This window comes from Acomys minous (assembly GCF_964271855.1).
Source record: "Acomys minous genome assembly, chromosome: 11".
Lineage (NCBI taxonomy): Eukaryota > Metazoa > Chordata > Mammalia > Rodentia > Muridae > Acomys > Acomys minous.
In genome coordinates, this window is record NC_140492.1 from 39,847,296 (window position 1) to 39,919,384 (window position 72,089).

The following is a 72,089-nucleotide window of genomic DNA, read 5'->3' on the forward strand; positions in this document are numbered from 1 at the left end:
CTTATAGGTGTGGAGCTCAAACTTCTGAGGTAGTTTTAAATATGAAAAAATACAAGTAGCCAAAGCACTATGAATGTAACTTTTAAATAATTCCTGATTGTCTTGTGGCTCTTCCTGTGGTATGTAGTTTATTTTACTCATCTGTAATAATATAAATGTAAATGTTTAAAAGAGAAACATAAAAATTTAAAAAAAAAAAGAAAGTTCAGATAGAGTTTTGTAGAGTTTTGCAGATATCAAACAGGCAGTAAATAACCCTAGAAGCCAAAGCAGCATCTATGTTGGACCTAAAAAACAAGTATGAGATGCTGGACCGGTGGACATTTACAGGACTTCATGTAGCCGATTTTACTCCACATTAACATCTCTTTCCGCAACTGACATACAGAAATAACAAATACAAAAATACAAATTATGGTGTGAGTTTCAACAAGATGACAAAAAAAGGCATTTTCTAGTATTGTTCTCTTCCCCATTCAGATATACCTAGCATTTGGCTACAAGTTGTTTTTCCGTAGCAGGCACTCCTGCGTTCAGACCTACAGCATTTTAGCCAGCATTTAACAAGACATCTATGATCCGTTTTTGCTTTGGAATGAGTTCCCTTGCCTTGGCCTTGTCCTACTCATCATCAATCTCCACCATACATCTTCCCCCATCTGAGTCTGTCTTCTGCTCTAGGTCTCTTTCTCTTTCCCAGTTTCTGGGAAGCTGGGAGTAAAATCCACTAGAACTTATGACTCTCTGCCTCGGATGGAATCACTCATCACTTTTTCCTTCATCAGAAGCTGTTCTCAGCACCTAAGAAATCCCTGTGTTCTAATTTGTGTAGTAGTCTGTTTTTCTCATAAGATAAGAAGCTAAGCTCTCCTCTTCCTGTCCGCTTTTTTCTTTTTGTTTATTTCATTCCCAGAAAGCTCTTTCATTCCCTATGTTAACTTACTATTGTCAGAACACAAATCAGTGGAGCTTTACCAGGGAGGACTAGAATCATAAAATGAATAGTAATAAAGCACAGGCAGGTGTTATGAGCTGACCTGCAATGCTCCTTACACCATATGCTGAAATCCTGACCTGCAGTACCTCACAGCATGACTTTTCTTAGAAGCGGAATATTCTCAGAAGTAATTAAATTGAAATGAGGTCCCTAGGAATGAACTTCAGCAACTATGGCTGCTGCTGCTTTTTAAAATGCAGACGTGACAAAGCTGTACCCACAGATAGACATGCACAGAGGGGCTGTAATATGAGATGAGGTAAGACCATTATGTGAAAATGAAAGAAGTGAATGAAGTGATGAAAATATACAACATCCATTTTCAGTAAACCAAACAGGCAAGATGGAGTCACAGAACAAAATCTTTCTCAGGAAAAACCTTATCCCAAAACACCTTCAATTTAAACTAGTCTCCAAACTTGTGAAGGGATAAAATTCTGTATCTTGAGCCATACTGCTTGGATTCTGTTAAATAGGAAAACATTCAAAAGACAATCCAAATCTAATTTTCTCTTACTCTCTTTGGATTGTTCTCTATATTAGGAAAACGAATGTATGTATTTTTTTTTTTATCTCCATTAGATGTAAGGTTGACAATTTGCACTTAGTATCCCTTTTAGAAATGGTCACAAACTTTGGTTCTAATTAATGATGTTTCGGTATTATGGGATAGCTTGGCTATATACCCATTCTTTATTTTTTTTTCTTTATTTCCATCAAGTATCCATGAAATTCTATAGATATTTACATTTTCATTAGAAAATAAGCTTTGTGGTTTCTGATAACTGACAATCCCTAAATACTCAGGTTATCAATTTAATTTCTTCTCAAGTCTCTGATGTGGTTGAAGACCAGATAGTTCTGTTTTACAATTAAGCTTAGGTGTTTAGGGGTTAAATATTTTTAGGTCCAGATAGATGTTTTAAGTTGATAATGATGAGATATGATAGATATTGATTTATAAACAGAATTTTAGACTCAGCAAAATAGGAAATTAAAATCACACAGTAATCCACACTTGTATTCTATGCTCTCTTAATACCTGCAATATCATGTAAATAAATAAAAAGTGTGCTGTCTTCTTTAGTATCAAGGACACTGAAAAAACTTGGCCTAAATTTGTGAATATGAAAATAAATAATTATTATTTTCTTTCCAGAGTAAAATTGGAAGTTTGGTTCTCTTAAAAAAAGGGGGGAGGAGGTGGGGGGTTTTCTTTAAGTCTGACAAAGACAAATAGCCAAAACATTATGTACATAATATATATAATTTCTGATTGTTTCATGGTTATTCTGGCTGTAGGCAGTTTATTGTATATAAGTGGAATAGTATAAGTACATATGTAGAAATATTTAATACAAAAATTTTAAAAAGAAAAAGAAAATATGTTTTCTGTGAGGTGATATTTCTCAAGGCTAATGCTAGAACTCTAAGCAATGCTGTTCCATAGGTTGAGGAGAATCTATACCTTGCTCTTTTCTTACCGCTCTCCTCTACTGTTTTGCACCCTGGCTGGAGGGTGCTGTTATATTTTCTTAAAAAATAAAGCATTCAAAAAAGAAAATACACGGAATCTATTTAACAAATAATTCTTTTATAGGAAAAGATGAACATAGGTACCATAGTGTAACTACACAGAAAATTATATATTTTTCTTAATGTAATATATCTTCATATATGCACATGTGTTTGCAAAATTACTAGTATTTATAACCATGAACTTTCAGTGAAAGTAGATATATTTTACAGAAAACTACCAATGACTATGAATTTAAAATTTTGCGATAGCTTGTTTACTTCATGAATATTAATTGTGGTTTTAATCTCAGTTCACATTAGTATTACTGAAAGCATATTGTTGATTATTGTATTGTTTTGTATTACATAGTAATACTTTCCTGGGAACAGTGAATTCGGCCTGCTTTAAAATATATTAATCTTACTAGAGCCGCACATTAGTTTGTAGGTTAGTAGTAAGAATATTAAAACCCCAAATGCTACATAATAAAAGCTCTTATATATTGTAATAATGTCTATTATTACTACAGAGACTTCTGTTTGCATCCTTTGTAGCCTATGTACTTGACTAGTAAATTAGTTTGATGTTAATGTATCAAGCTACTTATTGCAGTTCAAGGAAAGGAGTGTCATACATGTACAGGGCCATGGTGAGCAGCAGATGTCACTGAGGCAAGCCTGTCAATCCCAGCATGCACAGAGGCAGAGGCAAGCAGATCTCTGTGAGTTCAAGGCTAGCCTGGTCTACAAAGTAAGTCCAGACCAGCCAAGGTTACAAAGAGAAACCCTGTGTCAGAACAAACAGACAAACAAACAAAGCAAAGCCTTCACTTACCAGGAAACTGGGACAGAGGGGAGGACATTTTACTGGGACTCTTGATGAGAGAAGCATGGAGGAATAGCAAAGTAGAAGGATCCAGAGGGTCCTAGAAACTTACAAGTAGAACATTATGATAGGCAGATTTGGGCCCAGGGGTCCCACTCAAACTATGGTACCAGGCAAGGACAATACAGGCCGTAAACTTCAAACCCCTACCCAGATCTAGCCAATGGACAGAACATTCTCCACAGTTGAGTAGAGAGTGGGATATTACTTTCTCACGTACTCTGGTGCCTCATATTTGACCATGTCCCCTGCATGGGGAGACCTGGTGCCACTCAGAGGAAGGATAGCAGGTTACCAAGAAGAGACTTGATACCCTATGAACATATTCAGGGGGAGGAAATCCCCCTCAGGAACAGTCATAGGGGAGGGAAATATGGGGAAAAGAGGAGGGAGGGAAGAATGGGAGGATACAAGGGATGAGATAACCATTGAGATGTAACAAGAATAAATTAATAAAAAATTAAAAAAAAAAAGCAGTCCAGGATAGACAGGCAAAACTAGTTTAAGTTTCAAAATAAATCTCCCTTTAAACTAAAAAAACAAACAAACAAATAAAGCAAAACAAAAAAGAATTATAAAGGGTGTCACTGATATTTTCTCTGTTGTGGAGAGCCACAGACAGCAGCGCCCCCTGCTGCTTCCCTGGCGCAATACACCCCTTATGCACATGCGCCTTTGTGCAAGCCCCTTATGCGCATGCCTGAAGGCATAGCGTGAGGTGGCGTGATCCGAACAAGGCATAGTGTGAGGTGGTGTGATCCAAACGCACCAACCAAGAGCGACAACGTGGCAGTCTCTGATAGGACCAGGCACACTATAAAGGTTCTGTGGGAGCTTTTCCCGGCGTCACTCCGGTAGTCCAGGATCCTGAATAAACTGAGGCAAGAAGAGTTCCCGGTGTTGATGTCTTTCCTGCTGGTCTGGGGCGGCATCGACACTCTGTGAACAATAATATTGTTGGAATACACCTAAATTGTTAACTGTGAAATATGCATACTTATGGAAAGATGTGTCAGAGAATGTCTGTTTCAAATTATTTTGAATCATTTGTTGAAGCTATAGTACTGTTTCTGAATAACCTTTGATTTTCAGCTCCCTCCTTTCATTCATATAGAAATAGGTGTATTACACCAAACTGTTAGGGCATCTTAGTAGAGGAATATTCCTCATAGCCAAATGTTGACTATAAGATCTTGACTCTTTTCTCACTAATATCAAATATTTGGTAACGTTGTTTGTGCTTGAAGCTTGAAATTGCTAAGAGAGAACAACAACCAGACCTGATTCACGCTCAAATCCATCTGCACAACTACATACAATATTTTCTCAAATAGATTTTTTATGCATTTTTTTTCTAAAATTATGATGACAATTTCTACAGCTCACTTTAAATGAAATCTTTGATACAAAACATTTGACTTCTGGCAGGCAAGTAAGAGAAGAAATCAAAATAAGAACGACTGTTATTAGTTTTTGAAGATTGATATATGTTTTATGAAAACTAATGTCAACACAATTTTCATCAGAAGCTTACTTTGTAAGCAAATTCTGGTCATTTGGATATGTAGTATCGAGAAGTTAATCTGAGGATTTGAATTTATTTTATATCATTTTATCAGGTCCTTTTTGTGTTCTGAATGATACGATGATGATCAATAATTATTACAATAGAAATTCATTCTCATGTAGTTCACTCTAACCTGACAGTCTCTGGTATTTAAACAAGTTCCTTTATATGGCAAGTAAGAGCTTTCATGCAAATGCTGGGAGAGCACTGAATGTTGTGGGGAAGGCACTGCACTGTAGCTGACCAGCAGAAAGAAGAGCTGCTGTCTCCGAGCAGAGTGGCTCTGGGTAAAAATTATAGATGCAAGCTAGAAACAACCAGAAGAAGCAACTTAAGAGAGTTCTAAATTAAGGAGTAATATATATTTAGTAATTAGCAAACTATATTTAACGTTATAAAACATGTAAGGTGTCAAACAACGTATACTACCCCATAATTATGTTCAGTTTTCTGTTTTGTATATCCGTCAAATTATTATAATTAAAAAGTAAATTCACTTGAATAGGAAAACATTCATGTAAATAAAATCAGTGCTGGTCAAGGGTTTAGTGAGGTAGACTCAAACCACTGACTCTCTTTTATAAAACCAACTTTACTAATAGTCTCACATGTACATGCATTCATAGTAAGTTTTGAGTATTTACCACTAGCTTATGTACATACATTGTTTTTTGAAATGCACAAAAACAACTTAGCATGATGCTTAAAATCTGCATTATTGTCAGTAAAGAGTTACCTAATTAGGTCACAGAAATAGAGAGTGAGAAGAATATGACTGGGAAAAGTTGACACCAGAGACTAATGGTTCAATCTGTTACTTTTGATAACTTTCAGCATCATAGTTTTCAATTTCCATATCTTTTTGGTTGGTATGAAATAAAATGTATTTCAACGTGTAAATACTTGGGAATAAGCGTTTTAAAAGATGTAGAGGAATAGCCAGATCTGTATTATTTGTTAACTTGTTCATTTATTTATTTCTACATAATGATGTTTAAATCATTTTTGTTTTCATTACATTTTTGTTTCACCACAGTTTCTCCTCCCTCCACTCTTCCCTGCTCCCCCATTCTTCCCAGTCCCCTCCCTGCAATTCTTCTCTCCCTCAAATCCACTCTTCCTCCATTTCTTTCGCTCTGGATTCTATTTCCAAATGCATGAAATTTCTCAGATTATTTCAACATCAATGGCGATTAACCATGCATTTGATTTCATGTGCTGGCTCAAGTAATTTTGCCATTTTACATTTTTGGTAGCACGTTGCTGTGTGGCAGAGGGAAATAGTAATAATATAAAAACTACAATATAGTAAGGTGAATAAAAAAAACAACAACAAATTGGAGTAAAGCAAGTCAAAGAAAAGAAGAAAAAGATCCAAATAAAAGAGAGAATAAATAGATATTGATGCAGAGACACACTTATTCACAATAAAAAATAAGTAATAAGAATCTGGAGGCCGTAAGACATACACAAAAAACAAGTAGAGTAAGAAAAAAAAAAAAGGTAAAAAAGATGAAAATAAATAAAAGCACTGACACATCATTATGAAACAATGGACCTCCAAAGAAGCTTTTGAAACCATTTTCTGTTGGCTGTCTACCACTCCATATGTGGCCTACTGTTAAGACGACCTCCCCTTGGAGGGTAGCCTTTGTGCCACCCAAAGAAAGAATTGCCAGTCTACCAAGATAAGACCTGTTAGCCTGCAACCATAAAGTGAGGGAGGAGATCCCCCTTGGACATGGACCTAAGGGAGGGTAATAGGGTGGGGGGTGGGAGGGTAGGAGAAATGGAAGGATATGCGTGATGGGAGAACAACTGAGTTGTAATCTGAATAAATTAATAAAAATAAATAAAAATAAAAGAGTCCTTCCCTTACTGAGACTTCTGGGAGAAAACTCAATTTTTATTTGTATGTGATTATCATCTGGAGAAAGATTCTTGCTTAGGGATGAGGGCATGTATCCACTTCTTTCATCTCCAGGACCCAATCTAGTACAGATCCCTCTAGGCTTTGTGCCCTGTCATCTCAGACTCTGTGTGTGTGTGTGCGCGCTGGTATTTTTGGAATGCTTTGTTTCCTTTCCTTAACATTTTCTTCATCCCACTCCCTCCCCCACTGGCTTTTACACTCTTCTACCTTCGCTCTTGAAGATTTCCCTGAGCTCTGAGTGAGGACATTTGATGCACACATCCAATTTAGAGTTTAGCGTTTCAAGATCGCTCAGTCTGAATTTCTGTATTTGTCTCCATCTGCTGCAGGAGGAAGCTTTGGTGATGATGACTAAAGGAGGAGCTGATCTATGAATACAGGAGAATGTTATTAGGAGCCTCTCTATCGATGCATTCCTTAGTAGAACAGTATTATTTGCTTTCCCCCTAGTTCCCTGAGTATCTCAGGTTCTTGGTCACCGAGAAGTGATAAGAATGGTTTCCATCAAATGGAGTGGGCCTTAAATCAAATCAGATAGTGATTGGTTACTTCCACAAGCTTGTGCCACCATTGCACTAGTGTACCTTGCAGACAAGACAGAAGTTTTTATGTCAACTTCAAATAGGCTACAGTAATTTAAGTCCTAAGATAAACCCCTCTCTAATTGGCCTGTGGACAAGCTTGTTGGACCACTTTATTTACTAGAGGTTGATGTGGGTCAGCAAAATGAACAAGAAAAACTTGCGTAGATTAGGGTTTATTTCATCTTCCATTTCTAGTTAACAGTCCATCACTGATAGAAGTCTGGGCATGAGCCTAGACAGGGCAAAGAATGAAGGAAGGAACCTCAAATTAGATATTAAAGAAGAAGCTGTGTAGAAATCCTGCTTATTGGCTTGCTCTTTATGGCTTACTCAGCTTAGTTTCTTATGAAATGCCAGGCCAACTTGTCCAGGACTAGCATCACCCACATTGGTCATTACACTTTATTACTGAAATAGAAATATTTTCCCCCTCTGATTTCTTTATTATTTAAATGATGGAGGATATTTTTCTATAATCATTCTATCTCATTCTCTAACCATGATTTCTTCACCTGTTAATAGCCATTTCTCTGGATTTTATTCCATCTCAGTAAGTTGGACTTTTTGTTAGGGCTTTCTCTCTGGACACATATTGACAACATTATAAAGCACTGAAAATAAATGTGTCTCACTCCTCAGAGGTAGGAATATTGTGATGTGATTGTTACTCTGTATATGTATCCTAATTATTGGCAACATTTACTTTTCTTCAGGTTCTTCTCTAGTTGTTTTGAGTCTTTGGTGCTTGTTTTTGTCCTTTAGTTTTTAGCTTTATGTGTCTAGTCATCGTGTTTGAGTTTTGAAAATTTATATTATTTGAAATGATTACAAAAAGTTGAGTAAATCTATTTTTGTATAGAAAATTTACATATTTTAGGTTTCATATTTCAATAACAATGTTTCTCTATAATTTATGCATACATTTTATGCACTTCACATTTTCCTAACAATATATACTATTGATTGCATTGCGAGTGGAATAGCTTTTAATCATTATATTCCCCCAAACATAATTTTTCATAGGTCCTCAAAAAGATTAATAATAAATCTATTAGGGCACAATTTTAAGCATGTGCCTTAATGTCTTTAAAACCATTAGAGTTAGACATAAGTAAAGTTAGACAAATGATGATGAACAAAATGAGAATATTATCAAGGAGATGAAAGATAAAAGGAAACTAAATGAAATGCTAAAGACTGCAGTAACTGAAATAAAAAATAATCACTACAGGGATTGGTGGGAATATAATTGCTGAAGGAGATATGTCACTTGGAGAAGGTCTTGAGACAACAAAAATAACATCACCATTTTCTTTCTCTGCTGTTTGTCAGTGGTTTAAGATTTGAGCCCTGCATCTTCTGTTAGAGCCACCACATCTGCTGTTTGCTACCAAGCTTCTCCACCATGAAAAAAATTCATATCTTTCTGGGATCACCAAATAAACTCTTCCATCTATAAGTTACCTTTGTCATGGTGGTTTTTTTTATCACAGAAATAAAAAAAAGTAGTACATCTGTGAGTGTTCTTTCCTAAATACTATGAAAACTGTGCTTTTGAGTCCAAGAAAGATAAAATGTTGCAGATAGTTTTGCCTCTGATGTCCTAGGACAGAGCATCCTACAGCTCCTGAGAGTCCTCTACAGCCTTCTGCATGATAGCTTGTATATAGTCATTGGGCTTCCCTGTAGATAACGGGCTTCCATATTTTCCTTATGTCCTCCTTGCCCACCAGGATTAAGAAGTTAAATTTTGGGATATGAATGAAAAACTAATTATTAAAAGACTGCAATTAAATGGGAACAAATCACTTTAGGAATATCTTACTGCATGTTGTAGAACAATCTAGAAAATACCAATGTAAGTAAATTCAAATGTAAGTGGAAAATGAATTCTAGATCACAGTTTCTTCACAGTCTCTTCAAAGGATTTCACATGCTCCTTTCTTAATCTCTTTTTCTCAAAGCTTCATCTGTATGACACTATCAAAACACATTTCTCTGTCAGTAGAAAAAATAAAAGACAAAAATAAATGTTTTTCTCTATTTTAAAACAGCAGCTGTGAAGCATTAGGTCAACCCTCAAACTTCTATCCACTGAATATCGGCCTGGAAAATTATTTACTGGGTAAACAACATTATCTAGGATTTTAAAGTAATTTTCATAGTCCTGTGTGATGTACCAAAAAAAAATGTCCCATAAGTAAATGAAGCCACATTCTTTCCTCCCTCCCACATTGAAGAGTAATATTACTTCATTCCCAACTTGATTTCAATATCTCTTTTATTTCCTTAAATGTTCTTTGCTCTAGACTGTCTTTGTCAAGTTTTGTGTTGATATTTTCATGCTGCTGAGAGAAAAACTTTGGTAAACTTTGTAATATTGTCCCTTTAGAACTCATAACCAGATTCAGCCTTATGAAAAGATATTTGTTCTTCCCATGATTAGGAGCAAACATACTAAAATATATATGTAAGTCAAATAAAAGAATATGCAGAAATCTAAAATTGGTTTTGAAAAGCAGATCAGGGACTATATGAATTTCCTCAGATAAGCCTGTCATTGTTGTACTCATCCTTTCTTTTTCCATTTCAGCATTTAACCCCATCCTCTCACATCAATCACACATTGGAAGCTGATAAATAACAATAGTGGTACACATTTATTGCTGGTGATGAAAGGGTTACCTATGCTCAAAGAAGACAAGGAATGGAAAAATATATTATTTCTATAAATTATATCAAAGACTTATTTAAGAATATTTTGATTTTTTTCTTATTACCTATCTTCCTGTTTAAGAAAATTCTGAAGAAACACACAGGAGTCATTATTATAGATATTGATTACTTGATTTAGAGTGCCTCTTCATTTTTACTGTTTAATTTGCATCTCATAAACCAGTGCGGAATGATTTATAGACAGTATTGAAAAGGCAATATTTCAAGCAAAGCTTTTAGTTTTCACATTTCAGGTAAGAATATGGAATATGTAATTTCAGATATCTTGACACTTTTTGCATAGCATAACTCAAAAATTTAGAAATGAAAATTAATAACATACACAACTGAGTCTTAATGTTTATATACCTACTGCTCAAGCTGGAGTAGATACAAGCCAAAAATGTACATATATCCTGCATATTATTCACTAAACTGTAAAATGCTCTCGCTTCTTATGACTCGTTTGCAGAAGCACTAACATTCTAGTTTATTTTTGAAATAATCTCATAGGCAATGGTCCATTGTAGCAACCCTGAATTCTGTCTTATTAGTTTTCACAGCTTTTGCATCATTAACAAGTATACATGTAACAACAACAAAACTTTTTACTCATATATGTGCATACTCTGTCATTTCGCATGGAAAAGGGTGTCTTGTGAGGCAAATGGCTGAATGGGAGGAAGTTTTCCTGATCAAATGATTTGTGATGAATTATCCCCTTATAGACCCTGCTCAGTTAGAGAGTGCACTCAAGCTGTGATTATAAAAACCTGAGGGTGTTCACTAGGTAACTTTCAATCGCATGACTCTATAATCGCCGTGAGGATAATCTGCTGACAGCCTTAAGTTGAAAGCATTTATTCTTACTGGAAATATACCTGGGATGATTTCTTGCTCCTCAAGACATTCATCATTTTGCAGCAAGGACCTCCTACAAGTCAACACTCCACCAAACTTGGGCTCCATTTCACCAATGCTTGGGATCGATGAAATAGAACACTGCTGTCTAACCAAACTTTTCCTCCAAAACTTTCCACTGGAGGGGAACCTAGTACTTATATTTGTACTCATAAACAATATTATCAGTACTGTTTTAAACATATTGTTGTAATATGGCATATACAATATGGCCTTATATAAATCTAAAATATTTAAAATTTAAAACACGTATCTAAACTCATCACATAAAAAAGATTAAAAACATTATACATGTAACATAAATTATAGTACATATTTATAGAAAGCTAAAAATATGGAAATAAATCTTAATTACTTTTATTTCCATGCTATCTGAGTAACTTCATACTGTAAAATATCTGGTGAATTATCATTTATTTGTAATAAAATGTGAGCATATGTTTTTCAAAGTAAGAATTATGTAGAGAATTAGTAAATATTCACTAGTCACTATCTGTAGAGTATTAATAGAATGTTCTTTCCAACCAATAGTATGGAATTTAACAGTTGTGAAAATGTTCAGAAAATCCTGAGAGAAGTGGCAAAGACACAGAAGAAAATAATGGAATTCATCAGATTAACCAATTAGTAACTGTATGAAAGAGAAAGTAAAACTGAAACTCTTAAGCACTGGTTGTGAGAAAAGTTGTTATGACCCCTTTGAAAAACCAGTTGACATTTTCGAGGAAAGGCAAGGAAAGTTGTTAAATCTACTTTATCTAATCATTTGAGATAAAACAACTCTGAAATTACTTTATAATCACAATGAAAATTTAAAATTCCTAAAGACAATATGTACAAATTAATAGACAATACAACCTTGAGTAATTCATTTGCCTAATTATCTGGACTGGTTTTTAAATGTGGAATGATACTGAAAGTGTTCACAATATATACTAAATTCTTTTTTTTTTTTTTTACTGTCTCAAAAACCAGATTATGTCAGATCAAAACAAGCACATTAAAGTGCTAAGTAGCCATTTGTGTATAGTGCCGACTCCACTACAATAAAGACTTCAGTGTTTTATTTATTCATTAGGAAGCCAGCTTGTTTAGAATGGCCCTCTTTCTAATATTGCATATTGGACATAGCTGTGTCAGTAACACAGATCCCATCCCAGCAGTCAGTAAGGATATGTGAAATCAGAGTAGATTACAATACTGTAAGAGCCCATATCCTAATACAACCCAGAGCTACACTAAAGCAACAAGGATATTGCTAGACTGGAAGAATAAAAGAAGCACAAAGTGTCCTTCAAAAGGAGGTTAGAATTCCTTGAAATCACTTACTGGACTAGTAATGATATGCTCTCCACCTTCTGGCTCTCTTTTCCTCAGCCCCCCTCTCTCTTGCACTTAGTTTTAACAAGACAGTGCCATTGCATTCATGGTGTCTGAACTACTCTTAACACTTCTGGCTACAAGTTGCTTCTTCCAGCCTTGGGCGAGTGAGCGTCTCCAATAACAGGAGGGTGAGTGGCCATCCTGGAACTTTGTCTTCACTTTCTGCTTTCCTCACTACGTAACAATAGCTTTTAGAATAGATATTTTGAACATTTCTTTATTAACAGCTACTGACACATCCTAGGTGTTTGGTAATAAGGAATGATTGAAGTGTGAAAATGAAAGCTTTAAAATACAAACATGCCTTTGAAGCAAAACTATTGTGTTTAAATGTGTTTTCCAAAAGCATGCTATCCATAACCATGGCAACTATTTATGACAGGTCAAGATAACACCACAGGGATTCTAAGAATTACAGCAACTTTAATTTAGAAAAATGCTGATTTCTAATTATATGCATTTATAATTGCATGATAATTACAGTTCATGTATTGTAAATAGTATAAAACATGAGAAAATAAGGCCTTTTTTGTACAACTGGGAAATAATCATAGATGGCAGTTTGAAATTCTTCCCACTTTGAAATCATCTGAGAATGTGAGGAGGGAGATGCTTTCTCAGATAAGTAGTAAGAGGCTCAATGTAGTTTGAATGTGACGTCTCTGCACTTACCATGCTAAATAAGTGAGCATTACTTGAACCTGTGTATTTGTTTTATCTAATTTCTTTGAAGAAATCTCTCAAAACCTTGGAATCAAACCTGAAAACTGATTCCTGAATTCATTTAAAAGCCGAAGCCTAGTAAATGTATAATGTACATAAGAGAGGAAGATGATGTGCACCCGAATACACCGTTAGTTCTGCTATGACTACATCTTGGATTTCTGAATGGCAGCATCTTTAATTTTCTGCTTACAACTACAATAGAACACATTACCTTTTACCAAAACTTTACAACAGATATCAACAAAGCCGTTATGTATGTCTGTTCACAGGTATCCTTATGACTGCTCTATTTTGGGGAGATTAATCCAATGACACTTTTCTGGCAGATGTCAATAGTCAATTCTAGGGAAAAATGGAGTCATTACAAATTAATGTTTTTGTAAGTGTATATGTATGCATATAGTGTGTGTGTGTGTGTGTGTGTGTGTGTGTGTGTGTGTGTGTTATATTTAAAATATCAGGATGCTGTTACAGGAATGTAAAGATTAGCCCATGCAAAAATAATATATAAATAAGACAAAACTATATTCTCCTAGAAAAGGATGTTCTTACAAATAATACAGATTTAAGTTTAAAGGTATTTTCCTTATTGCAGACCTAAGGATAATTTTTCTTCACTCAAATCTTTCCACTTTGGCTGTACCACGTTCTCATTAGATTTCAGATTTCATTATACTTTGCAGTAACCCAGCATTCATCTCCGTAAAATAAAAATACACTTTGTCCTGTTGATTATATTTTACCAAAAGCATTCTACCAACTCTATAGTTGTATTGGCAATTGATATCTGCACAGTTACTTATGTCCTTATAAACAGAAATGTAGCATATTAGCAATGTTACTGAGACCATAGGTACATGGATAAGATTCACAACTTTTACTTCACAGGATTAAACTATGTGAAATTTATAAACCAGCTATAGACAGCATACTGTGTGCTGCCCTTGTGTTATACATAAAACAGTAACAATAACATTGGTAGATAATTCACACATCTCTCTTAATATGCATTAGACACCACAAAATAAATTATTTTATCCTTAGGAGAATAACTAAGGGCAAAACAGCATTTCCCTCAAAGTGTACAATAATGCATTACTAAGCATTTTTCTGTTGGTCTGCATAAAGATCAATATTAATTTGACTTTTATATTCAAAATAATGAGAATAAAAACCTTAACATATTTTGAAAACATCTTAGCAAAATTTTAATCACCCCACTGTTACATTTAATGTATTGAGATTAAAGAAATATAATTATGATATCAAAATTCTATGAACAGAAAAATTAAAAGGACAAGAAGTCAGGGAGCCAGGAAGATGATTTCAAATATTATATTGGTACTCTTAGCAAATAAAATGAAAATGAAGACTTTTGATATCACAGTGGGTAGGAGAGCCAATCATCAGAGTGCCAAAGTACATTTTCTAATATTCCTTTTGTTCCTTTTGAAATTTACTTTGATTTGATGTCAAAATCACTTTAGTTTATTAAAAAATTTATAAATTTACTATTATGTCAAAGAATGAGGTTAACTGAGTGCAATTATATGAAAAATGCACCTTCTGTAAAGTGTAAACAAAGATCCTTAAAAGCCTGAGGCTCATCAGTAGTTCATGGCAAATCCCGTTATCAGAAGGTTGGGAACCAGGAGAAAAACAACAGCAGAGATAATAAGAACATTTCAGGAAAGTGATGAAACTATACATTGTAACATACAAAACTTCTGGGCTGTAAATCTACCCAGAATATATCTTTGATGTCATTCTGCAGGTATCAAGCTGCAGAATCGGGGGAGAAACATGTACACAGAAGGAGGAATTAAATGAGCAAAAAGGCTTCCCAGAAGAAATTGGCTAGTTTAAAAGCGTGCTCCACTGTTATTATATTTAAATCACTTGATCTGACCCCACGTGGTGTGCTGCAACTGCAGTTGAACACCTTATTTGAATGAGGATTATTACAGCTTACTAAGAGGTGCTGAGGGGGATTGGGAACCTGGAAAGCTAGCACTGCCCTTCTGTAACAGACATCTCTGCCAGATAATTAACCTTGCTGTTTGTTTAGCATCCGCCGAATGCTTCATTACTGATTCAGTCAATTATCCCCTGGTAATGACCACCACAGAAGGTAGAATTGCTTAATTAAAATTATTTAGACCAAGGAGGAACTTTGATTGGGCCATGCACATTAGAAAGGCTTGATTAATCCTGGTGAAATACACAATCCATTTAAAGCATTACTTTAGTATTTCCAAAAGCCAATTTTACTTTTTTTCCATTCAAAAATAAAATACAGTATTTTTCTTTGCCAATTACATTCCTTAAAGAACAAGTAGCCAAAGGCTGGATGAAAACTACTCTTCTTGTGGTTCATTTTACCATAGAAAAGTTTGAAGGATGAACATGAAATTTAATCTCTTTTTCAGGTGAAATGGTCGAAAACTGGGAAATTCCTTCTTATCTTATGACATGGAATATACCCAGACAGGCAATTGTACATATGAGTTAAAAGTTACAAAGAATTCATCAGCTCTTTTCTCTATGAACATATCCACAAGGTTTATTGCCTAGTAGTTTATTCATATACACATTAACATTGACAACTTTTTTGACAACTAACCAGATGATATTCATTGGATTTGTCAGAAGGCAAGATAAAACAATTTCTATTTCAGTAGAGGTATCTGTTGTGTGGTATCTATATATCTATATCTATATCTATATCTATATCTATATCTATATCATCTATATCTATATCTATATCTATATATATATATTCCTTTGCAGGAAAAGTTATTAATGTAAAGAACAGAAACATTTTTCTTTCCACCTATGCTTAGATGTAGTTAGATAAGTTAAAGGTATTGTGTCTTACAGAGTCTCAGGATTGCTATTTATAATTAAGGTAGATTAGAGTCCTGGATCTAAAAATATGAGTGGAGGTTGTGAGTGCTATTTGCACACATCATAATTTTCTCTTTATTCTTCCATATATATATTTATTTATTTTATAAGTTTACATCCTGATTCCAGCTCCCTCCCTACTTTCCCCCCAAGTCTTACCCTCAAGTCCCCCTACCTCCATTCCCCCTATTCTTCTCAGAAAACAGGAGGACCCAAGGTGTTCCAGCCCTCCCTGGCACCTCAGGTCACAGCAGGATGAAGTGCACTCTCTTCCACTGAGGCCATACAAATCTGCCTAACTATGGTAAAATCAGGCAGCAGAGTCAGAGACAGCCTCCACTCCTGTAGGGGACCCTCATGGCGACCTAGAGGCATATCTGCTACATACGTGTAGAGGGTCTGGGTCCAGCCTCCTCATTTTTTTTTTTTTTTTTTTTTTTTTGGCTGATGGTTCGGTCTCTGTGTGTCCCCATGGGCCCAGGTCACTTTATTCTGTAGATCTTCTTGTGGTGTCCTTGAACTCTCGGACTGCCCAATCCTTCCTCCCACTCTTTCACAAAACTCCCTGAGCTCAATCTGATGTTTGGCTGTGGGTCTCTGCGTCTGTTTCCATCAGCTGGTGGATGAAGCCGCTCAGAAGACAGTTATCCTAGGCTCTTGTATGCAAGCATAGCAGAGTATCATTAATACTGTCAGGGGTTGCCTCTCTCCTGAGGGGTGGGTCCCAAGTTGTGCCAATCATTGGCTTGCCATTCCTTCAATCTCTGCTCCATCTTTATCTCTACAAGATTTTTAAGTGAGACAGATTATTGTGTTGAAGGTTTCATGGATGGTTTGGTGTCCCTCTCATTCCACTGGAAGTCCCACTTGGCTATAGGAGGTGGCAGCTTCAGTCCATATCTCCTAGGGCTGGAAATCTCAGCTAGAGTCACCCTTATAGACTCCCTAGAGATTCCCCTGCCACAGAGATGCCTCCCACAGATTTCAGTTCTCTCTCCAGGTTCTCCTGCAACCCTCCTTCCCATTACCTGATTCCCCTCCAAAGCTCTACAAACCTAGGTGTATCTATAGCATTTTAACCTAAGAATAGTATCAGAAATGTTAGCTCAAAGGCTATGGTAGAACTACCCAACAGTGACTGTGGAAGTGATACCTTCACATTACATTCTTTCTTATGAAACACAAGAATCCCCGAAGCATTTCTTTTTCTACTGTGTAAATGTTGACAATAAAAGATAGTCATACAACTTTACAGATAACTAAAAGCACATAGAGGGCTAACACTTTAGTAACTCCCTTACCTTATTTCTAAGTCAATCACATCTCAGTCCTTGAAATTCAGTATGGGTGGAGTAAGACACACATGCCTAACAGCTTGGATCATGTGGGCTGTGGTTACTCAGACGATGTTGGACTAACAAAAAACAAGCCAGAGAGTTGGCACTCGTATTTCATAACACAGAGGTGGAGGTTAGTCAATCTCATTAGAAGGTCTTTGTAGTCAAGCATGTTAGGGCAAAGTCATTTGGGAGGAAGAACCTTACTTGCATATTTTTTTTCAGCTTGAGACCAGAGGAAGGCTTTGATTATGTCTCTGAGCATGTATATTACATCTAATGGGTCTTTTTCTTACTGTTTCCTTGTTGTCTTCCATAGTATGAACACACACTGTGCTAGTTTGCTTTTCTGTTTGTGTGTTAAGCCACTGACCACAAACACCTTCTGTTGAAAAGGGTTTATTTGGCTTATACCATTTTGGTTTATAACAATTTGCTGTATTTGTGTTATTTGGTTGGTGAAACATCAAATTTCTTTGCAGAAGGAAGTCAGAGCAGGATCTTAAGCAGAAGATATACTACTTGCTCTTTTGTGTATTGGTTTATATTCAAGTTCCCTTCTTAGACAACCCAGACTTTACCACCTAGGGATGCCATTGCATTCAGTGGGACGGGCCTCCCTGTTCCATCATCAGCCATCAAATACATGACTCAGACTAAACTGACTTCAGAAATTCTTCAGTTTTCTCCCCACTTCTAAGAGCACTTTGCGTTATATGAAGCTGACAACAGAAAATAACCAGGAACTGGGGACTGATCTAATAGACTGAGCCCAAATAAAAATTTTCTCCTTTGACCTCTGCGATACTTTGCTTACAGTGATACAAAATTATTACTGTCATGAACCAATTTGCAGCAACAGTGGAAGAATGACTTATTTTCTGGCACAATAAAAATTAAACTATTATTGCAACATTGATTATAATTTATAAATTAGTTTAACATCAAAATCTTTTAATAGTAAATTGTTTATTTAATGGAAAAGGGAATCTGTACAATCTTCCATGACAGCATATATAATTACTCTGGCAATCCTTCAGCAATGTCATTGAACCCTGAAGACAATAAACTCTAGTTATGAGTTTTCCATTACTAGATATATGCCCTGGAGACTATTATGAACATATGCTCATGCAGATGAATATAACAGTGCTTACTGACACACTGCTTAGAAGAGAAAAAAGAAAAAACTTTTACTTTTATGTTCAAATGGAATTCTCTACAGGAATTAAAAAGTTTATCAACTGGGATTCATATTATAAATATAATGTGAATTTAATGGAAGCTATGTAATAACTATAAATTTAGCTTAGTTCTATTTGAATGAGATATGAGTCACACAGAATTTAGGTATTATTTGTACAAACTCTAACAGGTAAAGTATAAACTTATAAGAAGTAGAATATTATGCCTAAGAACTATAAACATAAATTTTGACTTAGATATTTTTATAATGGATCATGGATACTTTTCCATTGTATACATATGAATTCCACTTAATTTTTGGTTTATACTAAGTAGAAAAATGGGCAGTCCCTGTGTTTATGTCCTGAGCTTTGGAGTTCTGTACAGAAAGCCTTTTCTTGTATGTGTTTCTTCAGTTGATTTTGAAATGTCTTGTCTATGAATACTCATATAGGAATTCATGTTATATCTTTGATACATTTCAGCAACTTATTATGTAGAGTAAAGAGTGATCTCACAATTGAAATAATACACTCTGCGCTGGTGTTATCATTCTATAGTACATCCTGAAAGGCCATAAACAGCATGAGTTAATGCCAGCTCTAGGTCTGATATTGCAGAAATAGTAGAAGACTGAGGCCACATTCAATGCAGGGGCCCAGTCAGAAACAGTAGTAACACAACATTATGGAAATTTGACTTCAAAACAAGAAACTGATGAATAGATACATTGAAACTCTTCTTTTTATTTACCTCTCAGTCTCCATCCAGTATCCGATAGTACCAAAACCTGATGGAAGCCAGGTAATGCGGGGACTTACAGATGGGTGTTTACTCAATCGACATCTCTCCACATTCCCACTCATCTGATAAAAAGAGCAGGGAAAACAATGGATACGAAAACAGTCCTGAACTCCCTCATACTAAAGCTTTGACTTTGACACAAGAAGGACAAGTAGGTAAATGATATGCACAAACAGATAGATAAAATTGCTAGCCCTGCATCTTTTCTTTTATTGCATGTCACTTTACTGTGCTTTACAGATAATGCAGTATTGACAAAGTGAAGGTTTATGGCAACTCTGAATGTAGTGTCTTTCAGCATGATCTTTCAAGCAGCTCAGATAACTAATTTCTTAAAAAACAATGTACAATTCAGATAAACATGTGCATCTCTTTATAGATATACTATTACACACTTAATTGGACACAATAGAGCATAAACATAAATTGCTTGTGCACATGACTTAATTTATCACAGCATTTACTTAATTTGAATTGTGTAAAAGTAAACAAAGCAAGTATCACAATAGAAATCAAGAAAATAGATTTATACCAAAAATTGACAAATAATGTTCACATGTAAACGAGAAGTGAAAAATCCTTAAAATCAAACACATAAATGTTCAGGACAGAGATTGGTATAATAACATACAGTGTGAAGTGGCATTTTAATGCGTTATCTTGCATACTACAAAGGTAAATAAAAATTAGTTATGTACCAAACATTTGAGTATGTATTGGTTTTAATTCATTTTAATAACTATGCAATATTTAAAATACGGTTAAGATCGAAACACAGTGAATATTCTCTATAACCATATTCACTAGTAAACTGGCATTTTTCCTTCCCTGAATGGCCTAAAAGTGCCAATGTAGAACAAAGTATAAATATTGATATGTCTATAATGATAATTTGAGTAATTATCCATTCATGTGATAAAAGGTGCTAATATTTAATTTATATCAAAGACTGGACCTTCAAGACTTGAAAGAAAAAAGGATTACAGTATTACGTTCATTACATTTCAGTATTACACATTACATATGCAACAAAATTTTTATCTGGATCTATATTTTAGAGTTTTAAATTTCTTTAAGTTTATAAGTACTATGAAAGTAATAGGATAGTGTGATAAAATAAAAGTACAATGATGTTTAAATGACATTAAATATTTCTTTTTATATTTTCAAAAACTTAAGAATAGTATATTCATTCATACTAGGCAAATCAGAAAGTAAATTTCACTAATATATTGGGTGAATAATAATTTTTTGTTTTCAATATATGTTTTATTTACAAGTTGGTCATATTTTGTAGTTTGAAATTCTTAAGTATTCTAGCACTAGAATTCATAACATTGTTTTTATTATTGCAATCTTCTTCCTCCTTGTCCTCATCATTGCCACTATTTGTGCATGTGTGTATGTGTGTGTGTGTTGGTGTAGTGTGTAAAAAAAAAACACATTCTTATGCATACAGACATAGATATCAGAGACCAACTCTGGCTTATTCCCATGCTTAATTTAACTTTATGCATAAAGGTATTTTGTTTATGCATCCTATCCATGTATGCTACCCAAAAAAATCCAGCAAAGGCTTTGGCACTCTGAAACTGGAGTTAAGGATTTTTTTTTTTAAAATTTTATTAATTTATTCAGGTTACATCTCAATTGTTATCCCTTCACTTGTATCCTCCCATTCCTCCCTCCCTCCCTATTTCACACTATTTCTCTCCCTTAGGTCTGTGACACAAGGGGACATCCTCTCCCACCATATAGTCGCCTACCAGGTCTCATCTTGGAAACCTGCTTATCCTTTCTCTGAGTGCCACCAGGCCTCCCCACCAAGAGGAAGTGGTTTTTTTGAACCACCATATAGGCTTTGAGGATACAACATGGGACGTCTGGAAGAATACCAAGTACTCTTAACCTCTGAGACATTATCCCAGTAATTTTTATCTTAATTTTTTGAGACAGAATTGCTGCGCAAATCTGGAACTCACCCTACTGGCCTGACCAGAAAGCTTCAGAGAATTTCTTTTTTCTAGCTCCCAGTCCTTGGAGGACATGGCTGCACTGCAACATCTAGCTTTAGGAAGGCGCTGGGAATTGGGATTCAATTCATTGTGGGACTGTAAGAACCATAGAGCCACTAAACCATCTCCATAGCCTCTAGAACATTGTGCATCACTTTCTTAGGGAAATTATGATATAAAGGTTCTAAATTTCAACGATAAAGATTATTTTAGTAATGCTTACTATATGGAGACTTAGGCAAAGTAATCAACTTACATAAATTATAATTTAGCGTTCTTATTAAAATGTTCATATACACTAGCAATTATTGACAGAACAATAATGAGAAATATATGTATATAAAATATAATTTTATAACTAAATATATGTAAATTGAAAGCACATTTAGAGGTTTCTGCAAGTATGTGTGATTATGATAGTAATATTGTTTTATTTACAGTCAGATTTTTACTCTATATCTTGCAAAACCTTAATACTTTCCTAAGCTGATACATAAATCTTATTTGATAGTGACTTAGAAATAATCAATAATAACCTACAATCAAATAGCTAATATATAAGAAAGTACCCAAATATCATGGATAAATTTGAAACATGAATAAATCCAAAAATTTTAATATTTAACCCCATACATGCAGATATTCCTACATTCTCAGCACTTTACCTATAGGCTAAAAAGGGATTTTTTTTATTAATTTTTTTCTTGTTACATCTCAATGATTATCCCATCCCTTGTATCCTCCCATTCTTCCCTCTCTCCCATTTTCCCCTTATTCCCCTCCCTTATGACTGCTCCTGAGGGGGATTACCTCTCCCTGTATTTGCTCATAGGGTATGAAATCTCTTCTTGGTAACCTGCTGTCCTTCCTCTGAGTGCCACCAGGTCTCCTCCTCTAGGGGACATGGTCAAATGTGAGGCACCAGAGTACGTAAGAAATTCATATCCCACTCTCCACTCAACTGTGGAAAATGTTCTACCATTGGCTAGATCTGGGTAGGGGTTTAACGTTTATAGCCTGTATTGTCCTTGGCTGTTGCCTTAGTTTGAGCGGGACCCCTGGGCCCAAATCTGCCTATCATAATGTTCTACTTGTAGGTTTCTAGGACCCTCTGGATCCTTCTACTTTGCTATTCTCCCATGCTTCTCTCATCTAGAGTCCCACTAGAATGTCCTCCCCTCTGTCCCAGTTTCCTGGTAAGTCAAGGCTTCCATGGGACATGCCCCTTGGGCTAGTATGCAGATATAAGTGAGTATATATCACCTGAGTCTTTCTGCTTCTGGGTTAACTCACTCATTATGATCATTTCTAGCTCAATCCATTTATCCACAAATTTCGGGAAGTCCTTGTTTTTAATAGCTGAATTGTATTCCATAGTGTATATGTACCACAGTTTCTTTTTCCATTCTTCTACTGATGGACACTTAGGCTGTTTCCATGTTCTGGCTATTATGAATAAGGCTGCTATGAACATGGTTGAGCAAATTTTCTTGTTGTGTGCTATAGCATCTTTAAAGTTCCATTTTATTCTATATTATGTGTATATTGTATGGGCATACACATGTGCCTACAGCTAGCCTAGGATTCCCTGGAACTAGCAGTTGTAAGCCATCCTGCATGAGATCTGTTTCGTGGGCTCTGTTCCTCTGCCAAAACAACACACACGTTTCACCTCTGAGATTTTTGTCTTAGCCCAAGAGACTTCTTAATTATTTCATCCTCAAAATCTCTATTTTTTTTCACTATTCAGTGGCTTTTGATGGTTCCTCAGATAGTGGAACAATTGGGAAAGTAGATCAAGACTTTTTCAAATCTTTGTAGATCATTAGGAAATACCGAAGCTCAGATCCAGGCTAGAGTCCTTTTCCAGCTTTCCTCTCGTATAGCCCCATGGCTTTCCGGTAATACAACATGTCAAGTTCACGCTCTCCTGAGTATTTTCCCTTCATTGTGTTCCATGAACATAACCCTGAAAGGACAGGGTTCACCTTCTCTAGTGCAGACTGTACTTCAGGGAGTGTAGGCGCCCAGACAACCAAAGGAATATGCTCAAAGCATCCACCAGAAGTCAAAACTGCATTGTTGAAGAACTCAAGTATGTTTTTCTTCATAGGTGGATAGTAACAGAAACAAAGATAACTTAGAATTGGAAGAGGAAATATTAGGAAAAGAGAAGTAGCCTAAGGGAAGTAGGACCAGAGAAAAGATCAAAATAGGGAAAGTGATGAGAACTAGAGCTGTACTCAAATCCGGGCATAGACAACCATGGAGACATCACTGTGAATCTAACTCCCAGGCCCAATTAAAATCAACTAATAAATAGAGCAAAGTCTCTAAAATTTAATAATAATACAAAATAATACAAAATAATACAAAATACAAAATAAATACAAAATAATAATACAAAATAATAATACAAAATAATACAAAAATAATACAAAATAATACAAAATACAAAATAATAATAATACAAAATAAAAATACAAAATAATACAAAATACAAAATACAAAAATACAAAATACAAAAAATACAAAAATAATACAAAATAATAATACAAAAGCAGCTAAAGAATTCCCCCTTGCTGCTTGCTCCTTTTGAAGATGCAAGGTTGTTTCCCAGAACTCGAATCATCTCTAAGCTCATAGCCACCTGTAAGTCCACTTCCAGAGGATCTGACATCTTTACCTTGAACAGACCTGCACTCATATGCACAAGCTGTCCAACATATACTCATAATTAACAATAAATTAATTCCTTAAAAATAATATTAAATGATTTTATACATTATGGCAAAATTATGGGTTTTGGTTTCCAAATCTTTCTCTATCTTCTAACATTTCCTCTCTGGATCTGTTTTAATAGTTTTACTTAGGCTTTCTCCCAAATCTTCTATCAGTCAATAGGGTATGCCTATAAATTTTTAACATGGTTTTACAAAAACTTTAATTATTTTGTTATTGCTTATTATTAACACCTGTAACGAATCCCACATATTCTAGCATATATCATTTCCTGAGCATATATATCCCCATGCCTGCATATAATTACTATTACTTTTCTATAATAAAGTTAAACCCATCATAGTGACTTAGCTGTCAAGTGGTAACAGGATAACAAAGCCCAAAAGCTCCCTTCATCAACTGAAGTAGGAAGTTCAAAAACAAAAGCTGACTGCATAGAACACAGTAATGAGTAAGATTTTAATCTAAAACTTCCTGTTGGCTCGAAAAATTTATATTTTTCCAACATCTAATGAATTAATTCTACTAAAATAAAATAATGATAAAATAATGATGATAACTATCAGAATCAGGTAAAGATAAGAATGTATTATATATTAGTCATAAATACGTATAGTAATATTTTCCATGATTCACAAAGCTTGGGTATAATTTTATTAAGATATAGGATATGGAATTCACTTTTAATAGTCTTTCATGATGTAGTAACTGACTTGTAACTGTATTTTCTTCCTTATGTGTTTTTCCTTCCAAAACAATCAACTTAAATTAGAAACTGGAGAGAAAGTATATACAAAACATTCTAGGATATCACAGCTACATTTCCTAAATAAGAAATAGTAATCAGCATAACGCGAGGCACTTCAAATCTTATTTTCTTTAGAAAGAGGGTTTAATCAGAGTATAATGAGCATTGAAATTAATAAATGAAAACTAAATGTCCATAAGAGAAAAATGTATTTCAATTAGACAGTAATTATGTTTTCAACTTTGTAAATTATTTCTCAAAACGAATATATTTCAATGTGCCCAATTTATTATATTTTCTTTGTCTTCTTATTTAAACTTAGTGTTTTAACTTGACTAATTGACATTATAAAAATAATTGAAGAAGTGTTCATTAAAATATCCAGTAACATTCCATCCTCTTGTAGAAATATCCTCAAGTTTTAAAAAGTTGAACCAGTAACTTCTTTTCATGGTTGATATTCAGTTTGTTTGATATGGTTGCATTTGTGATAGATCACCTATTGATACATTAAGATATCAACTTACTGAAGACAGAGAGAACAGGTTAAAAAACCTGTTGATACATTACGATATTAACTTATTGAAGATGGAAAGAACAGGTTAAAAGACTAAATCACTAATTAATTCAAGCATATTTTTTCTCTAAAAGATAATTCAGTATGGCCTTAGTTGTTTAAATTCAAAGTCTGGTTATCATCCTGGTTTTAGTATAGATATTGTGTATATAATATTGGAATCATAAACAAACTTTTTCCGTTTGTAATACTTTTCTAAAGAAAAATGAGGAATATTCATGCTGGCGAGGGTGTGGAGAAAGAGGAACACTCCTGCATTGCTGGTGGGAATGCAAACTAGTACAACCACTTTGGAAAGCTATCTGGTGCTTTCTCAGAAAAATGGGAATAGGGCTTCCTCAAGACCCAGCTATTCCACTCCTTGGAATATACCCAGAGGATGTACTACCACACAACAGGGACATATGCTCAACCATGTTCATAGCTGCCTTATTCATAATAGCCAGAACTTGGAAACAACCTACGTGTCCCTCAACAGAAGAATGGATAAAGAAACTGTGGTACATTTACACTATGGAATACTACTCAGCTATTAAAAACAAGGAATTTCCAAAATTTGTGGACAAATGGATTGAACTAGAAATTGTCATAATGAGTGAGTTCACACAGAAGCAAAAAGAGCTAAATGGTATATACTCACTTATATCGAGACACTAGCCCAAGGTGTACGTCCCCATGAAAAACTGTACCTACCAGAATAATGGGTAAGAGGGGAGGACATCCTATTGAATCTTTAGGTGTGAGAAGCCTGGGAGAAAGAGGAAATGGAAGGATCCAGTGGGTCCTGGAAAACTACAGGCGAGTCTGGGCCCTGGGGTCCTCCGCAAACTGTGGCAACAGCCAAGGAAAAAATAGGCAGTAAAAACCTTGAACCCCTACCCGGACTAGCCGATGGACATTCTCCACTGTTGAGTGGAGAAGAAGATCTAACTCTCACACAAACTCTGGTGCCCCATATTTGATCATGTCCCTTGGATGGAGATGCCTGGTGGCACTCAGAGGAAAGATAATAGGTCACCAAGGAGAGACTTGATACCGTATGAGCATATTCAGGGGGAGGAGATCCCCCTCAGACACAGACATAGGGGAGGGGAGTAGGGGGGGGAAGTGGGAGGAAGGGAGGGATGGGAGGATACATGGGATGGGCTAACAACTGAGATGTAATATGTATAAATTAATAAAAATGTATTAAAAAAAAAAAAAAAAAAAAAAAGAAAAATGAGGAATATTATAACACAAAATTGTCACGTGAAAGAGATGACACATTTTTATTAAGCTTGTATTTACCACAAAATAGCACTATGATATTAACTATTATTAGTATCTAACTCACACACTAAATTATTGCTTTATGTCATGTTGCATTTGTTGTTCTTTTCTACTGTTTTATGATTTGATATCATATAAACAATCTTCTTAGACATCCATCACTGTGTGTCTTTAAGACATATTCCAATGTCAGTATTCAAAAACAATGGACACAATATGCAAAAAAGCGTTAGATTACGAATTAAAGCAAGACAGGAAATGAATCTACCCAATCAGTTAGTGCATGTGGGGAATAGCAATGATTATCAACTTAAAAAGCTTGAGAATCACTGAGTTTACCTTAGAAGACTCATCTTTGTGTATGCATCAAGGGGCTTTTAAGATTCCTCCTTTACTTGGACTGCACCTCCTAAAAAGGCATCCAGATATAGAAAGTTTGAGGATAAAAACAAAACAAAACAAAACAAAACAAACACCTACCCATCTTCCTTTACTTCCATGTTGACATCAGATTTGAGATCTTTCAGTTCCAATGTGGACTCAATACCAGCAAATCCCCAGCGAGCCTTTAGCCTGACAACCTCAAATTGGGAATGTTCAGGCAGCAAATGACACGAGAACAGCAGCTTCCCATCCAATTTAACAAATTTGTGTATATAAAATGTAGGTATTCTGGGCTGGAGAGATGGCTTGGAGGTTAAGAGCACTGGCTGCACCCCAAAAGATCCTGAGTTCAGTTCCCAGCAACCACATGATGGCTCACAACCACCTACAATGAGATCTGGTGCCCTCTTCTGGCCTGTGGGTATCATATGCAGGCAGAACACTGAATATATAATAAAATAAATAAATCTTTTTTAAAAACGTAAGTATTCTCTTGGAGGTGTTCCATTAGAGAGCCTTCCTAACACAGTACACTCACTCATTGTGACTAATTTTATTGTGATACAAGAATGGCAATAAATGTTATGGTCTATTTCGTGTAAGAAATTAATTTCATTTGTGGAACTTAAGGGCCAACTTTTAATTTGTGAGTAACTTAATATTTCAGGAAGTTGAGTTACTTTATAGCTTACTAAACAAGATTTTGCCATTACTAGACAGACAAGGTTCAAGAAATAAAAACACATCTGTTTCTATACTCAGTAAGCCCAAAAAACTACTAAAGTGGAAGATAAATGTATATGGGCAAGGAACTTTGTGCAGACCCTTTCAAGTCCTGTGAATGCTGCTTCTGTCTCTTAGAGGTCATATGAGGATTGCTCATGTTGATTTAGAGAGCTGTGTTTCCTTTGGGTCCTCCATGCCCTTTGGGCTCCTTTTCATTGAATTTCCCTGGCCCCAAGGAGAGGAATTTGAATATCTTCTATTTAAAGCTAAATATTGCAAGGTCTCTCATTCTCTTCATAATGTCTGCCTATGGGTCTCTGTGTCTTTGTCCCCATATGCTGCAGGGCGATGCTTTTCTGAAGATGGCTGATCAGGGTTCTGATCTGTGGTTGAACAGAATGCCATTAGGAGTAATTTTATGTCTACTTTTTGTTTGTTTGCTTTCTACCTTTCTAGAGCAATGATATTTGGTGTTCCCTCTGGTCCCTGAACTATTTGGTTTAGGTTCTTTGTTTACCAAACAATGTTGGGGATGGGTGCCATCTCTGTGAATGGGCCTTATGTCACTTATCTGAGTTGACTGAAAATTCAGACATTGGTTGGTTACTCTCACAAGCGTTGTGCCTCCGTTGCACTAACATATCATGCAGGCAGGACACCATTGTAGATCACAGGGTGTGCGGCTGGGTTTATGATTCTCTTTTCATCATGCGGCGTGCTAATGAAGCTCAAACAGAGGATTGAAGGTTCCATGTAGGACCAGCTTGCCTTCTTTGTGTTCAATTTACACATAGTGTTCTCCAGTAGAGAACCTTGTTCTCATTCTTTGAAGAGGAACCTATAGCCTTGTTAATAGCCGGGGATGTTTCGGAATTCCCACAGGACCACTTTTTCCAACACTGAATTAGATGTAACCAAATTCCAGTACTGGAAGCTCCGTTTGGTAACAAGAGATGGCCAACTGTGGAAATTATTTGGTGGTTTCATTTATATTGCGTTCATGTGTGCATGCATTTTAGGAAGCTTCTAATGCATTATGTTTTCATATGATCCCTCAAATGCCATCTCATTTTAGTTGTCTCGACACATATTCCCTTCCTCACTCTTCTCTTCCCTTCTTTTACCCACTTGATGCTCCTAATCAACCCACGCATCCATCCATAACTATGCATTTCTCTTTTCTAATGAGATCTATGTTCCCCTTTCTCTATATCTAACCTGTGTAGTTTTATTGAGTGTAGCTTAATTATCATTGACTTTTTGATATCAACATAAAAATACATACCATATTTCACTTTCTAATTCTAGAATATTCATTCAGGGTGGCTTTTTTTTTGGCTTTTTGGTTCTTTTTTTTTATAGTTACATCCACTTACTTGAATATTTCATGATTTCATTTGTTTAATATTTTAAAACAGCTATGTTTCCAAAGTTTTCATTATATCTATAACACAAGAATATTTTAAATTATGTATATAAACTTTTATTGACCATAAAAAAGTCATGAAATGTTCAGACCTTATGTGACTGGTTTACTTATACCAGTTCTTTCTAGCTATTGCTTTGTCCAAGTACAGTTTTGTAACAAACTTATACAATACCAGCATAATCATTATTATTGTAATTTGAAGTACCATATCAGATGTATCAAGTTGCATTTGTAAATATATTGTCTATATTTACATTCTCCATCGATCAAAATGCAAAGAAGAGCTCTATCAGTTGTGCTTACCCATAAATAATCATACTATAATAGCAGGTAAAGACAAAGACCTGTGAGTCCACTTTGTAAATAATATTATCTTAACTGACATGGTCCAATTTCATTCTAAACATAATTTTAAAAAGATGTCTTTTAAACACAGAATTGGAAACATCCAACTCATCCTGAGTGAGTTAACTCAGAACTAGTAAGACACACATGGTATATACTCACTTATAATTAGACACTAACCCAACATGGATGTCCTCTGATAGACTTCCCTCTCAGGAGATAGGGACAGATGAGATAGGGACTTCCAGGTGAGAATGATGGAAGAATGAGGAGATAGAGGAACCCAGAGGATCCAGGAAACCTACAGAAAGACTATCAAGGCTGATGGATCTGGACCAAGGTGGTGCTGCACAAACTGCAGTATCAACCAAGAACATAGCGTGCCATAATCGTAGACCCACATTCAGATCTAGCCAATGGACAGCACATTCTCGACAATTGTGTGGAGAGTGGCGACTGACTCGGGCATGAACTCCGGTGGCCCCTATTTGACCACTTCCACTTGGTCGGGAGGCCTGGTTGCACTCATAGGAAGGGAAGCAGGCTATTGGGATGTGACCTGATAGGCTGTGATCATATGGTGGGCGAGGAAGTCCCTTCTGGCACAGGTCTAGGGGAAGGGAGTAGGGAGGAAGAGGGAAGGAAAGAGTAAACCAGAAGATACAAGTTAAGGGATAACAATCCGGAAGTTATCTGAATAAATTATTTAAAAAATAGAATTGGAAGCAAGAATCCCAATCAGAAAAATCTTTGGCACACTCTAGCCTTAACCTAACCCAGGTACGTAAGGGAGGGCAAAAGCTATTAGATTACTTAAATGTTAATTTAATTTATTTATTTTGTATTTTTGTGAGGAGATGACATAGGTGCCATGACCCTTGCATAAAGGACAGGGACAACTTGTTAGAACCTGTTCTCTCTTTCTACATATGAGTGAGTCCTTCAGATTGAATTCATATAACAGGCTAGGAGTGTCCAGCCCATTTACCACTTGAGCAAACTCATGGAAACACAAATATCTGCTGCAGTCTAGGTAGGGATGTAAGCTCTAACTTTGTAAACTTTGAACTGCAAAGTGACAATAGGGTGAACATTAGGAATTTAATGTTGACTGAAGTTCTCTGCCACATCAAACTAATACTGGCAATATGTTCTAATTTTTTGTTCCTATCTTAATATTAGAGGTTGTCTGTTGACCCTCACACATTCACCGTCAGATTCTAGCATGAAGACACAGACACACAGGCACACACACAGGCGCGCGCGCGCGCACACACACACACACACACACACACACACACACACACACACCAGTACACACAGAGAGACAGAGAAACAGAGACAGAGTCAGAGACACAGAGAAAGAGAATCCTTAGACTTTAAAGAATTTAAAGGTAAACATAGTGTCAATATTGTCTTTTTGGTTATCAACTTCTAAATATGTTTTAGATACCAGACGCATACAGTATTCATGAACTAAAATTATAGCTATAAAATAATTTTTAAAATTCTTTTTATGAAATTTTTATTAAATTATTTACATATATTTATATTATTACACATAAATAAAATAAAATACAACAAGAAGATATAAACAGGAATTATATAAATGTTACATTCATAGTGATTTGGCTATTTGTGTTTGACAAACTTGAAATAAACATCTTTTCTATCTTATTGGGTCTAAATTTCTGAATGTAAATCAATATCTACCATATCTCATCTATATCAAGTTAAAACATCTATCTAGACCTAAAAACATCTTAACCCCTAAAAAACTAAGCTTAATTGTAAGACTAAACTATCTGGTCTTCATCACCATTAGAGCCTTGAGAAGAAATAAAACTTAATTACCTGAGTGAACCAGAAATGTAAGTTAGCAGGTTCCGAAATGAAAACCGACAGAGACAGTTTGCTGCCTGAACAGTCACCCAAAACACACTATAACATTGGAGCATCATCTTCAGCCTTCTGGCCCAGTATATCTGACAGAAGTATTTGTGAGGCACGAACTATTGAGGACTTTCTTACTTTGTCTTCACAGAGTTTGGCCATTGACTGCCTACATCCAAGCTTTTCTTTTTTCAGGCAGAATTCTGTCTATAGCTGGAGCAAGGAGATTTTGCCCAGTGGCTGGTTGCCAAAAGGAGCTTCTTTGATGCTCATCATCTTCTTTGAGGTAGGTTGGGTGTTGCTGGGAGTTAACTTGTCTTATTCTCAAAGAAACTTTAAAATAATAAAACATCTTAAACATCTTAAAATGCCATATTCTGTAGGTCTCTGAGGCTTTTAAAGACATTATGTAACTCTTTCACCTTATATTATTTCTGATTTACAATCATCATCTCTGTTTTTGTTTTTACCTACTAATGAAAGAGAAAAATTATAAAAGTTATGTCTTTTATCATTTAAATCTCTTTAAATTCTTTAAAAAAGAGATTGCATGTTACATAAACATTGATTCGATCATTGATATCCTAAACTTACACTTTATCATTATCCTCATAGTTATACAGAAACAACTGTAAATAGGCTACACATTGAAATATGGAGAACAAAAGGAAAAGCTCACAGAAATATGTACTCAATGTAATGCATTAAACTTGTTTGTTCACCCATTTAGGACACTGTAGACTGTAATACGCTTTTAAGTTTTTAACTTGCTTATTTGGAAATTGTGTGTTCCTCAGTGGAAATGGTGGTATGTCCTCATGTGGTTGTAATCCTTTTCATACATAGTGTCTTACTTTTCTTTCTTTCTTTCTTTCTTTCTTTTTTTCTTTTTCTTTTTTTTTTTTTTTTTTTTTTTTTTTTTTTTTTTTTTTTTTTTTGGTCTGTGTGAGCAAATACAGCACAGAAAACAGCTTAAGTCCATAGAAGAATCCATGCCAGAAGGAGCAGGTTTCTATGAGAAGAAGCAGAGCCAAGCTAAAACCCTCAAGACCATTTTCAGGGGCACTTTCCTTCAGCAAGGTTTCATGTTCTTAGGGCTTCTCGGATCCCCAGACAGCGCCACTCACTAGAAAGCAAGTGCACCTTCAAGTGAGCCTCATTAATTTACCTTGTTAATGACAGGAGAAACGCATCAAGTCCTGGAGTCTACCTCAGTCTCTAATTCACTGAAGCTTAATTGTAGTATCATGAAAACTGACAAGGAGATGGTGATGATAATGGATTACGTGATCTGTCAGCTTTGTTCTGTCATAGTTGGCGCATGGTTGCACAGCATTACCAGCAGCACCAGACTGAATCTAGGAAACCATTACACTATTTAAGGTTTAAGAGAGTGAAGTCCTTTAATTATTGCTCATCTAATTGCTAAACGAATTCAAACTGTAAAGTGTAGGTCTCTGAATGTGTTTGTAGGTTGGAATAGCAAACTATAGTTAAACATTATGATTGACTTATAACTAGGTTTTTAATTTACTGTATTTTCTTAATTTTTTTAGATTTTTACTTTATGTGTATGTGTGCTTTGCTTGCATGTATTATGTGTATCCCATGTATGCGTAGTGCTCGTGGAGGTCAGAATAGGCCACGTGATTCCTGGAAACTGAAGTTGTAGATGGTCACAAACCTCCATGTCTTGGCTAGGAATGGAACTCCAGTCATCTTAAAGAGCAATGAATCATTAAACCACTTAGCCGTCTCTCCAGCCCCCACCATACTTTTTTTTCCTAACTAACATTTAAAATATAAAAGCATTTATTGACTGGAGAGTTTTAAGTCAAATTAGACAGTGAACCACTGGAAATGGTAAATAATTTATACAAATAAATAAATATTATAGAAAATTTATTTTAAACACAGAAATATTTTGGTCTATTCAAATTTTCTCTCTCCTCTAGGGAACCATGACATCCTTTGTCTTTTACTTTGACTGAACATTAGAGCTACAGAATTATTCCAAATAGGAAATTGATGTTCTCAGTAATCTCTATTATTAGTCTTATTTAAAAAACCTAAATTTTCTTGATAACTGTTTTCTTATGGTAAAATAAAACTTTTAATTATAAATGCAGTGGTTTCATCAGAATGAAATGTAGGAACAGAAACATTTGTAGTAAACAAATGTTGCTTTAGGAAAATTTATTCACACTATAATGTTTAATTCACAATGGAACAGCTAAGGTAAACATTATTCACTTCATGTCTGATAAAACAGGTCTAGTCATTGCCACTTTAGACATTGGAGCTCTGTGATAAACCACACTAATTTTCTGTCTTGATTAGACATCTATTCCTCTTGAAACACAATTCTTACAAAAGAGTTCTCCTCTGTAAAGTGGCTAGCCACAGATTCTCTCTCATTCTCGTTCATTAGCAGTTAGTTAGCATGAAACTAAAGCCCTAAAGGGGCCATATTAGAATCAGAACCACACAGTATGGACCCATCCCATCTCAGAGTGTATAGTGAATTGAGGCTTGCTAGAGATGCCTCAAAGCTTCCTGCTAATGTATGGCTGTGTCACAAGGGGATTAATTGTCTAACTCTATAACGTGACAAAACAATTGTGCGCCAGCCATATCTAAGAAAAGGACTTGGGTTAGTGTGCTTTTAAATTCTGAGGAAAAATTAAAATGTTTCAAATTAAAGTCTTTTGCTTTTCCACATGGGATTTTTCCATGCAATTTATCTAATTCCAAGCATTTTTATTTACTTCTTAAATCTTCAACCTTTTTTACAGACTAGTGAAGGAGAGCAAAGTTTCTAATAATAAACGGCATGGTTCTGAATAATCTACTGTGTCTGTGTAAGCCAAAGCATGCTTCAGAAACTAGTGGTTAACAGCTAATTACAATTTATAGCAGGCAAGAGAGTTTATCAGTCACACTTGGTAAGTTTTAAATATTGTTTCCCTGTATAGTTTCTACATGAAAGAGTGTAATATGTTCCCACAGGGTTTGCTTGATTTATTGGGAAAAATAATATGTATTTTGAAAAATGAGGCCTATGCACAATGATGAAAAATTCGGAAAGAACACAGAAGGAGTGGTTACAGTTGGTTGCTTAAATAATGCATTAGAAATCTGTTCCCACTCAAAAACACAAGTGAAATTTTTCTAATGGAACCCAAATTGTTAATTCCTGAACAGCTTCTCAATTAGAAATGTCACCGTCACTTTGTGTTTGAAAGATAATGAAATTAATTGTTTAGAAACTAAAGGAGACATAAATCTTAACTAATTTTATTGTAACATAAATTTTAAAGAATTTAAAACACATGTGAATGTAGGTTAAAATGAACACTTTATGCCATTTATTTTATTATGTAATACAAAATTTGAAATTAAATTTGTATATATACACTAAGAAATTGCCATTATATAATGATTGCTAGGTGAGCATCTGGAACTAGTCAAAATTGAATAAATAAAGAATTGAATATAAATTGAGAAAATGATTTCATTATAGTAAAATTATAAGAGAACTACTACATATTGAATTTTCCTGTTTATTTGGCCAAATATAAATTTATTTGTTTGCTTTAATTAATAGAGAAATGTAAATGATATGTAATTGGATAAATTATATTTATATTCACTTTAAGAAAAATTTTCTCTTAAAATAAAAGTTTACCTCATAACAGTTTTATTATATTTATCTTCATTCTTACTTTCATTTCAAAGTCCAAGAGAAATAGTTCTGCCCAGTTACGTCAAAGCCACAAGCTAACAGTTTAACTAGAAAGTGTATTTATAATGGATGAATTAAATTAGTGTTTTTGTCCTTGGCTGGTGCCTTAGTTTGAGCAGGACCCCTGGGCCCAAATCTGCCTATCATAATGTTCTACTTGTAGACTTCTAGGACCCTCTGGGTCCTTCTACTTTGCCTTTCTCCCATGCTTCTCTCATCTAGAGTCCCACTAGAATGTCCTCCCCTGTGTCTCAGTTTCCTGGTAAATGAAGGCTTTCGTGGGACATGCCCCTTGGGCTAATATGCAGATATAAGTGAGTATATACCATTTGAGTCTTTCTGCTTCTGGCTTAACTCACTCATTATGAGCATATACAGGGGGAGGTAATCCCTCTCAGGAACAGTCATAGGGGAGGGGAATAAGGGGGAAATGGGAGGGAGGGAAGAATAGAAGGATACAAGGGATGGGATAACCATTAAGATGTAACAAGAATAAATTAATAAAAAATAATAAATTAGTGTTTTTAAAAGAATTATTAATCATTATTTTAAAATACATTATTTTTTTCAGAATTCGGAATCCTGTTTTCAAGAAAACTGGACTTAAACTCTGTCAACAGACTTGAAAAGTGTCCTACTGTTCTAACTACACGAGAACAAGAGTGGCCTTTCAGTTCTTCCTGACCCTATAACCTATTCTGATATGTCTAGGGAGTCCCTCTAAAGTGGACCAATAGGCCAGTAATAGAAATTAGGATAAAACCACTAATAGCATAATTCAGTTCTTAGAGAAAATGTATTATTAACATTATCTTTAAAGAAAAAGCACACATATTCAGCTCTGCCTTGGAGAGGACTTTAGCTATGTATGTGAAGGAGAGGAATGCCCCCTGTCTCTCCATCCTCCATTTTCTCTTCTTCTCCTCCATCAGCAAGCCACGATTTTTTGACCTTACTTTTTCACCTTACATAATTCTGCTGATCAATCATTACTGCTGAGAAACAACTCAAGTATGTTTTGAGTATTACTAAAATTTATAGAGATAGAAAATAAGGGAAATCAATGTATAAAGCTGGAAACAGGCCAAATGTGGTTGTGTATACTTCATAGTAACTCTTCAGTGCATTAGATACTGAATAAGTAAAATGTCAAGCAAATTTAGCTTTGTTTTTTTAATATCATTTTAATTGATTCATTCATATTACATCTTGATTGTTATCCCATCCCTTGTATCCTTCCATTCCTCCCTTCCTCCCGCTTACCCCCTATTCCCTTCCCATATGACTGAGATTGAGGGGGACCTCCTTCTCCTGTATATGCTCAGTGAGTATCAAGTCTCTTCTTAGTAACATGCTATCCTTCCTCTGAGGGCCACCGGGTCTCCCCATCAAGGAGATGTGGTCAAATATGTTGCACCTGAGTTCGTATGCGAGTCAGTTCCCACTCTCCACTCTCCACTCAACTATGGAGACTGTCCTGGTCAATGGTTAGATCTAGTTTGGGGTTCGAAGTTTACTGCAAGTACTGTCCTTGGCTAGGGCCATATTTTGTGCCGCACACCTGGGCCCAGATCTGCCCATCTTAATGTTCTTCTTGTAGGTTTTTATGACCGTCTGGATCCTTCCGTTTCCCCATTCTCCCATATTTCTCTCACCGAGAGTCGCAATAGAATGTCCACTTCTATGTTAAGTGAAGACTTTCATGGGACACGCCCCTTGGGCTAGTATGCAGATATAAGTGAGTATACACCATTTGAATCTTTCTGCTTCTGTGTTAACTTGCTTACTATGATCATTTCTAGTTCATTCCATTTGTCCACAAATTTTGGGAATTCCTCGTTTTTAAAGCTGAGCAGGATTTCATAGTGTACGTGTACCACAGTTTCTTTATCCATTCTTCTACTGAGAGGCACTTAAACACCACAAAACCAAACAAACCAATTGAGAAATGAGGCTCAGAATTAAACAGAAATTTTTTAAATATTTTATTAATTTATTCATATTACATCTCAATTGTTAGCCCATCCCTTGTATCCTCCCATTCCTCCCTCCTTCCCTCCCGCTTTCCTTCTTCTCCCCTCCCTTGTGTCTGTGACCTCCTCCCCCTGTATATGTTCATAGAATATCAAGTATCTTCTTGATAACCTGCTATCCTTCCTATGAGTGCCACCAGGCCTCTCTATCCAGGGAACATGATCAAAAACGGGGCACCAGAGTTTACATGAAAATCAGACCCCATTCTCCACTTAATGGTGGAGAATGTCCTGTCCATTGGCTAGATCTAGGTAGGGTTCAAAATTTACTGTCTATATTGTCCTTTACTGGTGCCATAGTTTGAGCGGGACCCCTGGACCCAGATTTGCCTGTCATACTGTTCTTCTTGTAGGTTTCTAGGACCCTCTGGATCCTTCTATTTCCCCATTCTCCCATGCTTCTCTCACCTAAAGTCCAAATAGGATGTCCTCCCCTGTGTCCCAGTTTCCTGGTAAGTGAACACTTTCATGGGACATGCCCCTTGGGCTAGTGTCTAGATATAAGTGAATATATTCCATTTGACTACACTTGCTTCTGGGTGAACTCACTCATTATGATCATTTCTAGTTCAATCCACTTGTCCACAAATTTCGAGAATTCCTTGTTTTTAATAGCTGAGTAGGAATCCATAGTGTCAATGTACCACAGTTTCTTTATCCATTCTCCTACTGAGGGACACTTAGGCTGTTTCCATGTTCTGGCTATTATGAATAAGGCAATTATGAACAAGGTTGAGCATATGTCCCTGTTGTATGGTGGACATTTTCTGGGTATATTCCAAGAAGTGGAATAGCTGGGTCTTAAGGAAGCCCTATTCTCATTTTTCTGATGGGGCCATATCAAGTGCCATATAGATTTCCAAAGTGGTTGTACTAGTTTGCATTCCCACCAGCAATGAAGGAGTGTTCCTCTTTCTCCACATCCTCGCCAGCATGTGGTGTCACTTGAATTTTTTATCTTAGCCATTCTGATCCGTGTAAGATGGAATCTCTGAGTCATTTTGATTTGTATTTCTCTGATGACTAATGACACTGAGCATTCTTTAAGTGTTTCTCAGCCATTCCATATTCCTCTGTTGAGAATTCTCTGTTTAGTTCTGAGCCCCATTTCTCAATTGAGTTATTTGGTTTGGTGGTGTTTAATTTCTTGAGTTCTTTATATATTTTGGATATTAGACCTTTGTTAGATGTAGGGTTGGTGAAGATCTTATTGCAGTCTGTAGGCTGTCGCTTTGTTCTGTTGACAGTGTCTCCTGCCTTACAGAAGCTTTTCAGCCTCATGAGGTCCCATTTATTAATTGTTGACCTCAAGGCTTGGGCTGTTGGTGTTCTGTTCAGGAAATTGTCTCCAGTGCCAATGTGTTCTAGGCTCTTCCCCACTTTTTCCTCTAACTGATTTAATGTCTCTGGTTTTATGTTGAGGTTTTTAATCCACTTGGATTTGAGTTTTGTACATGATGACAAATATGGGTAGATTACTATACCATCACAAAATCACAACCTCACAAACAGAGAATTCTTAACAGAGGAATATCGAATGGCCGAGAAATACTTAAAGAAATGCTCAATGTCTTTAGTCATCAGAGAAATGGAAATCAAAACGACACTGAGATTCCATCTTACACCCATCAGAATGGCTAAGATCAAAATTTCAAGTGACACCACATGCTGGTGAGGATGTGGAGAGAGAGGAACACTCTTTCATTGCTGGTGGGTATGAAACTAGTACAACCACTTTGGAAATCTATTTGGCACTATCTAAGAAAACTAAGAATAAGACTTCATCGATAGCCATCTATTCTACTCTTTGGAATATACCCAGAAGATGCTCCAGCACACAACTAGGACATACACTCATCCATGTTCATAGCTGCCTTATTAATAATAGCCAGAACATGGAAACAGCAAATTTAGCTTTGCAAAACATCCATATATGGCATCTGACAATATGTATACTTCAATCTGCCATAAAAATAAGCTTTTCCATTTCAGTATGGTATGTTTTACTGTGGGCTTCATTGCTAAACCTTCAGCAGTGCCCACAGACTGCTTTTCTGACCAACTCTGTCACTCCCCAAGGGCCTCATTTCCCATTTGCTAACCTTTTAGTATTTCACCTCTCTGGGCTTACTGCCTCATCCTCACCTTCACTTGCCATATCATCCCCTAGGCTTCCTTCTGTTCATTTCACTCTAGAATAATGAGAGATAGTATGTCTTACAATACTTTTCATAGGAAGTTTATAATATCTTGTTTTTTAAAACCAAGTGTTTGTATTTTGAAAAACAATAACAAATGTTCAAGTCATACTGAACTAGGTGACACAGTACAGCATTCTATAAAAAATGGAACTGTGATGTCTACTAAAGTCATGCTAGTGAATAATGAGCATATTTCACACAGTAAGTCTTCCATTTGCCTGCCATTGCATTAGGCACTGTCCCCTGTAACAGATAAAGGGTATTGTTTTAGCTTTCAAGGATCTTCAAAACACAAAGAGATCATTGTAGTTAGCACAATAGAAAGCCAAAACCTACACAATCAGAGTCATTAGGACTAAACCTGTAAATATTGTAAGTTATTAGTCAACTAAGTAATGCAGTTTAAGGATACAAAAGATTGAAGTTCAAAGTAGCTAGTGTTCTGTGTATGGAGAATTGAATGTTGTTTTACATTCTCCTCTTATCCTTCCAAGAAAAATTTTCGGGAAAAAAAAGGCTGTTAATTTGACTGTTGTAGGGAGTTGTTTTACTAGAAAAAAATTATTACAGATTCTGAAGATGAAAGAAGATTTTGGATACACAAGGAAAAGAAATGTGCTAAAATATGCCTACTGGTGGATAGTTTTGTATGGTAAGAAATTCACTGAATAATTCAATTTACTGTTTGAACTAATCACTTCAATTAAAACAGCTCTATCTATTTAGCTCTCAGTATAAAGTAAAATACTATTAGTAAGGGATTTTAATCCAGAAACATGGTTGGTTTAGCAAGGTATTACATAAAAGACATTCTCGGTCTATGTAATCCTGCTGGAAAGAATACACACTCTGGAGTATAGTATACACCGTTAATCCCAAACAGTGAAGGTAAGATTAGTTTATTAATGAAGCATCAATGTTTGAAAGTGACATCTAATTGAGGGCCAGACAAAATGCTGAATCACAGAAAGATTTAACAGAATGAGTCAGAGATAGTATATGACCGACTCTCACAAGAACAGTACAGGAAAGAACAGTTACTTAAGAGAACTCAGAGAGAAAGAGAAAAGTTTGTTCTGTTTTTCCATTGTTTGTTTGTTTTTTTTTTATTGAGAGTTAATTATCAGGGCACTTTTACAGAGATGGGTGGCAGAGAGAACAAGCTGGATACAGATGAAGACAGAATGAGCCAGAGAAATAGACAGAGCCAGAAGCTTAAAACATATTGCTAGAAATATTTTGATGCCAGGCAGAACAGTTCAGTCAGAAGGCAAAAGAAGCCAATTTGAATCTGACAGCTTGGAGAGAAGTTTAGGGTAGAATAATTGAGTTGAACCATCCAGTAAGAGTTCAGACAGAGCTAGAAATGCTTGGGAACAGCCTTCTTCTCATCTGCTCATCAGAGGAAATAAAAAATATATAGCTAATTTAGTCTTGCTTAGCAGAGTAAAAGGCTAGACCAAAAGTTTTGTTTTGTTTTTCTGTATCTGAGACAACATTGAAGTAGGATTTTTCAGATATATTCATTGAATAATATGTTTTGTTTGATAACAGAAAAATGTTTACTAGTTCTTGTGCTTTTTATCAATTTTCATAAATTTTAAATGAGACATCAAATACTTAATTAGATTATGCTTATTACTAGAAGGAATTTTCAGCTGTGTATCACTTGATTATTTCTGCTGAATTGTTTTATTTACCTGAAAATATCTACTCCTGTAATAAGTGTAATTGATGAAGTCCTTTAAATTATTATTATGGCCATATTCGCTCCAGGTAACATTAAAGAAATAATAATTAAACTTTTTATTTCTTTATACATGTGTACACATTTGTATTTTTAATGAATTAGTATTCCATGTGGATAATGATTCTATTATTTCACTGCTTGCATGATTCAGTCTATGGATTTATGAGTTATACATTAAGCATTTTATATAGGCTTAAATGTGACAACACAGAAAAGCAAATTTTTTTATTGCCCATGGTCACATCTTTGAGGCTGCAAATATGGGCTTGTTGCCCATTTAATCTGCAGGACACAGGACTACTTAGTGGAAACAACATTCAAGATGCATCATAATTTTAATGGGCACTGGAATAGCTAAAATCAATAAAAAGCTAGGAAAGTATCAATCACTCTTAAATTCTGTGTGATAAAAGGCATTGTATTTAAGGATCATAAGGAGAATATTTAACAAGAAATCTCCCAACACTGTGGGGATTCTTTCTTAAAATGTCAACATTCTTAATTTTTCTTTTCTGGATATAGGGGGGCATGTCCCACGAAAGCCTTCACTTACCAGGAAACCGAGACAGAGGGGAGGACATTCTAGTGGGACTCTAGATGAGAGAAGCATGGGAGAATGGCAAAGTAGAAGGATCCAGAGGGTCCTAGAAGCCTACAAGTAGAACATTATTATAGGCAGGTTTGGGCCCAGGGGTCCCACTCAAACTAAGGCACCAGCCAAGGACAATACAGGCGGTAAACCTTAAACCCCTACCCAGATCTAGACAATGGACAGAACACTCTCCACAGTAGAGTGGAGAGTGGGATATTACTTTCTCACATACTCTGTTGCCTCACCTTTGACCATGTCCCCTGGAGGGGGAGACCTGGTGGCACTCAGAGGAAGGATAGCAGGTTACCAAGAAGAGACTTGATACCCTATGAACATATACAGGGGGAGGTAATCCCCCTCAGGAACAGTCATAGGGAGGGGAATAAGGGGAAAATGGGAGGGAGGGAAGAATGGGAGGATACAAGGGATGGGATAACCATTGAGATGTAACAAAAATAAATTAATAAAGTAAAAAATAAAATAAAATAAAAATTTTTGACTCAATATTGTGTTATCCTTATTCAAGGATAATAAAATTCTTCTACAGGGTTCTTTTGTTTATTTCTTTCATTCTTCTTTTGGTTTTGGTATGGGAAATTATTACAATGTTTTTAAAAGTAAATTTCAGCTTCAAGCAGCATAATTTTAATTTTTTATATCTTTGACAATACAGAACTACTTGTTCTTAATGTGTCATAGTTTTCTTATAATTCTTTGGCAGTTAATGGAAGTGGATCCTTTTTAACAAAATAACAACACCTGCCTTCACAGAACTCATAATAATTTTAATGTTATATTTACATACATGGTTTTACATGTACAAATGTCATATGACTTTTTACCTAACAAATGCAAGGAAAAATAACCTCAATCTTTTTAGACTCATATTTTGGGCAGACAATTACATGGTTTCATCCAGCTTTGTCCATTACACTTTTCTATTTCCTCTAATCTATTTGGTACTGTACTTGTTCTCACTCAATAGCAGTATACCAATGGCCTGGCCAGTGGCCAGCACAGAGGTAGACAACATGAGACCTGGACAAGGGGATGATGAGTGTCAAATAGATCTGGCTCACCTAAGAAAAAAGTACTATATTTTGTTCTACTGCTGTCAAAATATGGTTATCCGTCTATGAATGATCGCTGTGCAAGAATAACATGAGAAGTCTCTTTGACCCCTTCTCTGAGTCTGCCTTCAGAACCTCTCTCTCCTTGTGTTTTGTATTCCCAGGAGACCATTCCTCATTGTTCTTTTCTCATGTCTCCAGTGTCCGCAGTCATGAGTTCCTATCTGGGTCAGGGTTTGTACCTTAAAAAAGAACTACAGATCACCTGACAAAGATATCCAGGAATTTTTACCTCATTAAAATACAGTGATGGAAGTTAAAGGGATAACTAAGCATTGTAGAGCATGCTGTGCTCCTATAAATTACTGGGATTTTGTCTCCAGAGCCCTGGTTGGGCAATTTGCAAGTCTGTACCTCTAAGTGCAGCATGTTGGATGCAGCTTTCTGGCCTCTAAAGGCACTTGCACATACCCATCTCCAGTATGCATTCACCTTAAAAAAAATAAGAATTAACTCTTTAAAACATATTAACAATTGGAGCAATTGTAAATAAAAATAGAATGACTCTCAATTATTATTACAAATGTTAATACCTGTTCATTTCTTGTGATAACTTACAATAAGATTAAAAATTTAATATTTATACTTTAATGACATCAGAGTGGTTTCATCCAGCAAGTGATAGAAAGAGACACAGTCCCACAGCCAAACATTAGACAGAGTTCAGGGAACCCTGTGGAGAAGGAAGGATTATATGAGTCAAATGGGTTAAGGCCACCACAAACCCATATAATCAACTATCCTGGGCTCATAGGGGCTCACAGAGACTGAACCAACAATCAGGGAGCCTGAATGAGTATGACCTATAACCTCCGCATATGGAGTATTGTGTAGTTTGGTATTCTTGTAGGGCCCTGAAAATGTGAGTAGGGATGGTCTCTTATGGTTTTGCATGCCTTTGGGACCTTTTCACTACTGGGTATATTATCCAGTCTTAATATGAGGAGAGGTGCCTAATCCTGTTACAACCTGAAATTATATGTTTGGTTGTTATCCCTAAGAAGCCTGCCCTTCTCTGAAGAGAGATGGAGAAGAAACAACATGGAGGAGAGAGGAGTTGGAGCGGGCAGGAGGAAATAAGGGAGGGGAAACAGATGGCATATAATGTATTGATAAAGAATAAAAAATACAGGGCTGGATAGATGACTCAGAGATTAAGAGCACTGTCTGCTATTCCAAAGGTCCTGAGTTCAATTCCCAGCAACCACACAGTGGCTCACAACCATCTATAATGAGATCTGGTGCCTTCTTCTGGCTGGCAGGTGTTCATGAAGCCAGAGCACTATATACATAATAAATAATTTAATTAATTTTAAAACATAGAACAAAACTTTTAAATACAGAAATCATATCATAAATTTACTTCAACTATTATACTTCAGATGTGGATCTTCTTTCACAAAGATAAAACAGTTAATTTTAATGCTCTTAATCATCAACCATTAGTGCATTAACAGACAAAATAAATTTTTATCAACAGCATGTTTAAGATGATGGCATTTGCCCTAAGTGTATCATTACCTTTGTCAAAAAATCCAGTGGCCATTGAGCTCATCTTTACATGTGTGCCCTCAGTTATATTCTGTTGTTCTGAGTTATCTATATTAAAGCCAGTATATGACTATGCAATAGAACTTGAAGTCTGGGAAGGGGAAAGCTCTGGAGTATAGACATACAGTTCAGGATTTTTATGAATACCCTCATTCTTCTCTGCTCCTATATGGAACTTAAGATTTGTTTTTCAATTTCTGTCAAGATTTGTCTTGGTATTTTGATTTGTATTGTGTAGGATCTATAGACTGCTTTTAGTCAGATGGTTATCTCTATGCAATATTAATTTTACCAATTCCAAAATGTGTATATGTGGTTGTTGGTTGGTTGTTGTTCTTTGTTTTGATTCATTTGGATTTTGTTTGGTCGGTTGGCTGCTTGTTTTGGTGTTCATTTTTTTTTTTTTGGCTTTTTTCTTTTTTTTTAATTTTTAATTTTTATTTTTTTTCCTCCTTTATTAATTTATTCTTGTTACATCTCAATGGTTATCCCATCCCTTGTATCCTCCCATTCTTCCCTCCCTCCCAATTTCGGCTTTTTTCTTTATGCTCATCTTCTGTGAAAAGGAGCATTAGTTTTATTTCAGACTATGGCTACTGATAGATTGAAAAAGCTTCAGGAAATGGCCATATAATAATTAGACCTGGAGGAGTTTAAGGAAAAAATGTGGGGGAAAAGATTAGAATGCATATGAAATGAAGGATAGATCCAAGAGGAGTTTGGGGAAGGAATGTAAATTATCAAAATGTAAAATATTAAATTCTCAAAGAATATAAATATCAACAGACTGCTAGAAAATGTCCAAGTTGAGGATTCACCTGATATTTCAGGTATCATAGGAATGGGAAGGATTTTATTGTCCTCTCAAGTAGATCCCAATCACAGGCTAGTCTCTCCTGTGCCTTTCAAAACAGAAGAATTCGTACGGGACACACTAGAAGAGTGAGTAGTTAAGAGCTTACTTAGAACAACCAAGGAAGCAAAAGCAAAGTCTCTAGGAAAGAAAAGGTTCTGAGCAGAGATGAGCAACAAAGGCAGGGATCTTACCTAATAGGCAATGAACATCCCATAATTCTCCCTTTTTATTCACTCTTTTCCTCTCACTGGAAGAGCACTTCAACAAAGAAGTGTGTAGTGTAAAGAAAGCTTTGTTGCACTCCAAGTTACCCTGGGGCTGTCAATTTGCACATCTCATTCTCTTTATACTTTATTCATATCTTTATTTTTTGTCATCTATTATCGATTCTTCATTAGTATAAGGAAGCAATAAGTACTCTCAAGCCACTATACTTCTCATTTTTAATAGAGATGCATTTAAAGCATATCTTACTTGTGTTATAATTAATATATTACACACCAATTATTTCTATAAGTTAGTCTCTACATGAAGTTTTAATTGAGAATATCTTACAACATACCTGATCATACTCACTTCTCATTCATTCTATTCCCCTCAAAAAGAAAACAAACACACCAAACTCAACTTGTGCCGCTTATGTATTCTTTGGAACGCGGCCAAACTCTCAAAGGCCAAACCCTTTATGATAACCCTTTCCCACAACTCTGCCATCAACATATGCCATTAACTGAAGAGCTAAACTTCAGTATTACATTTTATCACAGTCCTTAAGGACTATCTTCAATGGCTTCCAGACTGGATTTTGTTCTCTGTTTTTGTTTTGTTTTTTGTTTTTGTTTGGGGATAGGGTAGAGAGTTTGTCATGGAAGTTTTCAATGTCTCTCATTCTCAGTTATGAGTCTACAGCCGTCGATCGATACCACGGAAGACGTTTTCTTGCCCATAACAGCCAATGTAAGCACTGATCATAGACTTCCATATGGCTTAAAGTGGTAGCAATAGACCCCAACATTGTCCCTCAAGGTAGCAGGGACTATAGACACCAACATGAACCCTGGCTTATTTAAAATCTTTAAGTATTTGCTTTAAAATAACCTGTAAAATAAAATGCATTTTGTCATCCACTTTAGCATGCTACCTGAGTTTATTTAATATTATGTAGCTGATGTAAATTAAATTTTTAATCCATTAGTTCCCATTAGTTCCGTGAAAGTCTTCACTTACCAGGAAACTGGGACAGAGGGGAGGACAACCTATTGGGACTCTAGATGAGAGAAGCATGGGATAATGGGAAAGTTGAAGGATCCAGAGGGTCCTAAAAACCAACAAGTAGAACATTATGATAGGCAGATTTGGGCCCAAGGATCCTGCTCAAACTATGGCACCAGCCAAAGACAATATAGGCCATAAACTTCAAACCCCTACCCAGATCTAGCCAATGGACAGGACATTCCCCACAATTGAGTGGACAGTGTGGTATGACACTCATACATACTCTGGTGCCCCATATTTGACCACATCTTCTGGATAGGGAGGCCTGGTGGCACTCAGAGGAAGGATAGCAGGCTACCAAGAAGAGACTTGATACCCTATGAACATATACAGGGGGAGGTAATCCCCCTCAGGAACAGTCATAGGGGAGGGGAGTAGGGGGGAAATGAGAGGGAGGGAAGAATGGGAGGACACAAGGGATGGGATAACCATTGAGATGTAACAAAAATAAAGTAATAAAAAATTTTTAAAAAGAGTGGGTCTTTTCAGTTCATCCTTGAAAGATGATCTGAGAAGTATGTGCTCTAAGTGTTTCTACGTGGAGTCAAGTGGGCAAAGAGGATATAAGGGATGGGATAACCATTGAGATGTAATATGAATAAATTGATAAAAAATAATAAAAAATTCTTAATTCATTAGTTCTTGATCATTGTCTGAGTTCAGTATAGTGTCGTTGCCTATACTTATCTACCCATATAACCATAATATTCATGAGGAATTGTTTATGAAATTTACAGTTGCTATCTGTATTCACTACTATCTTTACATATTTACAATCAGTTTTCAGTGTTCAACTGAAACTATGGCACCAGTCAAGGACAATACAGGCTGTAAACTTCAAACCCCTACCCAGATCTAGCCAATGGACAGGACATTCTCCACAGTTGAGTGGAGAGTTGGATTTGACTTTCACACATACTCTGCTGTGATAGTGATTTTTAAAAACACCTATGCTAGTTAGTTCTACAGATATTTAGATTTTACTGATTGTTAACATGCATTGAAATCACTAGATTTCTACACTTTCTAGGTTATTATATCAGAGACTGAAAATTGGTTTATCCACAAGAGCTGTGGAAACAAACAGCATATGGCTTCTTTACTGCTTGATTCTTTGTTTGTCTCATAGTTCTAAACAAAAGAATAACCAAAGGGCTGTATGAAATTTGCTTAATGGATCCCTAGTGGAGTGCCATTCCAGAGTTCATTTTGCATTTATTTCAACTTACATAACCTCATTGAAGTTTCAGGCAAACACCTATCCGAAGAAATAGCTTTGCAGTAACAAGTCCTTATTGGTATAAACTCTTCTATGTTTTCACAGATGTATTATGGAAAAGTGGTTTGTCCATCTTATTGCAATGTATTTATACCATGAATAAGTGGAAACTATTTAGTAGAACAACAAGGCTTTGGTTTCATATACTATATTTATTATCCTTCTCCCAGTATTTAAGAAATTAGTAGCATTTGATATGAGTTGTTTTATGCCCTGGGAAATTAAACACTTAAAACATGTCTCTTGTCCCCCTATTAAGACATTTTCATTAATCCATGTATATTATTCATTTCCATTGAACTTTTATGAAAAACTTCCTCTTAATGCATCATAATAAGTCAATCAAAGAAAATTAGAAATAAGTAGTTTTGAGCTGAGGGCAAGTAAACATGAATGATGAACATTGATTCATTACTCTGAATGACATGACCTAATGCACAAAGAGTTTCTTGAACTTTTAAATCCACGATTCAAAAATAGTAAAAAAAAAAATAACCCTGTATTTATCATTCCTATGTCTGGGCACATCACAGATTATCTATAGCAAAGGGGGTGGTGAACATTGTCTTTCATAATAGAGACCGGGTAAGTACAACAATGGCAATCTGCACAGTGAAGAGGTAGAGATCAAATGGCTTCTTAGTTCACAAATCTTTGAGTTCATAAATCCTTTCTAGGCATGGAAGGTTTCTATAGAGTTGTCAGTATTGAGTCTACCACATTATAAAGCCAAAATATGTGGAGTCGTTTATTCCTGGAAGATGGTAGGTACTGAGAACCAGCCTCAATAGCAGTAATAACAAGTGGAATCACTCAGATCCAGTCAGAGTTCTTTACTGTCTATTGTCAATAACTCATTTAAAGAGTGGGTCTTATGTCCCCTGGATGGGGAGACCTGGTGGCACTCAGAGGAACGATAGCAGGTTACCAAGAAGAGACTTGATACCCTATGAGCATATACAGGGGGAGGAAATTCCCCTCAGGAACAGTCATAGGGGAGGGGAATAAGGGGAAGATGGGAGGGAGGGAAGAATGGGAGGATACAAGGGATGGGATAACCATTGAGATGTAACAAAAATAAAGTAATAAAAAATTTTTAAAAAGAATGGGTCTTTTCAGTTCATCCTTGAAAGGTGATCTGAGAAGTATGTGCTGTAAGTGTTTCTATGTGGAGTCAAGTAGGCAAAGAGAATGAGCATTCATACTATAAAACATCTACTGCACGTGTCAGATGCTATCCTACAAGACTCATAACTTGGCTTGACTGAAGCTCGAGGGGACTAAGTTTAGTAATACAGTTCTAAATGTTTACATAATAATGACATGTTAGTCAAGCTACCAAAGTTAAGACAAATGGTTATTAATAGACTTAGTATATTCCCGGATAATTACCACTTTCAAGCTACAATAAGACATTCTAGTAACATCCGTGATGTTAGCTCAGCTAAGTAGTCAACAGAATCTTCCAGATAGATGCAGTTTCCTCATTAAACCTCAAGCCACAGAGCAGAACAATTAACATTGATGTGTTTATCATATAACTTTAACAAGTGTCAAAAATGGCCAGGTTTATTTTGGTTTCCATTCATGTGCTATCGGAAAGGGTCTAGGTCCTAGGGATGGGTAATTGTGTGCCCACTGAAGTGTACATGTTCTTTTTATCCTGGGACAAAGAATTGAATTGGTACATATAGTAAGGTAGTAGAAAAATAGACACTCTACCAAAGCAAGCACACGCCAGGGAATGGAAGTGTTCTCCTGACCTGGAAAGGCCTAGTCTCTAAAGCATTGGGTCATGATGCTCATAATTTCTAGGTCACAGAAGGCGCCCCTTTTATTTCTGGTTTGCGGTGGTGGTGGTGGTGGTGGTGGTGGTGTGTGTGTGTGTGTTTGTGTGTGTGTGTGTGTGTGTGTGTGTGTGTGTGTGTGTGTGAGAGAGAGAGAGAGAGAGAGAGAGAGAGAGAGAGAGAGAGAGAGAGAGACAGAGACAGAGACAGAGAGAGACAGAGACAGAGAGAGACAGAGACAGAGAGAGACAGAGAGATTTGTAGGATGTAGGATGCTGATTTGTGTCTGTTTTGCTGCATGTAGAGTTTCCATTCTTCTACCGTCATCTAATTTGTTTCACAAATTAATCTTAGCCTCTCCCTGTCCAGTACTTATTCTCTTTTCACATTGTAATTCTTTGCTGGAATAAACTAAAATGAATTTTAAGAAATAATCAATACCTATAAAATTATACATGTAAAAATAAAACTCTTGAACAGCTAATATTGTTCTTGAATCTCAGAAAATTAAAATAATTACAAAAATTTTCAAGCATATACTCCAAACAAAAATTCTCTGAATAATTAATACCTAAGTTTTAATAGATTCTTTAAAGAGAATATTAATGAAATTGTAAGATTTTGTGTCAGTGTTAGTTAACTTTTAAAATAATTTCTTCCATAGGAATCGGATATTTACAAATATGTCTTTCGATTTTGTCTTATTCACTGGAAGATAAGCTACATGTATATCTAGGTTATTTATTTGTCTTTGTGTGTCTCACTGCATTTTAATTTGTAGCTCCACTGAAATTACTATTATCTATTTTGTCTTTGTTTTTTTTCCTAACATATTAATTGAATTACATGATTATTTAAAAACTTATTTTGGCTAAAACTTTTTAAATGATTTTATATTTTTTAAATTATGTAACATATTTTTATTGTATTTGGCCATTTATAACTCCTTTGAGATCCCCACAACTTTGTGTTCTTTCTTTCTCTAAAAAATAGAAAGCATAAAAATGAAACTGCAGGGGAGATGTCACATTTACATAATTCCTGATTGTTTCATTGTTCTTCTTGTTGTAGGTAGGTTATTGGAGATATGTGTAATATTATAAGTCTATATGTTAGAAAAGAAAAATAATAAAAAGAAAAAAAGGAAAGAAACTGAAAACAACCAAACAAAGAAACACACACACACACACACACACACACAGAGCACACAAACATACCTAAAATGTGGAGTCTGTTTTGTTGACAAAGTTTCTCCTGTAGATAAAGCTTGCTCTGGAATGTGACTAAGATTTTTATGTAGATATGGCAAAAATATGTTTCTTCAAATATAATCTTCCAGTATTACAGAATTTTGCATATTGGTTGTCTTTATACTTTTTCTTACTTTCTTTTTTCTTATAATTTATTCATATTACATCGAGATTGTAGCCCTCTAACTCTTATCTTCCTGTTCCCACCCTCCCTCCATGTTCTGGTCCATTTCCCTCCCCTAGACCTCTGACAGGTGAGTTCCCCTCCTCCACCATCTGCCAACAGCTTATCAGCTCTCATTTGTATAACTTCTATCACTTTCCTCTGTGATCCCACAGGGCCTCACCGCAAATGGGGCAGTGATCAAATTGCCTGCGCCAGAGTTCCTGTCAGGGGCCATTTCCTGCTTTCCTCACACCCTGATCCTTCCTAATATGGAGAACGAGTTGTCCATTGGCTACATCTGAACAGGGATTTAGGCTTTCTGCTTGCATTGTTCTTGGTTGGTGCATCATTTTGTGCATGGTCCGCTGTGTCCAGATCTGCCAGCATTGATAGTCCTTTGTTGACTTCCTGAAAACCCTCAGTTGACCTCCTCCTTCCATCTCCCAACTCTTCCATACAACTCAGCAGCAGCATACCACTCAAAGTCCTTCTGTGAGTCCTATTGCCGGTAAATTTCAAGATTTCCTTGTTTTTAATAGCTGCAAAGTGTTCCATTGTGCAAATGGATGATAGTTTCTTTTTCCATTCTTGGGTTGAGGGACAGCTAGGTTGTTTTCAGATTCTGGCTATTATGACTAAGCTACAGTGAACATAGTTGAGCAAATGTCCTTGTTATATGGTGGAATATCTTTAGAGTATATGCCCAGTAGTGGTAGAGCTGAGTTTTGAGGTAGAGTTCTTTCCACTTTCTGAGACACTGCCAGATTGATTTACTTTGTTTCCCTAAAGTGAATAGTGTGTTTGTTTAATTTGCTTTAGATTTTGAAATTATTTAAAACATTCCCCCTTTCCTTTCCTCCCTCTGAAGTCTCTGTTTCAAATTCATGTTTTTCAGTAATTGTTATTGCATATAAATATGTATATGTATATTCATATCCAGTTCTAAAAGCATCAGTCTATATGATGTATGATGTTATATTTATGTATATTGTCAGAGGGAACAGTTTGGTATTGGATAATCAATTGATGTGCTCTTCCTTGGAAGAGACTTTTTACCCACGCTCAGTATTCCTCATTTACTTGTTGTTTTTTTATGGAGGGTTTAAAAATGGTAGCTGTATTTCCTGTGCGGTGCACCCTATATTGTCTGATAGTTTTAAATAAAATAGTAGAAATCAATAAAAATCCCACTGAATAAGATCTAGACTTTCCATATGTGTTTACCACCTTCATGTGGTTATCTACTGTAATGAAAAATTTAGACTTTTGGCTTTGCAAGAGAGAATACTGGTTGTTATTTCAAAGTAAGAGTGAATAATCTGGGGATTATTTAATACCACTGCAATATGGACATCTTTCCCAAGTTGTCTCGTAAAACCCAGTTAAAAGCAAATAATAAATAATCATTGCAATATAAATACAAACCAATTGAGTCCAATAATCTACAGCAGATTATTTTTCAATGAATAAATGAAGACTTAGGAATTGACAAATTTTCTTACTATGTATAAATAGGTAATCCTGTGTCCTCTCCTTTAATTTAACTTTTTTATTGTTTCTTTTTCTTTGTTTTATATTTTATGTATATTTGTATTTTTCTGTATGGCAAATGTGTCCATTTATGCTATACCTGTGAATCCAGAGGAGAGATTGAGATCATCTAAGACTGGAGTTACAACTATGTGTGAGCCTCAGTGGAAGTGCTTGGAATTGAACCTGGTCCTCTGGAAAAACAACGGGGCTCTTAACCACTGGACCATCTCTCCACCTTTTTCTTTTATTTAGTTTTAACAATACCTACTTTCATTATTAAAAGCAAAATATTTTTAACTAAATAAGATGTAGGTAGATTTTAAAGCCAACATAAAATGATGTATACTTTTAAGCATCTCTCTGATAAGAAGAAAATATATAACTCATTTGAAAATAACTATCATATACAAGGATAGGTTCTCAGTAGCAGTGCTTCAAAATGGTCCTGATGCCAATTGTCTCCAACCTTCTATGTGAATATCTAAATGTAAGCTGTCAGACAATGCTCCAGACTCATAGCTTCCTGCTGATATCCATGTTCCCTACAATATCAAGCATGGATTCTAACCTTCTCAAGCTGTAAACCTTAAATAAACTCTTATGCTCGTTGCCTTATATGTGGTGTCTTATCACAGCAAATGAAAAGTAGCTAAGACACTGACTTTCTGAGGATTAGAAACTAAGAGATGTGATCACTTATTTGTTTAAAATTACTGATGTGGTGGTTTGAATTACAATGACCCCCAAAGGCTCATGAATTTAAACTATTGATCAGTCTATGATGAAACTCTTTGGAAAATACTAGGTGGTGTGTTCTCATTGTGGGACATGTGTCACCAAAGGTTTCAAAAAGCTCATCCCATTCAGACAGATCTCTTTCTCTGTTTCTTCCTTGTTGATCAGATGAGAGCTCTAAAAGACAGCTCTGGTGCAATGCCTGCCTGATTTTTACCATGATCCTTGCCATGGCTCCAATGGATTCTCCCTCTGAAACAGTGAGCACAAAATGAACGGTTACTTCTATAAGTTCTTTGGTCATGGTGTGATATCAAAGTGATAGACAGTAACTAACATGAACTTGATACATGTAAGTAAATAAATCACCAAAATTATAATTAGGGGAAGATTTTTATTATGGATAAAATAAAGAGATTATTCAGAGACATCTGGGAGAATCCAGGTCAGAGAGGAAAAGAATCAGACTGGAGAGGGAGAGCACTGTCTCTCAGGAACATAGTATTTGTACATATGAGAAAAAAGTATAGGAGAGAAAGAATTAGAATAGGAGAGAATAATGAAAGCATTGTGGCAGGAGGTGGGACTTTGTCATTTTAAATAGAGTGGGATCTGAGATGAGGAAAGCTTCTGACCTTCAACAGTCTGGGAGCCTGAACAGTGGGCAAGTCATAGGGGAGGTGAGAAGAGCTGGAATGCTAGTGTGGGCTCTGAGACAAACAACAAGTACATGTGAGTAGAGGTGAAAGGAGCTAGGAGCCAGTGTGGGCTATGATATGCAATGGCAATGGAGAACCAGGGGAAAGAGAAATGACTCGTTTTGGAGGACAGGAGTCCATGTCACAATTTCTCAAGGAATAAAGGCTTTATATAACCATCAAATCCTTCTATAGAGCTGTTTAAACTGAGCCAAAATTATCATTTTAGGATAACCAACCATACTAGGGAGTGGTATATTTCTATGACAGATCTACCTGTGCTGGGTTTTCATTGTTTGTTTGAGGAGAGAGGAAGACTGTGGCTTTGGATTAGGAAAGCAGTTGACCGCTGTAAGCAGGCTTAATTGGCTTCTTAGAGTTTGGAAGTCTGTAGTTCTGAAAGCAATGAGACCTGTGAGGGCTCAGTGGAAGTGTTTTGAGAGAGGAACAGTATTAGTAATTGAGCTGCAGATAATTCTTGTGATATTTTGGTAAAGGCTGTGGGTGGGTTTTTCCCCTTACCCAAAGAATCTGCCTAAGGATGAATTACAGAGTTCTGGACTAATTTCATTAGATTGTCAGTGCAATGTAGTTAAATACTGTCTTGTCAGTCACAGACTCAGCCTCAGGGATTTTAAGCTTCTGTATGTTACCTTAGTTATTTGGTCTTGTCAAAGCAGTAGAAAAGTCACCAAGACAGCTGAGGACCACAGCTGTCTCTACCAGAGTTATATAACACAAGCAAAGACAAATGCTTTGTGCAGTAAAGTAAGTATATCTAGCGTCTAAAAATGTTTCGATTTTGCTTGACAAAGCCCAATATCCTCTTAAGAGAACTGTACTAAACAAAACAGTTAACACAATTAAAACAAATCATGAAGAAACAAAAGCCATATCAAAAACCTTAATACTGCCAGGCGTGGTGGCGCACGCCTTTAATCCCAGCACTCGGGAGGCAGAGGCAGTTGGATGGCTGTGAGTTCGAGGCCAGCCTGGACTACAAAGCGAGTCTAGGACTGCCAAGACTACACAGAGAAACCCTGTCTCGAAAAACCAAACCAAAACAAAACAAAAAAAACCTTAATACTGATTTATACATGAAAAAGTTAGGAAAATATTTAAAGATAAAAAATGCTTAGGAGAACAAAATAATAAACAATATTAAATACTAAAGACTATGAAATTACTACTAACATTATGGGACATTGTAGCACCTAAATAAGATTAAGTGGTAGAATACACATATGTAGAGAAAAAATTTTGAAATTTTAAGTTTGGTCTGAGGCCATAGCTAGGATAGAACACAACAGGAAAAATAGTTTACAATAATCAAATTTCTAAGGAAGTTGTTTAAAGGTTTATGATGCCTTTTATAGGTGACCAAGATAAAGGGAGCAGTGAACCTACATTTTATGCCTATGCAGACACAGTGCTTCAGAATTCTCAAAAACAGATGAGAAATGCAAAACAGTAGATTCAGCACAGAGTATAAACTTCAAGAATGCAAGCCATGCAGAAAGGAAACAGCATGTGCCCAGGCCCATCATGATAATACTGAAAAAAAAATCAACACAGAAACAAAAACAAGAGTAAAATAAACACATCAAAGATTCTAAATCAGCCAGAGACTAGAAAGTATCAGTTCAAACAAGGTAAATCTGACTAAACAGTAGAAAGGTTGAAGTGAATAAAGCTGATACAATGGAAGAGAGCCCAAGTTTGAGTCCATTTGAGACTATTAACTTAGAAAAATAATCACAATGATCTCTTAAAATAAATATTATACATAGAAAATATATATAAATAAATATATAGAAAATAAAAATATATAGAAAGCACATAGTAGAAACTGTAAATGAATCGTTCAAAATATTCAAGATATAGGTTGTCCTAAAATTGAGCTGTTTTATTTCCTTTTTTGGTAACTTGATTTTTTTTTTGCTATTTATTTATTTATTTATTTATTTATTTTTATTAATTTTTCTTGCTACATCTCAATGGTTATCTCATCTATTGTATCCTGCCATTCTTCCCTCCCTCCCATTTTCCCCTTTTTCCCCTCCCCTATGATGGTTCCTGAGGGGGATTACTTCCCCCTGTATATGCTCATAGGGTATCAAGTCTCTTCTTGGTAACCTGCTGTCCTTTCTCTGAGTGCCACCAGGTCTCCCCCTCCAGGGGACATGGTCAAAGGTGAGGCACCAGAGTATCTGAGAGAGTCATATCCTACTCTCCACTCAAGTGTGGAGACTGTTCTGACCATTGGCTAGATCTGGGTACAGGTTTAAAGTTTACTGCCTATATTGTCCTTGGTTGGTGCCTTAGTTTGAGCGGGACCCCTGTGCCCAAATCTGCCTATCATAATGTTCTACTTGCAGGTTTCTAGGACCCTCTGGATCCTTCTACTTTGCCATTCTCCCATGTTCCTCTCATCTAGAGTCCCAATAGGATGTCCTCCCCTCTGTCTCAGTTTCCTGGTAAGTGAAAGCTTTTGTGGGACATGCCCCTTGGACTAATATGCAGATATAAGTGAGTATATACCATTTGAGGCGTTCTGCTTCTGGGTTAACTCACTCATTATGATCATTTCTAGCTCAATCCATTTATCCACAAATTTCAGGAATTCCTTGTTTTTAATAGCTGAATAGTATTCCATAGTGTATACGTACCACAGTTTCTTTACCCATTCTTCTATTGATGGACACTTAGGCTGTTTCCATGTTCTGGCTATTATGAATAAGGCTGCTACGAACATGGTTGAGCAAATTTTCTTGTTGTGTGCTGGAGCATCTTCTGGGTATATTCCAAGGAGTGGAATAGCTGGGTCTTGAGGAAGCCCTATTCCCATTTTTCTGAGATAGCACCAGATAGATTTCCAAAGTGGCTGTACTAGTTTGCATTTCCACCAGCAATGAAGGAGTGTTCCTCTCTTTCCACATCCTCGCCAGCATGTGGTGTCGCTTGAGTTTTTGATCTTAGCCATTCTGATGGGTGTAAGATGGAATCTCAGAGTTCTTTTGATTTGCATTTCCCTGATGATTAAGGGGGTTGAACATTTCTTTAAGTGTTTCTCAGCCATTTGATATTCCTCTGTTGAGAATTCTCTATTTAGTTCCAAGCCCCATTTCTCAATTGGGTTATTTAGTTTGGTGGTGTTTAATTTCTTGAGTACTTTATATATTTTGGATATTAGACCTTTGTCAGATAGGGATGGTGAAGATTTTCCCAGTCTGTAGGCTGTCGCTTTGTTCTTTTGACAGTGTCACCTGCCTTACAGAAGCTTCTCAGCCTCATGAGGTCCCATTTATTAATTGTTGACATTAATGCCTGGGCCATTGGTGTTCTGTTCAGGAAGTTGTCTCTCGTACCAATATGTTCCAGGCTCTTCCCCACTTTTTCTTCTAAGTGACTTTGTGCCTCTGGTTTTATGTTGAGGTCTTTAATCCACTTGGATTTGAGTTTTTTACAAGGTGACAAATATGGGTCCGGTTGCATTTTTTTTTTACACATATACCTCCAGTTAGACCAGCACCATTTGCTGGAGATGCTATCCTTTTTCTATTGAATGAATTTGGCTTCTTTGTTGAAGATCAAGTGACCATATGTGTGTGGATTCATATCTGGGTCTTCAATTTGATTCCACTGATCAACCATCCTGTTGCTGTGCCAGTACCATGCAGTTTTAATTACTATTGCTTTATAGTACAGTTTGAGATCAGGTATGGAGATTCCTCCGGAGCACCATTTATTGTACAAGACTGTTTCAGCTATTCTGGGTTTTTTCTTTTTCCATATGAAGTTCAGAATTGAACCTTAAATGTCTTTAAAAAATTGTGTAGGTATTTTGATAGGGATTGCATTGAATCTGTAGATTGCCTTTTGTAGGATGGCCATTTTTACTATCCATGAGCAAAAAAGATCATTGCATCTTCTCATGTCATCTTCTATCTCTTTCTTCAGAGTTTTGAAAATTTTTTCAAACAAGTCCTTCACTTGCTTAGTTAGAGTAACTCCTAAATATTTTATATTGTTTGTGGCTAATGTGAAGAGTGTGGCTTTCCTAATTTTTTTCCTCTGCAAGCTTGTCATTTGTGTATAGGAAGGCTACAGACTTTTTTGAGTTAATTTTGTATCCAGCCAATTTGCTGAAGGTGTTTATCAGCTGTAGGAGTTCTCTGGTGAAATTTTGAGTGTCACTTATGTACACTATCATATCATCTGCAAATAGGGATAAGTTGACTTCCTCCTTTCCCATTTGGATACCCTTGATCTCCTTTTGTTTTCTTATTGCTCTGGCTAGAACTTCAAGTACTATATTGAAAAGATATGGAGAGAGTGGGCAGCCTTGCCTTGTTCTGGATTTTAGAGGAATTTCCTTGAGTATCTCACCATTTACTTTGATTTTGGCTATTGGCTTGGTGTATATAGCCTTTATTATGTTGAGGAAAGTGCCTTGTATCCCCGATCTCTCTAAAACTTTAAACATGAATCGGTGTTGGATTTTATCAAATGCTTTCTCTGCATCTAAAGAGATGATCATGTGCTTTTTTATTTTCATTTTGTTTATGTGGTGGATTACATTGATGGATTTCCATATATTAAACCATCCCTGCATGCCTGGAATGAATCCTACTTGGTCATGATGAATGATATCTTTGATGTGTTCTTGTATTCGTTTTGCAAGTATTTTATTTAGTATTTTTGCATCGATGTTCATAAGAGAAACTGGTCTGAAGTTCTCTTTCTTTGTTGAGTCTTTGTGAGGTTTAGGTATCAATGAGACTATGGCCTCATAGAATGAATTTGGTAATGTTCCATCCCTTTCATCTTTTGGAGTAGCTTGAAGAGTATCGGTATTAGCTCGCCTTGAAGGTCTGGTAGAATTCTGCACTGAAACCATCTGGCTCTGGGCTTTTTTTGGTTTGGAGACTATCAATGATTGCTTCTATTTCTGTAGGGGGAATGGGACTATTTAGCATGTCATTTATAGATCATCTCAAAGAATTTACTTTTCATTCTCTGGCTCCTAGAGTATTACTGTCACTTCTTTTGAGTCTTAGGTGCTGATGTTATATACAGATGTAGCCACCAGCGCCAAGTATAACAAATATGCACAGCACTAAATTTGAAAAAGGTGGTGAGGTGATTCGATGGTTTCATATGGTACCAGAACAAATTATTACAGACAAGTGATTTAAAAAATATGAATTGTTTTTCTTAACAGTTCTGAAATCTAGAACTTGAGATCCAGGATTAGGGCTGTCAAATATTCCCAGAGTTGGTGAGAAAGAAGATACTCCATTCCTTTTTTTGTAGTGTCTGATTGTGGAGAACAATCTTTTGTGTTCCTTCCTTTGCAGACAAAATATTTCATTATCTGCACCCATCTCTATATTCCTCTTCTCTTTTGTAAAGAGAAGTGTCCTAATATTTATATCAAGCTTAATCTACTCTGGATTAATTTTAACTACATTATTATTAAGCGGTTGTTAAGATATATGTCTATTATTTTTTCACATACATACACACATACATTCATACACTTTTATCTCTTACATAAATGGTGTATTTACTACAAGACTCTATTCCCTCTATTCCTTGTTTTATGAATTTATTTATGTATCACAGAGGTAATTATAAGCACATTTTATTTCATAATTCCTGAAGTTTATATTTCAAGGATTGGAGTTGTTTGTTCAGTTGTTTGTTTGTTTGGTTTTTTTTTTTTTTGATTTTTGATAAATTATTCCTCTACTGCCTGAAAGTAATAACTGTTTAATAACAATATAGTTAAATAACGTAATAGCTACTTAACAATAACTACTGTATGGAAAGTCTCTTCTTCCAAATGAGGTTCTGTTCTAAGGGCTCAGGGTGGATATGTGTGGAGACTGCTGAACTCCCTATAGATCCTGAAGGACTCTGTCTGATTACTGTTAATATTTTTGCCAGCATCAATGTTTCTTGAGTTGTAACAAAACATCAAACTTCATTTCTCTTATATGCAGATTTTAATTCCACAATTGTTTGAAAAGAGAAATATATTTATTGACTTACCAAACATACATGTTAACAAATTCAGCAGTAGGAACACCCACACAGTTCCAGTATTACAAATTACAACAGACAGACTGCAAAACCAGCGTGTCTACTTGAGTTGAAATTGTCTGTGATTGTTACTCAAAGACATTATTCCTATGTAGAACGCTAAAATAATCGGAAAAATCCATTGTGTGTATGTGTGTGTGTGTGTGTGTGTGTGTGTGTGTGTGTGTGTGTTCAACATAATGCATATATAAGGATTTGCTTATTCACTGCTTCAGGTTAACAATACCCTAAGTCTGAAAAAATCTAAAGATTATTTCACTAGTAGATCTGGTTAAATAATTGTGTCCATTTGTAGGAATAAAATATGATATAATATAAGGGCCAGTATCTATTATACACAACATTATATAAACATGTAATTAATAGAAACCGTATGCCATATGTTTTCATTTCACTTAAATGTCAAATTTGAATAGCTATCATGAAAGGGAAAAGAAAGAAGGAAGTGGATAATCAGGGGATTAGATATGGTGAAGGAACTTCGTGTTGGACAAGGAATATTGACTTGCTGTGATCACAAAGCTTCTAAAGATAAGAGTCAATGGAAGCCTGATGCTGGAACATGCAGGTGAGACAGACTATACAGAATGTTTGTACTATGTACCCAGATTAGATAGTGATTAGATGACTTCTTTTATCATATGAAAACTCAAGATATTAGTTACTCTTTATCAATATTTATGCATATAATATTTAAAACAACAATTTACATAATGTAAAACTCACAGAAGCCTACTTGCAGAATCCTAATTTTCTTTCTTGTTTTATTACTTCCATGATTAAATGTGTTTGTTACATATCTTTATTTTGTTAATTATTATATATATATATTCTTACACTATTATCTCTTCACAAGATGGTGAATTATTATAGAATTCTATTCCATTTATTCCTTGTTTTATAAACTTAATTATGTATTGTAAATGTAATTGTATTCATCTTGCCTAGTTTATAATTGCTTAAGTCTATATCATAAGGATTAGAGTTTTTGTTTGTCTGTTTAGCTTGGTTTTGGTATTTTGATTATTTATTTCTCTACTGCCTGAATGTAATAATGTAAGGGTAAATGTCATGACTTGGTGGCCACTCCAAAGTAAGAAAATCAAGTTAGGGAAACATATATGAATGTGTCTCTGTATTAAAGCAACAAAACTAAATCCAGGGGGTCAGTCTAGTCCAATGAAGCTCGTGTGAGAGGAGTAAGATGCTTCAAAGCAAATATGGTTCTCGAGGACTTAGTAGTTGTACTTTATAACACTTATTATAGGAAAGGGCCAACCAAACCCCAGCTTTGACACTAAGACAGTAGACTCTCAGAAATGCATGATGTCTTTCTCAAATTGCAGCAACCAACCTCAATGTACAAAATGTGAGAACTGAGTAAATTGTTATCATATGAGCCAAGATCCAGACCCTCTGAGTATTTTCTTATTATGTAGTCTACTGATCTACTATGCTAAAATAGAAATTACAAAAAAAGGGGGAAAGATGTTGACTATTGTAGTTGTTCTGGAAAGAGCAGGCGGGGACCCAGGGTCTTTACTGAGAAAAGTACTATGTGATTAGATTGTAACCAGTGACAAGAAAAAAAAAACCATACATTGTCTTTTTACATAAGTTCTGCTTTCCTTGGTAGTCTTCTGTAAATCTGGGGATACAAGTATCAATAATAAGAGGGCAAACAAAATTTTGGAGCAAATTTAGTTGGAATAGAAGATTTGAATTCATATCTTTAGTCAAACAATATTATTGGTATAAACACACTCATACACACATATGCATCATGTAGTATTATATACAATTAAAGATATCTCACAATAATGTTATTTTATCTCAAGTAGGCAATATTTAATTAGAAAATTGTTAGATGCCAAATTGAATTCACTTAAGTATTAATGATATACAAACATTGAACAGAAACATCTATCTGAAGCCATATAACCAGTAAGTAGGTTATATGATTTTAAGCGCATACTTATTCTCCAACGATCAGATGTTCCATCAAAAAAGTGTAAAGTTGTGAACTTCACTGCCTTTTGAACTCTTTTGCATTCTGGGTATTGTTTTAGGAGTAGTGTCACACAAATTTGAAGAAGAGTTACATAGGTAGATTATGGTAGTGCCTTTGGCTTGTCAGATTCATAATGCCTCTTATTTTCTTCAGAGGAATCTTTGTCATTGTTTGAGGTGATTAAAACATAAAAGTTTAGTGTATATGCAATGCAGTATGGATGTTCTTTGGAATTGATACATCCAAATCCCCTTTTCACCAATAAGGGGTACACACTCAAGAAGGTGTAGTGCTCACTTTTTATGTTTTTTTTTTAAATTTTACATCTATGAGTGTTTTGTTTGCATGCATGCGTATTCACAATGCCCAGACTCCCTTTTGTTTTCAGGAGAAGTTTCTGCTTCTTAGGGACTGGAGTTATGGATAGTCGTGGGTTTTAATGTAGGTATAGGAACTGAACTGGGTCCTCTGCAAAAGCAATAAGTGTCTTGATCATTGAACGAACCCTCAATCCAGACCCAATAATTCCCTCACTTTCATTTCAGATGATACTTGAAAAGATCTGTGGATTTGCACACAACAGCAGGATCCTGCAGTATTATACAGGTATGCATCTTAATTTTTTTGTTGGTTTTTGTATTCATTTTATCTTTCACTTTCTGGGTCACCAATCCTAATCAAGTAATCACAAATAAGATATTCTCTACCAAATGAAAAGAAGTCTTTAATCAAATCTTTAGCTTTGTGTTCATGAGTACTTAGAACATGCAGTTGCTTAATTTCAAGTAAGATACTGAAGACTTATTATTTAGAAACAGAAATATCTGTCACTTTAGCAATCATGACATTGATAATCATACTTATGCTGACACTAAAATTCTAGTGCCTTTTACCTGAAGTGATCAGTATTAGGTAATAGAAGAGAGCCATAGTATTTGTGATGATGAAGCAGGAGGATCTTGTTTGAGGCCAGCCTTGCTACATAGTGAGATTATGTCGCATGTTCCCCCCAGGAAACATACTATTTAGACAGTTCTGGGAAACACTATAATCTGGCCTGACTTTCCCAAAGAATGGAGGTTCATCATAGAATCTTAAAAACAGTCTATTCACATAACTGTCAGAATCTGAAAATCTGCTTTCCTGTGTGGCACAGCAGTAACTAACTCAGTACCCTTTAAAAATGATGCCTTTGTGGTTTTCCTGCCAAAAAAATAAATGGTAGAGGGAGCTCTATAGACTTTTGAACAAAACATTCCCAGTTGCTTCTTCATAAAACTCTGACTTGCACTTCCTGCTTTCTGCCGCTTTCTCAGTCTTTACAAAGGAACAACGCAGGAGTGTGTTTGAAATGGAAATTGGATAATGAGTGTGTATGTGACAGTGAAGCTAAAGCTGGGGAATGAATGTATGTTTCTTCAACCCTGTAGAAGATACTTTGAATATGTATTATATGATGATCCACAGACTATGCACCTGAAATGAACAAAGGTTATCAAGAGTGATAAGTGATCTGTTTAAAAAGTTGTGCCTACTTTTATTCGCCATATAATCCCTTCCAATAATTCCTACATTGCTTTCTACACAGAAACATTTATTTTACTGAAAGTTAGAAAATAGGCTTAGGGGAAGGAAAAAAATAGGTTACTAAACTGCGTTTAGTAGAGTTGAGGCGCACATAAATCTAACTGATCATTATTTGAATAAGTAGACACAAAAATAATGATAGTTGTGATGGAATGTACAAAATTCCATGAGCACATTTGTAATATGGCTTTATTGCAAAGAGTTTCAGGAAAGTCACATGGAAATTACAAATTGAAGAGTTATGAAGAGTTTACTCATACAAAGAAAGATAACAACATTGCAAAGAATACAGAGAGCACGGCTGAAACCATGGACAGAACGGAAAGGATGCCTGAAATTTGGAAGAAGAATACAGCCAGGTGAAAAATCTAGGGCTTGGCTTCTACAAGATAGTCACAGAGATTGTACAAAGAGGAGAGTTGACCTGAAACATTAGCTTCTAGAAGTGAGATGTTGGTTTGCATTATCACAGCAATGTACAACTATGCAAATAATAACGAAAAGTAAGCATTATATTAGGCAGTGTTATAAAAAGTTTTTTTTTAAAGAAAAACCAGGAAGAAACAAGAAGAAACAACCTATGCTGTTTTGGTGGCACAAGGGTCAAGTCCTCCCTTCACGTGGCAGGTTCTCAGGATGGGCAGGCCAGCATCTCTAGGAGTAATGTAGGGGCGAATTTTAGAAGATATGTCCTTCTCATTATAGATGTTATTTCAGTCTATAAAATTTCTTCACAGCTAAATTAATATATAATTGAATAACTGAGAGAAGCCTTGTACATAATATCTAAATTCTGCTTTCTATGTCTTACCAGTTCATGTAAACTGCAGCCATACTCTATCCTCTGATTTAGGCATCAGACAAAAACATAATATACGTCAAACCTTTATGATTTTTTTCTAAAATTAAACTCCCAAACAATTTGTACTAAAATGATTTTTCTCACTACTCTTCTGATAATTATATTATATAATTAATATTCTAATATACTATTTATAAGCATAATTTGGACTGTTTTATTAATTTATTTTACTAAAGTAATTCATTGTAGATTCTAATATATTTCTGATGATTTGAAATTAATCTGTATTTCCAGATTGTATTTTAGGAGTTTTTATTCAAAACATTAAATAATTAGAACATTTTACTGAATTATTATAGATGATTAACATATAAAATTCAAATTGTGCTTAAATAAATCAAAAGCAACAATAATTAAATATCAAACTGCATGATGTATTATTTAAAATGATCATGTAAATTAATATCTTTTAAAGATATATTTTAATTAAAATTGTATTTTATATAATTGTAATGACATGAGAAAATTCAAGGTTAAAATGGTAATTCTAAAGAAATGATAATGCTTATAAGTGGTTTCAGTTATGGAATAGCAAATAGCCCAGGCTCATATATTAGGAATACCACTTTCACCTCTCTCATCTTCCATAGCAGACTGCCATCTTCACATTTCACGGTCAATGGGAGACTGCCATCTCTTCCTCTCTCACCTTCCATAGGTGACTGCCACGTTCACCTTTCACCTTCCTCAGGAGACTGTTACCTTCAGCTCTTACCTTCAACAATAGACCACCATCTTTGCCTCTTTCACCTTCCAAGGGAGAATTGCTACTTCTGCCCCTCTGACCCTCTGTAGTAACTGGCCAACTGAAAATTCTCTAACCCAGCCTTTCTGAAATGATCATGAAACCCTCCCTCTAAAAGGCTTTGGCCTGATACCTGAGCATCAGAGACCCCGTGCTAAACACAGAGCCCAGAGACAATCTGAAGATGCATGCCTTGATGAATTGTTTCATTTAGGAGTATATCTTGCTCTATCTAGGAACATTTATAATGAGTATTCGTAGCTCTTCCAGCCTTGAATAAGCACTTTCCCTGCATTGGTTATTCATTTCAATAGCTCCAAGTCATGCAAACTTTAATTAACTAAATTGTAAAGATGTTCTGTTATTTAAATTTTAATGTATATTTTATTTATTATAATTTGTACAGGTTACACCCCAATTGCTATCCCTCCTCACTTGGATATTCCTGTTCCTACCATCCCTCCCTCTTTTTCCCTATTCCCCTCCCCTAGACAGCAGACAGAAAGGACCTCCTTCCTTACCATATGACCACAGCTCGTCAGGTCTCATCAGGATAACCTGCTTCCTCTTCTTCTGTGTGCCACTAGGCCTCACCACCAAGGGGAATATCAAACTGGAGGCACTAGAGTTCATGTCAGAGGCAGTCCCCACTCTCCTCACAACCTTGGAGAATGAGCTGTCCAGTGGCTAGATCTGAATGGGGGTCTAGGTTACTGTATGCCTTGTCTTTGGTTGATACAACAGTTGGTGTAGGTCCCCATGGGTCCAGATATGCCAACCAACCTTGATGGCCTCCTTGTGGGGCTCCCGAATCCTCTGGAAGGACCTAGAGGGTTTAGTATCCCCTTATTCATTTCTTCCCCTTTCCACCATCTCTCCCTCCCTCTTCTGCCCTATTCACCTCCCCTAGATCTCTTTTAACATTGTTCCTTCTTTTTATTATAAGAAAGTTGTGAACAGAAGTATATGATAAGCGGGAGACAACTACATACTCCCACCATCATTTGCATTTGTTTAGATATTTCTATATTTTTAATGCACATTGTCTGCTTTTCTCTCTTTCTCCTTCACCCCGTCTTTCTCTTCTGTCTCTTCATTGAGTTTTACATAACATATAGACTTCATTCAATGAAAACATTTTATTATATTTCTTTTTTACATATACATTTATATTATTACACATAAATAAAATAAACTACATACAACAAGGAGAACCATGAAACAATCAGGAATTGTATAAATGTTACGTTCATAGTATTTTGGCTATTTGTATTTAGCAACCTTGAAGAAAACGTATTTCCTATCTTGGTGAGTCTAAATTTTGAATTAAAATCAATATGTTTGATATCTCATCTCTATCAACTTAAAACATCTACTTAGACTTAAAAGCTTCTTAACCCCTAAACAACTAAGCTTAATTGAACCTAAACTTAATTCAACGTCATCAGAGACTTGAGAAGACATAAAATTTAATTATCTGAGTAAACAAAAGTGCAGTTTAGCAGCTTCCAAAATGAAAAAAAAAAAATTACAGAGACAGTTTGCTACCTGAACAGTCACTCAAAACTCTCTATAATGGTGGAGCATCATCTGCAGGTTTCTAGCCCAATATATCTGACAGATATATTTGTGAGGCAGGAACTATTGGGGACTTGCTTACTCTTGCCAGAGTTTGGCATGGACTTTGTAAAATAGAAACTGGATTCCTGGGATTCTAGAACTGAACCAATATTCCAAGTTGCTCTGCCTTATAAAGGGCATGCCCCTTCATTTTTTTCAGCAAAGTTGTTAGCTGATTTTTCCTTAACATTCTCTAGCATCCATCACAAATGTTCCTTTTAATCATAAGCACTTTCAAAAACGGTTTCATTTTATTTTTCTAGTTTTCTGTTTAAAAAAAAACTAGAATGATTCCTATTGTACATTCTGGATTTGAATAATATAATATTTGAATAATTTAAGATACTTTAATGGGCCATATGATTTACAGTAACATAATTAATTAATAATATTCTTAGTACAAAAAGCATTTGATTAAAAAAATGACCTGCCTAAGATAAAAGAAATCTTAGTGTATTTGTATGTTTTGAAATAAAAAAATGTCTTTGAATTACTCTATTCAACAACAAAAATAATTTTATGCTAAATTTTGAAATAGAAGTTTAATAACTAAACCTTCTCTGAAGCCATTTATGAATTCCTAGGGGGTCTTTCAGCTGAAGTCTATTTACCCTACATAAAGAAAAAGAGAGAGGTTAAAAATAAAAAATGCTCATAATGAGAGTTCTGAAATTGCTTTGTTGCTTTCATGATTTTTGCAATGGAAAACATTTAAGGATTCTCTTTGAGATTCATTTGAGAAGTCAGCTTAGGATGGAAATTGGGGATAATTACATCGTCTTTTCAAATAGAAAAAAATTCCATAGATTTCTTTTATAAATCAGATGGAAGAGATTACAAGGCGTTTGCTAATTATATAAAGATTATTTTGGTAAAAAATTACATTAAAGCCAGTTTTCTAAAGCTAAACGTTATTTTTCATTAGCATTCTTTTTTCTACTCTTCTATTATACAGTGGTTTCTAACAACCTTTATTCAGCTTTTAAATATTTTGAAAAACCAGATATATTTTCAAAGATACATATCTAGATAGTTGGTTTTAAGACCATAGGGAAGGCTCTGCATAGACTCATCTGTGTGGAAACTTACTTTATCCTTTCTGTATGTATTTTTAATGGTAAGATTTTCCATAGCATATGTGTCAGACTTTAATGTGCTCTCTCTCTCTCTCTCTCTCTCTCTCTCTCTCTCTCTCTCTTCATACATAGTCACACACACACACATACACACATTCTTTATTTATATGTAAGTGAACTATAAATAATAATACTGTAGTAAAGGAAGGGTATAATGGTATAAATTAAGTATATTGGTATTCAAATATTTCAAATTAATTCAGAATCTTATGGGAAGGTTCAGGCTAGTGACTCACATCAGTGGTGTAACACTTGTTGTAATGGAAATGTCTGTGATGATCTCACATACCACAAGGAAGAAGAAAAAGATGTCACAACAGAAAACAGCTACTAGATCCTAGTTATGTATCATTAGTTGTTGGTAAGTGCTTCAATGATTTTTTTTTTTTTTTGGCTTGTAAGTTCTTGAAAACTGGCTTCTTGTTTTTCATTATACTGTATGCTTATCTGACTTTGGTGTCACGTTACTATGATTTAGAAAATTAAATTTTTATTTTTGAAGTCCACTGCTCTGGTAAACTTCAATATAGGAAATCCCGATTTTATACATTATTTTATTTTAGATGTATAGGTATTCCCTTGCATGTGTACCTGTGTAGCATGTTATACCATGCTCATTGACAGAAGAGGTAGGGTTTAAATTCCATGGACAGGAGATGCCAATATGTGTGACATGCCATATGAGTGCTGCGAATGGAGGTGGTCCTCTGGAAGAGCAGCCAGTGCTCTAATCTGCTGAGCCATCTCTCTATCCTGTTCTTTTGTGCTTTGTTAGACAGTATTGTACATTTCTATAGTTTTTGCAGACTCTTTTTTACCTCCTAATGTATTAACTCTGGAACTTCATGTGCTTCCTTGTGGTCAGTTTGACAATAGTTTTTCAATCTTGGTTATTTTTTCAGAAAACAAGGTTATATCCTGTTTCCTTAGCATTATTCTTTTTGTCTGAATTTAACTGATTTCACATTATTTTTTATTATTCATTAATATTTACTAAGTTGTGTGTTTGTTTAATTTTACTTTCAAGAATCATAATGATATTATTTAAAATATTGTATTTTTTTAAGTTTTCTTTTTTAAAATCTTTTTATTCAACCACAAAGCTTTTTGGTAAATAATAAAAATTAACAATTTGATAATTTTTTACATTTAAAAAATTTTTACACAAAAATACAATTCACTACATACAACAAGACAAACCATGAAACAACCAGGAATTATATAAATGTTACATTTATAGTCTTTTGGTTATTTGTATTTGGCAACCTTGAAGAAAACATTTTCCTATCTTGCTGAGTCGACAATTCTGAGTGTAAATCAATATCTATCATATCTCATCTCTATCAATATAAAACATCTATCTAGTCATAAAAATAAATTATAAAACTAAACTATTTGATCTTAAACACTATCAGAGATTTGAGAAGGAATAAAACTTAACTACCTGAGTAAACTGGTGGTACAAGATAGCAGCTTCTAAAATGCAAAAACAAAAACAAATGAAAAAAAGAAAGTAAAAGAAGAAGAAAAGAAAAGGAGACAATTACCTCCTGATCAGTCACCCAAAACTATCTAAAACTTTGGAGCATCATCTTCAACCTTCTGGCCCAGTATATTTGACAGACATATTTGTTTTTTTTAAATTAATTCATTCATATTACATCTCAATAGTTATCCCATCCCTTGTATCCACCCATTACTCCCTTTTTCCCATTTTACGCCTACTTCCTCCCCTATGACTGTGACTGAGGGGGAACCTCCTCTCCCTCTATATGCTCATAGGATATCTTTCCCATCTATATGCTCTATATGTATCAAGTCTCTTCTTGGTAGTCTGCTATCCTTCCTCTGAGTGCCACTAGGCCTCCCATCCAGGGGACATGGACAAATATGAGGCACCAGAGTTCGTCTGAAAGTCAGTTCCTACTGTCCACTCAACTATGGATAATGTCCTGTTCATTGGCTAGATTTAGGTCATGGTTCAATGTTTAATGCACATATAGTCCTTGGGTGCCATAGTTTGTGCAGGATCCCTGGGCCCAGATCAGCCCGTCATAATGTTCTTGTTGTAGCTTTCTAGAACCCATTCTCCCATGTTTCTCTCACCTAAAGTCACAATAGGATGTCTCCCCTCTGTCCCACTTTCATGATAAGTGAAGAGTTTCATGGGACATGCCCCTTGGGCTAGTTTCCAGATATAAGTGTATATGCAGCTCTATCCATGTGCAGAGTGAGTATCTAACACTTAACAGAGTTAGCAGATGTACAACTATAATCATGGTTAAGATAAGACACAGTGTTCATCTATGAGTCAAGGAAAGTTTCAGAAAATAATGAAGATGATATACAAGGCTTTTAAAAATGGATGTCCTTCTAAAACTAGGAAGCTACTGGCATCATGAATAATTGTAAAAGTTCATAGGTGAATATATATAAATAGTACAAAACAGTATAAGAGAAACACATAAACAATATACAGAGAAAATTTGAGTTTATAGGTAGGTCTTTCAACACCTCTTTCTGATCTTACCTCTTAGTGATATCCCAAAACCCAAAAACATCTTAAACTCTAAACAACTAAGTTTAACTATAAGAATAAACACTGAAGCCTCATCTTCAGCCTTCTAGCTCAATATATCTGAGAGACATATTTGTGAGGCAGAAAGTATTGAAGACTTGCCTACCTTGTCTTGGTAGAGTTTGGCCATCAACTCTGCCTGCATCCAAACTTTCCCATTTTTAGCCAGAATTCTGTCTGTGGCAGAAATGAGGACAATTTACCAAGTGACTGGTTTGCCACATTAAAATCCATCTCCATAAAGAGGTTCTTTGATGCTCATCATCTTCTTTGATGTAAGTTGTGTGTTGCCAGGAGTTAACTTGTCTTGTTGTCAAAGAATTTTTAAAATAATAAAAACATAGCATGTCTCATTGTCAGTGAATCTTTAAAATAAGAATTCAAGAATCTTCTTTTGGCGATGGCTTCAAATGTGTCAAACAAGCCACTGGGCAAAATGTCTTCATTTCTACCACATACAAAAGTTTGCCTAAAAAGGAAAAACATTGATGCTCCCATGTTACAGAGAATTTTGGGTATCTCTTCAGGTAAAAAACTGTCTCTGTCATCTTCTCATTTGGAAAGCTACTAACCTGCATTCCTTGTATACTCAGGTGATCAATTTTATTCCTTCCCAAGTCTCTGATGGGGTGGAAGACCAGATAATTTAGTCTTACAATTAGGCTTAGTTGTGTAGGGGTTAAGATGTTTTAAGTTGATAATGATGAGATATGATAGATATTGATTTATGTTCAGAATTTTACACTCACTAAGGTAGAAAAGACATTTTCTTCAATGTTGTCTAATACAAATAGCCAAGACACTAAGAATGTAACATTTGTATAATTCCTGATTGTGGCATATCTTTTCTTGCTATAGGTAGCTTATTGTATGTATATGTAATAATATAAATGGATATGTAAAAAATTAATAATTAAAAAAACAAAAAATGCCATATTCTATATGTCTCTGAGGGTTTTGAAGACCATATCTATTTTACTTTATTTATCTCTTAAACATAGGATATATATATATTTTTTTCTTATGATAAAAATAGACTAGTAATTGACATTACCATGGTTTGATCAACAAACCATTTAGTTTGCATCATTTAATTATTCTAAACAACCTGCAACTTTCAAGGTATTGGAAGTAAGCCTTTTATTATAATTAAGTGGTATGGGGACAATACCTCATATTAGAGTAGATATATGTATAATGTGTGTGAAAAATAATCTTAAGTGTAAATAATATACCAATATATCGAAGTTAAACTTATTTTGCATCAATA